Source organism: Dipteris shenzhenensis, chromosome 22 (genome assembly GCF_047967505.1).
Source record: "Dipteris shenzhenensis isolate YYH24624 ecotype China chromosome 22, Dip_SZ_1.0, whole genome shotgun sequence".
NCBI classification, from domain to species: domain Eukaryota; kingdom Viridiplantae; phylum Streptophyta; class Polypodiopsida; order Gleicheniales; family Dipteridaceae; genus Dipteris; species Dipteris shenzhenensis.
Genome location: NC_141617.1, coordinates 37,372,849 through 37,444,937, shown reverse-complemented (window position 1 = coordinate 37,444,937; position 72,089 = coordinate 37,372,849). Strand labels below are relative to the sequence as shown.

Below are 72,089 nucleotides of genomic sequence, written 5' to 3'. Positions count from 1 at the left end.
AGAAGCCAAGGTAGAGAAGGCACAAGAGCAAGCTGAGGCCACTGCAAAAATGGTTGACATGGAAAGGCATAGAAGAGCAAGCACAAGAGCAAGCTAAGGCCACTGCAAAAATGGTTGACATGGAAAGGCATAGAAGAGAAGAAGCGCATTAAGGAGGTCCGAGATAGAGCCGAAAAGGAGGGTCTTTACAAATAGCTCTACAACATGCAGAACGCACTGAACATTGAAAAAGACCAAATGATGGAGGAGCTGAAAAGGGAGAATGCAGAAACCAAAAAGGTGATGCAGGATCTGCAAGAGAGCTTCAAGGCCAAGAAGGATGGGGAAGAGAGCAGCGGGGGTGGAGAAGATAATGAGGAAACTCTCCAGGCTAGGAACAATGTAGAGAGTAGCCATGGTGGAGTAAGTTGCAGCAGCCAGGGTGAGGGTTGTTTTTTCAAAACACTGTTGGAAGTTCAAAGAGTAAGCTATAAGACCCTGCAACAAGATTACTATAGGGTTGTGCACAAGCTTGCCATGGCTTCCAACAATTTTGAAAAGCAGTTCGTCATCCTGAGAGATTTCCAACTAGAGTGGAAGTCTTGGAAATGGCCCATGTTGATGTTTTTGAGCAATTTAAGAAGCTTCAACAGATGCTTAGGGATTCAAATGAAGCTATTGCACAAAGTGAGCAAAGAGTGGAGGAGATGAAGGAGAACATATGCAAAGAAGCAACTTCATCATGTATAAAGCAAGAATGTGGTATTGATGTGGGTTGCAATATTTAAATCGGATGCCTATCGTGCTATGCAGTAGGGTCCGAAATGCATGGTTTGCCATACCCCCATCATAGATGACTGCATGATCTGATGGCCTGCATGCTACCACCTTGTGCACGTTTTTTTTGTGCATGCAAGGTCACTATGTAGAGAATGCCATTTGCCATTGCTCAGGTCATGGACAGATCAAATGTTCCTAACTACTATAGCTATCTATGATGAGAAAGTAGATGCTTTAGCTCAATTTGTCACAATTTCAACCACTACGCTAGTTTAGCTTGATGGTCTCAACTTCACATATTAGACAATAACAAGTATATTGCTTTTCATTTCTGAATTTCACAATTAGAAAATAACAATATATTGCTTTTCATTTCTAAATTTCACAATTTATGTTAGTAACTGCTTGGTGTTTGTCTTGAACCGTGGTTTAGGTCACTCAAATTAAGTCCAAGCCATCCCGGTCAAGAAATAGTGGTATATGACCCGAATAGCAAGAAATTAAATTTAAAAAATTTAAGTACTAAGAAACATAATAATTTCAACCATCGGGTTGGTCAATAACTAATGTATGTTCAACCACGCTATTCAAGACAATAACATAACTGGTGATTGAGTTGAAGCAACCACAGTAGCATGATATTCAACCCACTCGGCTGGTGTAGTAAAATAATAATATATTGCTATTCTATTATGAAATATATTGCTGTTAATTTTTGCTCAACCACGCTAGTAGACTAAACAACAACTAATGTCGGTTCAACCACGCTAGTTCATGACAATCACATAGCTGGCAATTGAGCTGAACTAGCCTATGGTTGCCTATGGTTGCATGATGTTCCAACCACAGGGCTTGTTTAGGACAATCACATTTAGTCCAACCCTGGTTTTAAAAATGAAACAAGTATACTATCCTAAATCTCAATCACAAACAACCACCGGGCTGGTTTAGGCACCACTAACCTGCATTGTATCTAGCATGTGTATGATGTGCTCCTCAAACACCTTACATCCCATCTGCTTTTTACAGATGTCCTTTCTATTTGGAGAAACTCTCGGATTTTCATGTCAAAATGTCGTCACTGTAGCAATGACTTCCGCACTTAGGCTATCTCTCCTTTTCTTGCATTTTGTTGAAGCCTAGAGACTTCTCGGATCAGGATGATTGTGCATTACTTTTGCTCTATGTTCAACCACTAGAGCCACGTTGGTCGTTTTGATTGACAACATCTTTGACATTGTGCACCCAAGCCATTTCTTCTGTGTTCCAGGGGACACCAACATAGCTAATGTTGCCCTCTTTGTAGCTAGTTGATCTAAGCTATGCACCCCTTTCACTTTCGGTAGGCCATTTCTCAAGCTAGAGAGCATCGCCTCTTGGGCGCGCATCTCTTGAGGTGTTGGTAGGGTTGTTACTCTATGAACTCTAGGGTGTAGGCTAAAGCTTGTGAAGACTCAAGATTGGTAATCACTTGAATGGCCTGATGTTGCTGCCTCAAATGCTCCCACCAATCGTGACACCACAACTCGTGTTCTTCACTTTGATGGCAATGATTGAATGCGTGCATCTACAACCACTTCTTGCTATTACTCTGCAAGGAGTCTTCTTTCTTCTTGTTGTTTCCCCATCGTAGATGTTGCAAAAGTGTCTTACGTTGCCATTTTGATACCATGCCAATGCTTTCCTCAACCCACAATCTGTTCCTTGTTGCCTTGACCTAGCTTTTTAGTTTTCCTGTCATGCAGCCTCTATCTACTTCTCTTGCAAGCCATGACAAGCTGCATGTTTCCATTGACACCATGGCCACGATCAGTAGTCTAGATAGACCCAGAGAATCTAGTTGGTGAGGCAAGCAAGGAATATAATATCAATGTTTTAAGACCACCACGTAGTAGTCCCACTAGTTTGGATTCCAAATTTTCAATCCTTTTTGGTATTCAACAAATCAAAAAAAAGTTTTGGAGCATGCCCTCAAATGCGTATGCATCACTTTAGCACAACATTGGAGGACCATTAACCCATGCCTAATGTTCTCATTTAGGTGTGTCCTTGGGTTGAGTCGAAGCTCACGTAGTGTACTTTTGAATGATTACTTGGTTGCATGTATGTATAGAACAAAAATTTGGTGTTTTGCAATAAATTGCTATTTCCTATAGTCTTAAAGATGCATGCTTCACATGCAACATAGCTCTTGTAATGCTTTAACAGTCTCATTTCAAATCCTTATTCCATAATTTATTTCTCTCATGTTTGAGTTTGGAATATGTACTACAACTTGAAGACAAAGTTTTCCAAATTCCATTGAGCAATGCATAAGCTATGGGTCATGCAAGATACCTATATACAGAAATTTCCCTAAAACTCACCAAAAATGGCTACACCCAAGCAAACAATGTCCCTTTAGGGTTTTTGGAGCAGAGATTTTAGGGAGTGAGTGGGTGTTTCACTGGTGGATTTAGGGGCGATTTAGGGGGGATTTAGTCCCCAAGGTGTTTGGGGAAAGAGAGGGGATTAGGGGGTGTTAGGGAATTTGGGGGATTTGGGTGTTTGGGTGTTTGACTTGACTTGGGGATATGGTTTTGGATGTGTTCAGGTGGAGAGGATGAGTAGTGATAGCTCATCGGATAGGGGGCCACCTCCCGAGAGTTTGGAGTGGCTTTATGAGATATTTCCTTGTCCTTGCATGCATTGCAGGCAAGGGGTTCGTCCTCACTGTCATATTGTCATGCACCACTTGCAGATGTATGGAGAGGCGCCACTAGAAGATGATATGGGTCGACATTCTAGTGCATCATTGATAAACCAATAATATCTGAATGACTCATGGATATTTATATTGCTTGTCCTTGTTGCACACACTAACCTTGCATCATTGTATTATACAGGATGAGAAGAGCAGCGAGGGAGCATGTGCACCACCACCACAGTTCAAGCAAGATGATCTTGAGGATGATCCTCTAGAGGAGGACGAGGGTATGGCAGACATGATGGATTCTTTTTTTGGAGGCACCACAAGAGATGGGGGTGAGATATCTGAGCATGAGACCATGATGTGAAATTTGGCATCAACATGCTTGTATGATGGTGCGAGGATGACAAAACTACGAGCTTGCCTCTTGATATTGAATTTGCAATCAAAGTATGTATGGTCAGACATAAGTGTCTCAGCCTTGATGAGGTTTGGAGCCTTGATCTTAGTATCTCATTCTTAATTGTTTTAATTAATTAGTATCTCATTCGCAAGATTTGTTGGATATGCAAATTGTAATAGGTTGCTCCAAAAGATGTTGCCCGTCCCAAATACCATGCCCAATTCTAGAGATGTAGCAAAGAAGATGTTGACGATAGTTAGGATGGATTATGACACCATCCACGCTTGCCCTAATGATTATATTTTGTTTTGTCATGAGTATGGCAATTTGGTTAATTTCCTGGAGTGTGGAGCATAGCACTATAGATAGGACTTGCTTGGGGAGACGATCCCAATGAAGGTCCTAAGACATTTTTCCATCATCCCCAGAATACAGCACATGTTCAGATGCAAGACCATTGCACAACTTATATGATGTGGCATGCTACACACCGGTCCATCGATGACACTTTGAGGATCCCTGCAGATTGTGCTTGTTGGAAGCACATAGAAAACATGTGGCCATGCTTTGCAAGGGAGCTACACAATTTACATCTTGGGCTCGTAATGGATGGCATGAAATCTTTCGGGTTATGCTCCACATCTTGGACAACATGGCCCATAGTCTTGGTGAACTACAATATCCCGCCAAAGCTAACAATAAATAAGGGACATCTCATGCTTGCCCTACTTGTGTCAGGGAAGTACAAGGCCAAAAATATGGACATATATATGGCACCCTTGATCGAGGAGCTGCAAATCCTATGGAGGGGCATACATGTCTTTTATATTTCTAGAACCCCGAGGTAGGCCGCAAACATGCGCATCACGGAAATTTTCATGTGGACCATGTATGACTATCTAGGATATGGGGAGTGCGCAAGTACGTGCTTTTGCATGCCTATTGATACCTTTATGATTTATTTTGGTGTGATCTATGCATGTCTAATGACCTCTTTGTCCATACATGTATGTAGGACTTCAAACACATGTACCATGCTTGTCCTATTTGTGGCCCTAGTTTGAATGTATGACACTCGAAACATATGAGAAAGATGGTTTATAAAGGTCATGCTCAATATCTTTTGCTTGATCATCCTACATGTGGTCAACTCGATCCACCACCGGTACATAAGAAGGAAAGTCACTAGATTCAGGATTAGAGAGCTAATAGTGAGGAGCCTCCTCCTGGTATGGATTGGTTTTCTATCTTTCACAAGCTTCCATATTGGGGGGAGTTACAAATCAATCACTTCTTGGATCCCATGCATATCTTCAAGAATGTGGGGGCTTCTATTTGGGCACACTTGGTTGTTTGGTGACAAAGACATAAGGGGAGTGCGAGAAGACTTGCATGAGATGGGTACGATCGTGTGCGTAGAACTCAAGAGCATGGTTCTACAACTCAGGAGGGTGGTTCAAGAACCTAAGAGCATCCTGCTAGAATTGTTCTCCCAAAGGCACCATGGATCCTTTTCAAGGTAGAGGAGGCAAGGATCAAGGCAGATATTGCATCTTTTTGGAAACCCATGGGACACATGCGTTGCTTGAGGGGAGCATTTACAAAGGACAATAAGCTTAGTGGTCTCAAGTCCCATGATTGGCACAAGGTCTTATAGGTATTCTACATGTTAGCTTCTTAAAAGAAGAGTAGAACTAAGATTGTGATGCTTTTCTGTAACTTATATGATTCTGACACATTGTTATAACTCCTTTGTTGCTTGGGTAGTTTATCCTCCCAATTACAGTGAGAGGATGCTTATCATAAGATGTTAGAACTGCTATGTACAAGATCAGTGGCATTGTCAGGTATGCTTACTATCATATCGCCTTCATTATATTTCATACAATTTTAAATGATGTGTATAAAATATTGAATCTAACAAGTGCATGTGGAATAGGTGCATCTCACAAAGAGAGATCGCTGTATCGAGCATCGAGAGGGCGAAGGTGGACTCTATTGAAGTTAGTTGTGTGCTTGCTTGAGAAGCACTTTCCCTCAAGCATTATGACAACTCAAGTGCACTTGCATGTAGTTGATGAGGTCGCCATTGCAGGAACCGCCGTTCATAGTCATTGGATGTTTTTCCTTGAACGGTTTATGAAAACCTTGAAGGGATTTGTAAGGTAAAGAGCTAGACCTAAAGCAAGCATGGCAGAGGGATGGCTTGTGCAAGAGTCATTAGTATACATCATAGACTTTCTTGCATCAATGGATCCCAATATGCTATAGGCTTGGAACATCAAGGACGATGATCGTGTCATTGTGGAGGTTACCCAAAGTAAAGGGGTTGAAAGAAAGATGAGCGAAGAGCAAAGAGAGAAATTCAATCAATTTTGTGTCCTCAATAGTCATGAGATGCAAACATGGGTGGAGAGATATGAAGAGGCCAAAGAAAAAAGAATAAATGAGAGGGCGAGATTTAGAGTCATGCACAGACGGAGGGTGCCATATCCACTGGACCTTGCTCTTCTCCCCAGACACATGTCCCATGATTGGCTACAAGAAGCTCTTCGTGAAGCCAAAGATGATGGAGAGGAAACTTAGCATACAAATTAATGTACAAAATGTCAATATAAAAATGTGAGGGCCAAATTATGCATAAGAAGCCTCGTCGATGTCAAAACTATGAATTAGTAGAATCTACATTGGCGGCTTCATCTTGAGCCAAGTCTTGCATGCCAAATATGTCTACTCTCAAGGTTTACATACAATTGATCACCTACATCATCATCCCCTATTGTATGTCTACCTAAGACTTGATCCTCTAGTTCACCGGCATCTAGTTTTCCCTCTTCTTCCCCAAAGTCGTGATCTCCACCTTCCTCCATTATAGTGTCATTATTGTCACATTCTTTGTGGCCCAAATCATCATCTTCATCCTCTTCCCTAGATCCATCGGCATCATCATTTGGATCTCTACCGGCATCTTCATATCCACTTTCCTATCTTCAAAAATATGTTTGCTCAAGGAGTAACTTGGACCATGTACCACCATCTTGGATCCAAACGATTGAGATGAAAGACCACCTACATTGAAGATACATATTAGATGCTAGTAATTATATTCATTTATTCTCAAGTATTCAAAAAAAAAAAGAACATCTACCAACATTTGTTTTAAAATGAAGATATTGGCTTTTAATCAATTCATTAGTATGTGCCTGCTCACAATGCTCTGGAAGAACAAAAGTATCAGTTTCATCAGTCCAGGGTCTGGTGGATTCAATGGCAAAGAAACCACAGCTATCTCTCTTGACTGTAGCATTGGGACCATTGTAGATAGTTCTAAACCATTTGACATCAAGAATGAAAATACTGAATCATCTAAAATCAACTTCATAGATGTCATGTATCCTCCCACAATAATCTAACTGTGAGGATAAAAGATGGTATCAGAAGTACTTGCTCGACTATCTTGTACAAAGTTAGCCATGACTCCACAATCATATGTGAGTCTCCCTCGACTCTCCTTGAATCGATGCGTTCCACACGAAAATGCCATCCATGTGACCACAATGCACTGTACTTTTGGTACTACACAAGAACATTATTAAAGAGGACGTATTTTGTAGTGATTGTGATCATAAATACCCAAATTAAGTAAAAAGGTTAAAAACTTACATGTGGCATACATCCAACTCGAAGCTCCCGCTCTCGATTGGTTACACTATCAATATACGAGTGTTTTGATCTCAATTTTAGTGTACATACTCTTATATTTTTAATCTTTCAAATGCCTAAACTTGTGCTCCAAAATTATTTTGGGACCCTTGGAAATGATGTTCTGTAAAAATGTTGGTATGGAAAATTGTACCCAGAGGTCGGTGAAAGCGGTGGTGCAAGGGTTCGTAGGAGTCAGTATGTGTGTTAGTATAGGGGTTGGTATATACCAACTCCTATACTGACATACATACCAACTACTATTTTGACATCTACACCGACACCTTCCCCACCCGCCAACCATATCGACAATCTTCTTGCCCATGCTCGCGAAGCGTTGATAAATAGCGTCAAAAAGAGGCCCGTATATTGTAGTGAATATCACTTAGTAGACTCATAAATTGGGTATTTTGGCAACACTAGGTGTGTAAGTTCCACATAATAAACCTAAAAATTCCCAAGGTTGTAAGTGGTGACCTCTACTTGATACATCATGGGTAAATTTACAAAAAAAAGATCACCCCACACAAATATGGTCTAATAAAGCTTAAAATGTTGTGCACCTCCACTTAATATGCAATATATGAAAAGAGTTGGTTTAATTAAAAATAAAGGGGGTGTATAGATACACCATTTGATTGTATAGACACACATTCATACATTCAAGACTATGTATTTGTCCAAAGGCTACTGCTTCATTCTTCTCACTAAACACCACATGTAAACCCTCCATTAGGGTGAATATCTATAAATGCAAGAAAATATTAAGATTAGCCACAACAAAAAAACACAAAAAATCTCTAATTTATAATATTAAAAAAATACTGATTTGAGCAACATGTTGGAGTGCACATGCACCCAACCTATTTCGTGAAAAACAGGTTGGGGGTGCATCCCACCTATTGTTCAAATTAGTAAAAAATACTAATTTAAGAAACAGGCTGGAGTGCACATAACCTGGTGTTATCAAGGGGTGCATCCCACCTATTTGTCAAATCAGTAAAAAATATTAATTTGAGCAACAGGTTGGGGTGCACCCCCAACTTGTTGCTTAAGCAGTAGGTTGGAGGTACATCGCACTTATTTCTGAAATCATTTAAAAATACTGATTTGAGCAACAAGTTGGAAGCAACAGGTTGGAGGGCACACCGAACCTGTTGCTTGAGCAATAAGTTGGGGGTGCATCTCACTTGTTTCTCAAATAAGTAAAAAATACTGATTTGAGCAATGGGTTGAAGTGCACACAACCTGGTGTTGTTGGAGGTGACCCAACCTGCTCAAATTACTAAAAATATTGATTTGAGCAATACGTTGGGTGCACGGGGCTTTGATTATTATCATTTTTTATAAAAAGAATATTTATATTTTTAAAATAAAATAAATAGTTTATGAATATGAATAAAAAGAAATTTTACTTTATATATATATATATATATATATAATTATACTTTATTATAACGAGTAGCATGACTCATCTACAACATATGATGGGTTAGAAACTTGCCTCAGGTCTCAAGGTGGCCTTTGATTTCTCTCAAATTAGATCTCGATTTAGACTTAGCATTTCTTCGAGATGGAAAAAACGTGTAAATTTGCAACATCTCTCTCTCTCTCTCTCTCTCTCTCTCTCTCTCTCTCTCTCTCTCTCTCTCTCTCTCTCTCTCTCTCTCTCTCTCTATATATATATATATATATATATATATATATATAGTGATTTGAGCTAGTGATTTGAGCAATAGGTTGGATGCACACCAACCTGTTGCTTAAGCAATAGGTTGGGGGTGCACCCAACCCAAATCACTAAAGAATATGATTTGAGCAATACGTTGGATGCACCCAAAAGGAAGTTTGATTATTGTTATTTTTAATAAAAATAATATTTATATTTAAAAAATAAATAAGTAGTCTATGTATATGAATATATTATTATTTTATTTATATATATATATAATTTATTATATTAAAATATTATTATACTATATTATAATATTAATATTTTTAATATTATATATGGTGTTATGCATTTTTTTAAATATAATATTATTTTAGATTTTAAAAATCCTACATAATATTATTTATAATATTAGATTATTATTTTTTAGTATTAATATTTATTATATTATATAATAGTATTTCAATTGTAATAATATAATTTGAAAGTATTTTTTTAATTTAATTTGATTTTAGTTTGTTGTCATACCAATAGGTTAGAAGAGAGTTGAAAAATCAAAATAAAAGCAAAAAGGGCAACAAGTTGTAATAGGTTAAAAGAGAGTTCAAAATTTAAAATAAAAGGAAAAAGCAAAATAGGTTGGAACATGCTACGTACGCAACAGGTTGCAACGGAAGACATTCACTTGTTGTGACATTTGGAAATTTTGTGAATTTGAGCAACAAGTTGAAATGAAGAGAGAACAATGAAAAGTTGAGGAATGAGGAAAATTAATGAAGATTATCAGACTTATAATTATCCTCAAAAAAATCCCTAAACGTGCCCTAACACTAATTATCTCATGTCTTGTTCTATATATACTCCTTCTTCCTCATTCTTTTCACTTTTTCAAATTTCCTCCTTCCTCATTCTCTTCACTTTTTCAAATTTCCACGGACAACCTCCTCCTCCTTCTTGGTAACCCCTCCCTCCCTCCTCTTCCCTCTCTCCCTCCCTTGCTCCTCCTCTCCTTCCCTCCTCCCTTGCTCCTCCTCTCCTTCCCTCTCTCCCTCCCTTGCTCCTCCTCTCCTTCCCTCCTTCTCCCTTCTCCTTTTTCCTACTCTCCTCCCCCTCCTCCTTCAAGCCATCGTCTACTCCACCTCTCTCTCCTCCTCTCCTCTTGCCTCCCCTCCTCCTCCCTCTCCTCCTCCCTTCCATCCGCCGTCCCTCCTTCTGGCGGTACTCTCCTCCTCCCTTCTCCGTCGCACCTCCTTCGAACTACCGCCACCCCTCCTTTGTTGATGTGGACTGCTACAGGCTACTGCCAACTCCTCTCCCTCCTCCTCCTCCTTTCCCTCTCCTCCTCCCTACTCCTAGCGGTGGTAGGCGGCCTTGCGAACAGTGGTAGGCGGAGCGACACAGTGGTGTGATAGGCATAGCGATGGAGCGACGTAGCATAGGAGTGATGGGCGCGACACGAGTGACAAGGGACATCCCTCCTCCCAACCTGCAATGCGCGTCACAGGTTGGAAGGGGGGTTAAGATTAATTAATTTTAAGGGCCCCCCCTTCCAACCTGCGGCACGCGCCACAAGTTGGGAAGGGGGTTAAGATTAATTAATTTTAAAGGCCACCCTCCCAACCTACCGTGCGCGCCACAAGTTTGGGGGGGGGGCTTAAGGTTGGGAGAGGGGTGATAAGATAATTTTAGTTTAAGTTAATTAAAGCCCCCCTCCCAACCTGCTAAATTTTGCCTTCCTCTATTTTATTTAAAAAATAATAAATATGTTTTTTTTTAATCTCTTTATTTTAAATTTTTTTTAACTTTAGTTAAGTTAATTTTTTTATTATTTAAATGTTTTATTAAGATAAAATAAGTTTTAATATAACGAGATATATATAAATTTGCAAGAAATCATGGATGTATACCATATTGTAGGAGATGTGGATTCAAGAATTAATAGTCTTAAAGAAGGGGTTGCTGATTAATCAACAAGGAGAGATGCGAGAATTCAAGAAGGCTCTCCATTAACACAAATGAAGAGAGACGAATTTGATTCTCAAAGGCAAGCAGAGAGGGATGAAACTCTAAAGATAGCAGAGAGTGAAAGACTTTTACGGAATATTATAAAAGTATGACAAGATCTATAGACTTCTTAAGTAACTTTCATTATCACAGCACTCGGTATGGGCAATTTGATGCGGATGCTGAAGAAACAATTTCTTCCTTCATTGTAATTATGTTCAAGATACAGACGTGGAGTCAGTGGAAGATTGGGTTGCTGAGCATATAAGAGAGACTAATGATGATTTCTTTAAGTGTAGTCTCGGCCTGTGTGGCCTATTATTATTATTATAAGACAAGATGAATGGCATACAATTCATTCCTTTAGGAATTGTGGATTAGTTATGAGATTTCATATTTCTAATAGACTCAGCTATTTACGACAGGCAGTTTTCATCAAACCATTGGTCTGAATGACTATTCTGCATGGGCCGATCACGTTACAGAGATGACCAAAATGTGAAGAACATTTCTTTGAGAGAGCGCAAGTCTCGTGTGGCTCAGTCTTATGCCTTTACGCCAGACTTCGCTCAACAGGTAGAAAGGCCATCCCACGAGTATGGCGATCGATATGGTTGCGCAATAATAAATTGGTTTTATAGAGCTAATGTAGGCATGGCTAAATGCATGGCTAACTTAGGCCTCTAAAGAAAAGTCCGTGAAGAGGCACTCAGCGTGCGCCAGAAGAAGCTGGATACTAGAGATGATCTCAGAATTACTGTCGTGTTGAGCAGCACAGGTGAAGAAAGGTCCCAGAAACACTTTTCCAAGCAAGTAATTCAACTGATACAAGCTAGATTTGCGCACTCAGTTGAAACCTCGAGTTTTTTAGTCGACTCAAGCTCCCAAACTCATTGCAGGCTTAGATAAGCTAGAGAAGTAAACAATCACCTGGGAGTTTCGAAACTCAAAGAAACAGCAAGCAACTCCAGCCTTTTGATACAGACAAATGAGCCAAGCTTGAATACATATGATACTAGCAAAGCAGAGCATACTATCAATAGAGCAGAGGTTTGGAGGCAAAGTGTAGTATCAAATGGAGTAGAAGTGAGTGCATTACTGGCTGACCTGGTCAATCTCTAAGCTCCAAGACCCGTATCTCCCTGCTACCAACTGTGTGTGACCCCTGTGCGACCAATAGTCGATAGAAATTTTGAGTCCACAGCTATGCAGAGAACTCCCCCTTCAACTCTCAAGGTGAGATATTCATCCATGACCTGGTAGGGCGGACACGCCTTCTTCTTCTCATTGTAGTCCTTTACCTCGATCTCACGGAAGCGTGCTATAGTTCCAAGCCACTCAGCTTCCTCAAAAGTCTCTCTGACTAAGTAGCAGATAATTGCTCAAACGTAGATGCTTGCAAAGTACCAGCTTGATTCTCCTAATGGCCTGATTGTCTCAGTGCTCCTCGTGAGAAGTGAATGACTATCTCACTTGGAAGTGAGGGAAAAAGATGTACTCCCAATGCAATAACTCCTTGGTTTAGCTGAAATCACCATGTATTTTCCCGCTAAGGCTTAGTGCACACGCTCCTATTGGTGCGTAAATGAAGTCGCATCTCGTGTTAATGTGTGAACAAAACGTCTCAACATTGAATGAGCATGACCAAGCATCTGACGAGGTTGCAACAGCGAGCTGAGGGAGGCAACTGACGAGCTCTAGGGAGCTTGTTGTGAGCCCTAGAGGTTGCAGGTGGCAACGTTTCATTGGGTAGGACAATCTATCTTGTTAGTTCTAGAGTGCTCAATGCGCATTGAAGACAATAGCAGCGCCAAATTTTAGATTTTGATTCGGTGCAAGAGCAGTGGCGCTCTGGTGCTTCAAATGGCAACCTCCAAAATGGAGGTGCCAATCTCAACACCAAATAAGGCTCAAAATGCACGCCAGCCTCCAAAAGCCACCACCAGGGTCGCATGTCTGGCTACGTGTGCACTGACCCTAAGAGGCTCGAACCTTCCACACAGTTAAATTTACTGCTTAGCCTAGCCATATGTGGGTGGTCAAACTTTGGGGTTGAGGGGGGTGGGGGGGGGGGGGGGGTATGTTATGCCCCTCATGCGATGGTCTTGGTTGATTGAAATGGTGAAAATCCCGTGTAGACTTGGGGGACAATAGTCCCATATGCAATGGAATAGTAAATTGATGACCCTTGAATATGATTCCTTCTACAATATCCTCCTCTCATCCCGGGTGTTACATAGTGACCACAAAGGTCTAGGACCATACGTACCCAATGTTCATGTGGTGACCTGCCGCCCCTCCTTGGGTCACTTACAATTGTTTACCGTTCATGTTGAGATAAGAAACTTGAAGTATTCATCCTTCAAAGCATATCAATTGGCCATAATTCCTAATGAATTGCTGAAGAAAAACATACTTTGTAGTTTGATACTTGTCAAAGTATACATGATTGGGGAACACAAATTCCGATCATATATGTATGTAAATGTACCCCCTAATCCACCCTCTTGAAGAATTGCAGCTCAAGGATGTTTATATATGTACCAAACAAAACATATTTTGTAATTTTCTAATACTTGCCAAAGTGTCCATGATTGGGATGCATCACTAGGGCATTACAAACTATGAGCATAAACATAGGAGATACAAAAGGTACCCACCGACCTGAGCTCTATTACATTATAACCAAATCCCAATGCCCTAGAAGCTACAAGATAGCCTTTGTTACGAAATGGGGTGCCTATTCTTGTAGACAAATGCCATTCAAATCAACCTATACATTCTTAAGCTTTATGATCAATACCTTCCAAGGTCATTAAATGGAACTCTTAGCCATACTCTCAAATGAATTTTGTCTTCAACCTTAAATTCACCAATAAAGCAAGGAAGCCTTGCGTGGAGCACATTAAAAATGGAGATGACCAAGCAATGTGAGATGAATTGTTAGAATCACGCTTGTTTTGTAAACAGCCACCAACACAAACACTGCAGCGATGATGCATTATTTGTTTGCCACTTTTTTCATAAAGATAACTAAGCGCAAGCAAGCGTCGGGTCGCCCTCAAATCCTAGACTACTCTTTACTTTGTACATTCTCTCTTGCAAATTTCCCTTATGTAGGTGAAGGCACTCACAACCCTTTCGGCCTTAAGTATTTAAACATTCTATCCTTAAAATTCAACTTTAGATGCATGATAATCCCACACCATCTTTTGAAAACTTAGGATGAACATCTTACAAACAATTCCATGCTTTAAGATCCAAACTCATAATATCACCACCCTTGATATAAAATAATGAAAGCTTTAAGAACTCGAACAAGCATCACCAATGCAAAAACATGGTAACACTATTGAAATCCATGAAAAAAACATATAAAATGGGCTAACACAATGACATGTACATGCTCCAAAACTCTCTCTCTCACCAATCTATACACACAATAGTACCTATCCCCAATATGCAATTATCTTGACAGGGGACTTTAATGCGAGAACAAGCTCAATGCAAGGTATCATCACAATAGAGGGCAGAGACCCAATATGGATGGAAGAAATAGAAGATGATGTGAAGAAAGAAAGTGCTTGAAAAGAACATCAAGGGATGGCGGGGAAATCAGTCAAAATAAGGACGCATCTCCTCATACTTTCTGAATGCTTTGGATTGCAATTTAGTAATGGCACTTCATATTTCAAAGAAACAAAGGGATACACTTGCAAAACACCTCCAGTCAAGTGTAATCGACTATATGATCATAAGCGTTCATGCAACGCACATACTCGAGTACCTGAAGATTGAAGGGGGACAAAGAATGCTGTCAAAAAACAGAGAATCACTGTGCAAACAAGCCTGAGAATGGATTACAAAAGGCCAATATTTATGAGAGGGAAATAGAGACAGCACTATCACAAGGTCAAATGCCACCTACTTGCCATGAAATGAAGAATACATAACAGATTTGTTACAGATAACAGCCCAATAATGCTTCGTTAAAAGCAAGGGAAGGAGCACTGGAAGGCCATGCAATCACTCGTATGACCAGGATTGTAAAAATGCAAATAAGGCTTGGAAAACAGCACAAACAGGTGGTGAGAAACAAAAAGAGATCCTGTTTTACAAGCAAGAATCTTGAAAGTTTCAAGGAGCTAAAACAAAACCCAGAGGAAGCTTTTCAAGAAATTGCATGACAATAAACCTTAGGAGAGGAAAGCAACATGGGAAGACATGATACATATTATCAAAGACCTCTACGTAAGGGAGGGAGAAGAGAGAGTCATGACTTTTCTATCAAAGCAGCAAACAACATCAGAATGAAGACATGGGGAAAGGGTTGTAAAAGCTAGCAAATGGAGAAGCTGCAGGTACACAAGAGCTAGTAGCGAAGATGCTCACATGGGGAAGACAGAGAAAATACTCACCACACTTGTGAACATGGCCCAGAATGGCAACTGAACAGAATTGTACTGATCCACAAGGGACGAGACAGTAAGGTGGCAAAAAAGTATCAAACCATCATGGTGAGCAACCTAATGGCCAAGCTGTATGGCACTATCCTTGAGCACAAATCAGCAAATGGGTGAGACACAGGGAGTCACAAGGCAGCATCCTAGTCAAGGTTTCACCCCAAACACTCGACAATAGACCATTTGGTTGCCATAAGGGCTGCATCATCAGGAGCCAAAATATAAAAAAGCAGCTATCCTTAGTTGCTTTGTAGATTTCAAGAAAGCCTTTGACACAGTTCCATGCAAAATACTATTGGAATAACTGGAAACATGTGAGGTACTGATCTCCAACAAGTGGGTGAGAGAGAGAGGCCCCAACTACAATGGGTATTAGTGAGAAGCAAGACAGTTCCATGCAAAATACTATTGGAATAACTGGAAACATGTGAGGTACTGATCTCCAACAAGTGGGTGAGAGAGAGAGGCCCCAACTACAATGGGTATTAGTGAGAAGCAAGTCGGATGGGGGATGGGGAGGGGGGGGGGAGATTCAAAGTGGGGAGGTAACACAGAATCCTTTGGCCACGGCCATGGCCACAGTGGCATCACATATTGGTAATTATGAGAAACCACGCTGCCCTATATTGCAAATGTGCTGTCCATATAACTAGGACAAGAAAATATTTTGCTGAGGTTCCCATTCCAAAAGCATCAGTAACACAAACAGACAAAACCTTACATAGTGCTTTCCAAATTATATTCCTTGAATACAAAATTTTAATCTACTTGCCAATCTATCAATCAGCATTATGCCGCAACAACAAGTGAATGGGAAGATGACCCTTGGCAGCTACAATATTCCTAGAGATTTTGTCATCACCTTTGCTTAGCACGATTTCCAGCTCTATTAATCAACAATAACCACAAGAAGTGGATGGGAAGATAACCCTTGACAGCTACAATATTCCTAGGGGTTTTTGTAATCACCTTTGCTTAGCACGCTCTTGCCAAACATACTCAAAACGCTAGGCATAAGTAAGGCTTACACATTACATTGGTCAATCCCAAAGTCTTCCTTTTATTTTGACCGACAAAACTTTCCCAATTCAAAAAGTTCATATATATACATCTCTCCCTCTCTCTCTCTCTCTCTCTCTCTATTATATATATATATTTATTCAAAAGTGGCCTATCAGTGCCATTCCTAGTACAGTTGAATTATACAGCATAATTCCGTGGAATATTGCAACCAACGTACTCAATCTTATCTGCATTAAAGTAGGCACAAGTTACTTATAAAATATTGCATGGCTTAGTCTTCCAGCAGCCATTTGTTTGTAATGGAAAAGACAATAAAATGATCAATGAGCTCAACAGGTATGTGCATGATGGAACAGAAATGGTCCCTTTTGTATTGAGTACATCCCTCAATACACATCAACATAAGCTTTCACATTAGTCATATCATTGTCCAATTACATCTGGAGTTGGCTATGTTTTGGGAATTGTTTGAAATAACTCCCAATATGCTATTTGCACTTTTCTTGAAACCTTTGGAAGACACACAGATGAAACCTGCTGATAAGGAAACCTTTCAAATAGAGGCTTGACAATTCTCAACTGCCAGCTTGCTTCCTCTTTGGCCCAGCAACATTCCCAGATCTGCCCTGGTTAAAACTCGCTCTGCATAGAAGAACAAGTAGAGAATGTAGTAGCTTCTTGCATCAATTTAATTCTCATTACTGCAGCTTTGCTAGATGCTGTGAGAAACATCTCGGATAATGACAAAGGTCCAGAACTCTGATGATAATGACCTCTACACAGTAGAACCACAGTTTTTACAACTGGACTAGCAATCTTAGGATCATATTTATTTTGACTACTATAATGATTCAAACGTTTGAAAATGTTTGAGCCAAAAAGAAAAAGGGGGCCTCACCAATCCTGTAAGTTTTGATACGTGAAATGATTTACATGATATCATTTATGATTCAGACGAAACATTGTTGGTTGTGTGGCCGTCTATCGTGTTAGGGGCCATCCAACATATCCTATAGATATCTTTCTCTTCTTGTGTGGATGGCCATTGACTCTTCTTGTGTGGATGTCCTCAATGGCCCATCCAAACATATCCAATGGATGGATTATTGTTGTTTTTTGCAAATTTAGCTTTCTGCTTTTCTATGTAGCTTCTTTCACATCACTTCCACCGATGTCCTTTCAGGTGTTTCTTGTGTTTCATTTTCTAATAATAGATTCACCATGCACATGCACGTACAAGAGGAAGCAATAAACTTGCAACTGATTCACAAAAATGATGCGGATATGAACAAAGAACACCTCACAGAAGATGCTAACTCAAATCAGGTTGAAGAATACAGCCGCAAACCCTCCAATCCTTCCAATTGTTGGATAGGAATAGGAACTTGAGTAGGATTCCATGAAGTGGGGGTGCAATCCCAACCTTGTATCGGCTCCCCCAAAAGTAGGTGTACTGAGCAGCAGGCGAACCTGAAAGTGGCCTACTGGTATGTGCAACCAGCACATGCATTGGTTCCACATGGAGCCGCCCTCCCCATATGAATGCCTAGACCACATGCCATACTAATTCAAATGATAACAGGGTGACATCCTACTCTATCCTATACGCTTACTGTTCTGTCCAAAGGGTAATGCCAAATTTATGGACCATGTCATGACAGAGGTCCGATACAAAGAAACTTCATGAAGTCCTCATGTGTCTCTCGACCGAGGGCCTGCTACATTCTCCCTCATTGGACAATAGATAAGATTGCTGTCTTTGATGAGGATCTTCTCTCAAACAAATGGTACTGAAGTCTGAACCTTGATAAGCTTTGCCCCAGCATGGAACAATCGATTCTTTGCAATGCAATGCAACTCTAGCTGTTGTAGTTCAACATCGTTGAACCATCCTTCAAGGCCAGGATCCATCTCAGCCATGCTATTACATGTGTGACAATGCAAGCAGGTGGTACTAAGCCTCCGTGGAAGAAGTGCAACTTTGAGAGGCTGCTCATGAAACAGTAGTCCTTTTTTTTTTTTTTTTAAATAAGAAAGGAACCTTCTATTAATGCTTGAAAGATTTCATACAAAACAGAAGCCCCGAAGGTGCTGAGAATGGAAAAGCCCGGAAAAGGCTGAAAGAATGAAACCGGCCTGTTCCAGAGAAACCCAGCTCACTACCTAGGGGATCTCTGGAACTGGGGCTAACAGCCAAGTGGGGGGACTATACAGCCAACGAATCCCTCGCAGAGTGAAGATGTAGAAAACACCTATAGGCCAAGCCTTGCAGAAACGAGCATATAGTTGTCCTGGAGCCTGGAGTCCCACACTCCCAAGTAAATGATATCCTGTCAGATGGCAACTAGGGTAGCCAAGGGTGGAACCGGGTGCTCACCCATCACAAGACTGCAGTGAGCCACCCAAATGTTCCAAGCCATGATGCTGGCTACCACCTCCCAAACACTGTCCTCCCTAGGAGGAGGAGGAGCTAGGCTGTCAGGAGGGACTGCCTCGTGGAGTGCAATCCTCTAGATGCTCTGACCCTGTATCCGGTAGGCTGGGGAGATCTCTGAAACGCGTGTCCTCCCTCTGTCAACCAAATGAAAAAGTAGTCTCATGTGGACCTGTGGGTATTTGCATCTCCAGGCCAATCTGCGTCAAGTAACCATTGTGTGCGGCTCCTGCACACTATATCTAATGTCGTACTCGTAGGTACCTTTGGCGTAGCTCAATACTCATTAAACAGCCCGCTAGCAGTTCTTCCAAGTCACGGAGACCTGAGTCAGTAAAGCTGATGTCAGGTCTCGATGGACAAATAGATAAGGCTGCCTCCAACACTCGATCACCAAAAGGAGCCAAAGTTTACTAGAGGATATCACTAACACACATGATTCTAATCCTTTTTAATGCCATGCTCACCCATCTTTTTGCCCCAAACGCAAATGAGCACCTGCTTTTCAAAAATTCACCTTTAAAAAAAGCACTAGACTGTTTATCCAAAGGCCTTTGACAACTTCCTTGAACAACCAAAGGCTCATGTACCACAGGGCGACACAAGCTACCTTGGTTGGCACTAGCATCTTCTATGGCATTAGCAGCTCAGGGTGATCAGAGATGTTGGTATGCATGCACATGAGGGTGGTTTGAGAGATGGGGTTTTCATATAGACAGGCTGCCACCCTTCTAGTATAGCATTTGATGCTCCATTTGTCCCGTTCTGGGGCAACAATTCAACCCAATCATCCGGGAGGATCTTCTACAGCTACACACATTCAGGACCTGGCTAGCATAGGCAGAGCTCCCTGTTAAGCTCAATTTCTATTGGGACCACTGCTTGCACAGCTCAGTGGAGGATTTCATCATCCCACCAGGGTACACCCAGATCCTCCTACCACATTCACTTAGGATTGCCCTTGGATAGTTACGTGTGTCATCGCACCAACTCCGCATTGAAAGCGGGCCCGCAAAGGGGATACCCAGGGAGAGTCGTATCTAGCACATTGTGTGAGCACCATGAGGTGGAGTCAGAGGAGCACTTCTTTTTCTGTTGCCCAGTCTAGTATTGAATTAGTTGACGATACCATTGCCTTTTCAGAGACGGATTCGAAGGCCTCTCTAGACGACTCCTATACCCAAACTAGAGATGCCTGGCAGCTTTTATTCACGAGGCAGTCCGACATAGAGATCGTCTCAGAGGAGACAGGAGAAGGGGACCGTGCCCGGACGGTGGAACACACAGGTCTGACCCGCTTATCTCCTCTCAACTACCCTTACAAGAAGCTTCCCCTTCTCAAGCTGTGCTGCCTTTAGCAGCTGCTATATCCAGGTCTTTGAATCCTATAAGAAGTTCTTCTTCAGCTCCTTGAAAGTTTGAGACTGTACTTCAATCATGACTCTCCCCACAACCTCCACAAGTTCTCCGCTCAGTTTCATTGAGCAGACGACTTCCTCACAAGTTCTCAACAGCATGGCAAGGAGGGGAAGGCCAACTCGGGCTCTCCCCAAGTTCTCATTTGCTAAGATATCATGTGAGAATTGACCGAAAAAGGGAGGAGACGAGAGAGAGAGAGAGAGAGAGAGAGAGAGAGAGAGAGAGAGAGAGAGAGAGAGACACACACACACACACACACACACAGGGCACATAGGTAGTCACATTAAAGAGAGCTAATCTACAAATATAAACATTTAGCATTAGCGTTAGGTCCCATATCCTCCATTGTACAACTCTACCCACACACAAACCTTATGCACCTATTATAGACAACATATGCATCCAAACAGAAGCAATAAACTCGAGTGATTCACAAACATGAAGAGGATGAAGATAAACATAAGATGCTGCCTCAAATCCAGCTGAGGCGGAATGCAGCAAACGTTCCAAGGCTATGCTCCTACAGAAAGTCAATAGCTTCTTATGCTCCTTCCAAGTGTTGGATATGAGTAGGAGCTCAAAGGGGATTTGATGGGGGTTGAAGTGAAACCCCAACCCCTTTATAGGACCCCAGAAATGGACCAACCAGCCATGTGGATGACCTGCCACGTGGACAACATAACAGTCTTGCTGCATATGCATTTGCAGGGAGCATATGCATGTTTTTGCACATGGAGCCTGCATCACATGGATCATGCCATGCAATGCCTGCTCAATGCCAGGCCAAACACTCAACCAAATGATGGCTGAGGGACACCCTAATCTATCTATACACTCATTGCCTTTTCCTCACATGGGGGCCTTACATGTCGAGCAATCTAAGAAGGAACCAAGTTTAGAGAGGGTGCATTTAGCTTTCAACATGTTCCTGTGACTTCCTCACATTGTCTCAGGTGACTTCTTTCATTTTCTTCTTATTTTCTTTCCCTAATGTGCATGCTGTACCAATCCCCACCCATGCACTTTATGTATATTTAAGCAATTAAAGAAAGCAGGTCACACTTAATCAGAATGCAAGGGATGTTCTAAAGGTTTGTTACTATTATTGTTGTTGAATTTTAAATTTATACTTTTATATTTTTTATTATTTATTTAAACAAAGAACAGCCGGGCCGGGGGAAGGATTAGGGGGGAAGGGGGGATTTCAATGGAAATTCCAAATGTCTGTTGTAACTATGCTACAAAAGGGGGAAAATTTTGCTGATTTACTTGAAGAGAAATCACATGGAATCTTGCAGATTTGACCTTGGGCAAATTCAATGATGCATTCAGAAATTCAACAACTTACCCGCATGTAGAACATAAATTGTGTCTCTTACAAAAGATTGAGAGACAAACAGAACATACAAAACCCATATCTATGGTTTTTTTGTGACAAAAGCACCTGCAATACATGCAGGCCATAACATCAGTATTCATTAATGGAACGATTTGATCATTTGTTTTATGATACACTTGCAGAGATAAACCAGTTACAACCAATAAGAAGAGAAAGGTGCAAGATTTGCTTACGCAGCACGGAAATCAACACCAGCAGGCCGTGGCAGCTGCAAGAACTTTCGTGAATGTAAGTCAGTTGCATAAACTACCTGTAAAATTTAGAACTCAAACACTTGTGACAGCCATTGCACTGGCCTAATTTTCTAGAGAGAGTGATATAAATTTCTACACTCCATAGACCTGAATATGGCAGTTTTTCTTTTTTAAATTTTGTCACCAAAGAATTTGCACTGTGTCTTATGGAAAGTATTTGCTCTGTGTCTTAGAAAGTTAACTAGAGACACCAATTCACATTCCCAATGCCACATCCTATTAAAGATTAACAGCAACAAACGATCACATATATTGAAATTAAAAGAGCAACAGATCATGATCACATATTTTGAAGAACAAACGCAGCACAAAACTTAACTTGCAAAATACATTTGAAAAAGAGCCGAGCAGTAGTCTACACGTGTTTTGAAAACTAGACTCCTGACAATTTTTCACAACAGAAACCAATCCCTACCCTCACTTTCATTTAGGAGTGAGGCCAACATGCGAACCCACCACCACTCTATCTTGGAGATCAGGTCTACCAATCGCTTGTCCTCAAGTAAAAGTGGGCTTTCGTAATGGTGACCTTCCGTGTGCCAAGAGGGGCTCTTACAAAGGCATCGTCAACTCACATCACCAAAAAGACCTCTCGCTAAACCAGGCAAAGCTTTCAAATATCTCCACCAGGTTAGAAGAAGAGGAAGAAGAGAAGAGGAGGCGATGCCGCTAAAGAGGAAGGGAGAATAAAGGATGGGGGACTGTTGTTCTGATTTTCTTTCCTCTAAAGCCCTCACGGCATTGCAGTATAATCTATCTGTTTTATCGTTTTGACACGTTCTATTCCGTTTCATTTGTCTTTTCAGACAAAACCGATAGGTTTCAAAATGATACTTAATATTAGGATTAAAATATATGTATTTAGTATTAAACTAGAATATATTCTGAATTTTATAAATTGTGTGTGTGTGTGTGTGTGTGAGAGAGAGAGAGACGACGGTGAGCGACGGTGAGTGCAGGCGCCCGATACCCTCCCAGGTTATCTCCCCCTCCGTCCGTACGTCCATACGATCGCCGTACGGACTCTCCCGACGTGCAGGACCGTACAATTCGCCGTCTTTCCGTACGTCTGTACTTTTCTCGTCAGCCCTTCTGTACGACGCGACACCGTCAGTGTACTCAGCTTCTCCGTACCACCCTGCCTCTTCCCGTACAATCTCGTACATTTTCGTCAGCACTCCTTGTCCGTACAGAATCCCGTGTACGATCCTCCGTACAGAATCCCGTATAGCTTTTCCGCTGCTCCGTACAGTTCATCTCGTGTACGATCCTCCGTACAGTTTTTTCCGTACAGCACCCCTTCGTCCGTACAGTTTCTTTCTGCTGTTCCGTACAGCCTATCCCGCACAAGGCCTTCCGTACAGCTTGTCCGTACAGCCTCTGCTGTACTGTTCTGCACCTTCTCCCTGTGCCTTTCTGTACAGTTTCTCTGTCTGCTTTGTCTTTCACTGTATTTCTTCCTTGCTTTGCCATATCTCAATCATGGCTTCAGGTTCCGATGTCTGTACATATGCTAGAAAAGAAAGATCTGCAGATGCCAAGCGTCGTCCTTCTCAGCCTGCATCACAGGATGATGAGCTTACTATGGAAGCTCAATATGTGTTTGATACACTCAAGGATGACTTTCAGCAGTCACGACAGGAATGGGGCAAACCAGTTCCGGAGGTCACATACAAATTGAAATTGCCCTCCCTTGTGAATCCTCTCAGGAAGCTATCTCAAACCGCGGTAATTATTTTCTTTCCAGGAAGAATCCCAGCCGCCAGTGATGTTGCGCAATGGATCAAGTCTATCCTTGGAGGATGTTTTGTAGAGGGTGTCTATTTTGCCTCCAAAGGCTTTTATGAGGTGCATTTATCAGATGCTTTGTGCAAGCACAAGCTCCTTGAGCTTTCTCCCCTCTTCTATGGGAAGCAGATGGTACATGCCATGCCTTGGTCCCCAAACAAGGATTACCAAAGTCTTATACGTCATCATTGTCCTGTATGGGTTGAGGTTGTTAACTTCCCGGATTATATGCATGAAGAATTGCCTGGCCTGGCCGCTTCATTGGGACAGGTCATTTATCCTCCACGCCCCATGGGAAATCGTAACAGATTTTGCATCCTCTGGGACACTAACATACCTACCCCTCCTTCTATTGCAGTGGAAGTTGAGGGTGTGCAATTGGGGAAAAAGTTTTTTGACTTGAAATGGGGTGTATTTGCAAGCGCTTGCTTTACCTGCCACAAGTTTGGGCATCTAGCCTCTGAATGCCCAATGGTTCTGCATCAACCCCCTCCTAATGCCTTGCCGCCTCAGACAAGGGAAAAGAATGAGAATTTGCAAGCCAAGGCAGCAAATCAAAATGGAGCAAAGAATGCTAAACCAGTTAATCAGGTGCAATCACTTGTTGGAAAAGGGAAAGAAAAAGAAAAAGAGAAGATGAAGGAATCTGTGGGGACAGATCGGGATGGTTTTCAACAGCCTAAGAAGGTGGTTGTATTGAAGCAACGCCCCTTTCAATCTCGGCAATGGGATGCTTCCTCTCCCTTACCAGAACAGGCTTCTACTTCAGCTCCTGTCCTTCAAAATTGGGTGGGGGTTTTGAAGAAGGGTATCCCCATATGTGATTCTGAAGAAGGGGAGAATGCCATATCTTTTATGGATCATGAAAGCCTGCAACCCATGCACGCAGAGGCTTTGCCTCTCTGATATCTTGTTTCATACTTATACTTTCCTGTATATATCTCTTTCATGCATCAAACACTTAAGTGCTTTACATACAATGTACAGAGCCTCTGCAATGTCTCAAAGTGGAGGCTTTTCTGGAATTATGTACATAAAATGCAGCCAGATATTGTTTGTTTGCAAGAGCATAATCAACACTCTAAGGCTGGTCATCATGATCACTTTAGCGGCTATGATATATATTATGCTGGTACCACTACCTACTCAGGTGTATGCATAATGGTCAGACATGAGCTGGAGCCTCAGTTAGCATTCAATGACAGCAGTGGCCGATGGATAGTCATACAATGTAATGTCAATGGTGACATTCTTGAGCTTGCATCAGTTTATGCCTCCCAGACCTCTGCCATGAGGGCTTCTCTATGGGATTCTTTGAGCAAATATCCATGGAGATCCAATGCATTTATCTGTGGAGATTTTAACAATTCTCCTCTGCTGAGAGATAACACCACTTCAAGATCTCATATGCTTTCATCGGAAAGACAGAAATGGGATAGCATGCTTCTCTCTGTGCAGGCTGAAGATTTATGGCTGCTTCTACAAGGGTCAATGCCCGGATATACTTTCCATCATAATGCATTTACCACATACTGGGCAAGGCTTGACAGATGGTATTTGTTCTATCCACAACAATATGCAGATTTTAGCCTTCATCTCCTCATAGATTTCTCATTGGGATTGTCAGATCATGCCCCATTATGGTTAAATCTGCAATTTGGTATGCCACTGGATGATTTGCCGACTCTCTCCAGCAGATTACTGCATGTTAATCAGGCTTATCTTCGACATCAATATTTCCAGCATCAGATTTGCAATTCATCCCTTGCTTTTGCATGCTCAGGAGGACATGAATTATGCTTGGGACAGCTTTGTCTCTCGTATACAGAATGTCATTAGGGACTATGGAAAATGGCACAAGGCTACATGGAGGAATGAGGTCAAATGGGCAAAAAGGACAGCACAACAGTTGACTGAATTCTCACATTTCAGGCCTCTCTCTGAATCAGAAAATGATTCCCTCTCACAAGCCCGCATCAAACTGACTGATAATGATCAGCGGAGATTGCACAAATGGCAGATTAGAGCAAGAATGAAGCCCCTCATGGATAAGGGCTGCTCATCAAAAGCCTTCTTCCAAGGCCTGCATGCCACTCGAAAGAAAAACTCATGTCTAAGGGTAAGGAAACTAGATGGATCTTGGACGCACTCTTTCTCTGATCTCCAAGATGAATGCCAAAATTACTTCCAGACACTGTTCTCTTTCCCTGGCTCCCCATCAATTCAAATGACTGATGCGAGGACTGAATTTCTTCAATATGTTTCTGGGATAGTGGAAATGGATGATGCTCTTTTATTTGAGAGACCTTTTACTGACACGGAACTTGATAATGCATTGTCCCATTTCGGCAAATACAAGTCCCCTGGCTGGGATGGTCTTACGGTGGAATTTTATATTTCTTTTTGGGATGATTTGAAAGATGTTCTCTTACAAATGATCAATGTTGCCTGGCAAGAAAATCAATTGCCGCACCTTTGGAAGCATGGCATAATCAAACTTGTGCCAAAAAAAAATCTTTGTGATCATATGTCAGATTGGAGACCTATTACTTTGATGCCTGTAGTTTACAAACTCATTGCCAAAATGATTGTGTATAGGCTTCATGGGACTCTGAATGCGGGCCTTCATCCTCATCAGTATGGGTTTGTGCCGCGAAGACAAATCCATGACAATATCTCCAATGCATTGACTGCAATTGAATATGCTAAGTACTCGAATCAAGATGTGCTCATATTGTAGGTAGATATCACTAAGGCATTTGACACTGTACAATGGGATTTTATCTCTCAAACCATGACAAAGTTGGGCTTTGGTCCCAAGATAGCAAATGCAATTTATTGGCTTTATTCTCGCTCTACTTCCCAGTGCATTCTCGGAAGTCATCTATCTCGGTCATGGACATTGGGTAGATCAGTCAGACAGGGCTGCCCCCTTAGTGCTCTTTTCTATGCCATTGCGACTCATCCTCTCCTGATGTATCTTGATCATCTTACAAGCACAGGACAGATGACTGGTCTTAAAATCCCTGGGGCTGCATCTTTTTTGGCACAGGCATATGCTGATGATTCCTTCTTTATGCCACAGAACTCTCCTCGGGAAGTCCGCATGCTTATGACCACATTATCATTGTATGGATTAGCAGCGGGATTGCATATCAACTTTGACAAATCCAAATTGCTTCCCTTGAAACAATGTGACTAGCATTCTATTCTCTGGCCTGGTCAAATAGTGCATTCCAAAGATGTAGTCAGGCATTTGGGATATCCTATAGGATGGCATATCACCAGGAAGCAGCAGCTAAAATGGATCTTCCAAAGACTTCAACATAAATTGGAATATTGGAAAATTTCTACTTGGCCACTTCATGTCAGGCTCAGAATAGTACAGTCTATTGTAATGTCTTATGTTCAGTTCTTCTTGCCTTTACTACATTGGTCCTCTAGAGATATCTCAGCCTTTATGTCTCAAGCTATGGAGCTGTTATGGAAGACAAAAACTGCTGTGAAAGCATTGAGACTGCTGAAGATGGAAATGGTGTGCTCCCCTAGGATGCATGGAGGACTTAATGTTCTAAATATCAGATATCATGTACTTGCAAGGAAGGCGACTATGCTCCATACCTTTTTCCGTCAAAAACAGCCATGGACTTGTATGATAGCATCCATGTGTGTCAACATGAGGACAAATGCTTATGGCCATTGGACTACTAATCATTGGGAGGTTGTCATTGGGAGATTTGTAGGGAAGATTCCTGGATGCCCTTTCTCTACTGCTCTGATACTGGACTGGAAACAAGTGCTTTCTAAAGTCAAATGGGCTCCTGATAATCATTCGGGGACAAACTCAATGAGGAAAGAAAGTATTCATTGGAGTGCCATCTTTGACATTCCACTTGCTTTACAGGAACCGGTTCGGGCATATAATCTCATGAAATTGGGAATTAGATACATCAATGACGTGGTAGATGATCATGGCCATGTCTTATCTTTTCCTTAGGCCACTGCCTCTTATGCATTGGGAATGCATCACAGATTGATATGGAAGAAAATTGCTGAGCTCTTGCATCCTTTTCTACCTATTCCCCCTGTGGCTGACACAGACAGGCTTATGGATTGGCAATTGTACCCCTCTGCTACATGCTCTCGCCCTATTCCTCTACATGTTTTGACCTCCATCAAAGTCTACAAGCTTCTTCAACTTGCCCCTTGGATTCATCAATATGCTAATACTCTGTGGCATATCAGGCAGCCCCTTTCATGGTGGCGGATGAATCTCCGACTATTATGGAGGTGTAAAATGCCTTTGAAACAAAGACTTTTTCTTTGGAGATGCATGACCGGCACATTGTCAGTGGGAATCACACTTGCCAAACGTCACATTGCATCACCCACCTGCTTACAGTGTCACGCTCCTTCAGAGACTGTCCCTCACTTACTTTGGCATTGCCCGTCTACTCGGAACCTCCTTGGGAAAATTTCAGATCATCTTCGCCTCCGTTTCCCGAGTCACATATTTGGGAAACATTTTTGGTTATTTGGCAGATTTAGGAGGCCTTTATCTCAATACTCACTCTTTTTCTCATGGGTGAGATATTGGGCTCTTTGAACAATCTGGGAAGAGCATAATTTGGCATACTTGGGCCGTCAGTTTCAAAAGTCATATGAATCTTTTAGAGCCTCATTGCGGCAATCTTTATATGATGCCTGCCATGAGGGTGATATACATGCATCTTGCATTGAGCTTTTCTTTTTATGCTTCTAATCTGTGGGATACTCTCCATCTTGGAGACTTTCCCTCTTGTAAAGTTATGACAATATAAATACAATGCACTGGATTTTACCCAAAAAAAAAAAAAAAAATGTGTGTGTGTGTGTGTGTGTGTGTGTGTGTGTGTGTGTGTGTGTGTGTGTGTGTGTGTGTGTGTGTGTGTGTGTGTGTGTGTGTGTGTGTGTGTGTGTGTGTGTGTGTGTGTGTGTGTGTGTGTGTGTGTGTGTGTGTGTGTGTGTGTGTGTGTGTGTGTGTGTGTGTGTGTGTGTGTGTGTGTGTGTGTGTGTGTGTGTGTGTGTGTGTGTGTGTGTGTGTGTGTGTGTGTGTGTGTGTGTGTGTGTGTGTGTGTGTGTGTGTGTGTGTGTGTGTGTGTGTGTGTGTGTGTGTGTGTGTGTGTGTGTGTGTGTGTGTGTGTGTGTGTGTGTGTGTGTGTGTGTGTGTGTGTGTGTGTGTGTGTGTGTGTGTGTGTGTGTGTGTGTGTGTGTGTGTGTGTGTGTGTGTGTGTGTGTGTGTGTGTGTGTGTGTGTGTGTGTGTGTGTGTGTGTGTGTGTGTGTGTGTGTGTGTGTGTGTGTGTGTGTGTGTGTGTGTGTGTGTGTGTGTGTGTGTGTGTGTGTGTGTGTGTGTGTGTGTGTGTGTGTGTGTGTGTGTGTGTGTGTGTGTGTGTGTGTGTGTGTGTGTGTGTGTGTGTGTGTGTGTGTGTGTGTGTGTGTGTGTGTGTGTGTGTGTGTGTGTGTGTGTGTGTGTGTGTGTGTGTGTGTGTGTGTGTGTGTGTGTGTGTGTGTGTGTGTGTGTGTGTGTGTGTGTGTGTGTGTGTGTGTGTGTGTGTGTGTGTGTGTGTGTGTGTGTGTGTGTGTGTGTGTGTGTGTGTGTGTGTGTGTGTGTGTGTGTGTGTGTGTGTGTGTGTGTGTGTGTGTGTGTGTGTGTGTGTGTGTGTGTGTGTGTGTGTGTGTGTGTGTGTTTGTTTGTTTGTTTATATTTGTAAGACTAGAATTTTATGATGTCATGAGGACGTGAAAAGTGATGTAAAGTATCTTCGTAACTCAACCTACGCTTAACCCGGGGTGAACCATGGTTAAGTGTTGTAATGGTTTGGCCGTGAGGGACTGGCTAGAGGAAGTGCACACTTCCTAGAAGTTCCTAAGGGCAAAGTCTAGGTGCACCACTAGGTCCTAGGGGCAAGGCAAAGGCTTTAAAAGAGGGGTCTAAAAGTTGGGCCCAAGGACAACCAACATTGTCCTTGGTATGGGGGTTAGGACTTTAATGAAGGGGAAAATGGCAAGGAGGAGGTGCCATTTGTCAAGCATGTGTATGCATGCCCTTCCCCCACCTTCCATCTCTCTCCCCTCACTCTCCCAGAGGTGTAGGACGTTTTCAATTGTTCTTGTGCAGTTTTTCAGCTGTTTGAACTGTTTCAAGCCTATTTTCAGCCGTTTTAACATTGTTTTGACTGTTCCAAGGCTAGTACACACTTCTAGGAAGTGCCAGAACTCATTTTTGAACTTCCGGGAAATTTTCGTACGGATTGTACGGACATCCGTACGGACGTGTTCAGTTGCCTCTAGCAGGTGCCCAGGGTTGTCTTTTGCTGTGCTGGACCTTTGTGCACATGTTTTTGGCTGCGTGGTGGCTTCTGGAGCAATGTGCTAACCTTCATGGTTGCCGAAGTGCAAAAGACGATGTGGTAAACAGCCTCGCAGAAGGTTGTCAAAGCAGCATGGCTATGTGGTGTCAGCAACTGATGTAACAGATCAGCCACATGGCATTTGGGTTTGCTGGTGTGGTTGGTCATCCATCGCTTCTATTGCAACAAAATGGAACACTATGGCATGGAGTGAAGGAAAAAAGCAGCTAACAACAAGATGGCAAAGAGAAGCCGAGGAGGAGACAATCACTGACAAGTTGTTCCTCATCATTGAGGGGATACAGTATTAGTAGAACATGTATTGCATGTTGACAACGATGCCACCAAGCCCAAATCAACAAGCCAAATCGCAACATGTCCATCAAACCGGTGGATCCCAAGTTGTCACTCAAGATGTCTAGAGGAGGGAATTGGCAATTTTCACCTCGTCCTAAGTAGGGAATGTGACCCTTGGAAGATACAATCTTGGCTATGCAACCACTCAATGAGATTTCTAAATCCCCAAAAATGTGTTAGAAACATGGTGAGAGTGAGAGTGACGGAGAGAGATAGGCTAGGGAGTGAAGAAATGATACACAAATGTAAAAATAATAAAAGGCTTTAATTCATTCATCATCATCAAATGAGACAAGTGAAGTACAAGCCTTTTATAGGCTACACACACACATACTTGCACCAAGTGCATATGGGATAAGTCCCATGGTCACATGTGGCACTCACAAATGACTCACACATGAACTAGTACTAGATCTCCTAGTACAACACATCACACATCACATCTCAGACACTCTCTTTGGCTATGATATCTCCAACACCCCCCTTCAAAGCAAAGAGTGTGAATCCAACACGCAAGTGTAGAGCAATCCCCCTTCCACCGCAATACTGCAAAGAGCAAGTCCAACTACCTAACACCTCCCGTGTGATAGTGACTTCTCAGTCAGCTTGCGACTAGCAAGGGCAAACCATCACTCGTCACCCCCCCTTATTCTCTGGTGGTCAATACCATCAACCAAAGTAAAAGACAATAAATTCATTTTTGGGGGACAACCCAAGGCAGAGTACTCGTATTGACTCCAAATACATTCAGTCAGAGGGACAACTCAAGGCTGAGAACCTTTATTGACTCAACACAAACACACATAGCATAGAGGGCCTAGAAAGCCCAATCCGTGTCGTATAGGTCGCCAAGAGGGTGGCTGTGAACCTCTACCGTAGCTACATGTATCTCCTCAAGGGTCTCTTCAAGTTCAGCTTGTTCTTCAGCAAGGAGATTGACATGGTGCTTCTCTTGTTCATGTTCCTTCTTCTTGAAGCAATGAACTTCTACGTGCCATTTCCTCTTGCAAAACCTGCAAATAATGTCTTATTGGTCTTCCATTTGCTTGTGGAAGCAAATGCTTGATCACCAAGAGAGGCGAGAGAGGCATCCTTATTGCGACAATCCTTCTCAATGAGTAGTGCCACCATATCATCAAACGTGGAAGTGGCAAGGCGAAGGACTTCAAGAGTTTGCTCAAAGCGAGAAATTCCATGCATACTCTTCATAAGGACAGCCATCTTATCTTGATCATCAGGTGGGCTCTTCAAACTTGAAAGTTGTTGAACAAGAGATTGAAACTGTGCTAGATGATCACTCAATTCATCACTCTCTTCCATTTTCAAATCATAAAACTTGAGCTTTAGAAAGACTTTAGAGTTGGTGATTTTATTACCAAACAATGTCTTGAGGCGATCCCAAATCTCCTTAGCTATTGACTTAAAGTCCACATGATGGATGAGAGAGTCAGCCAAGTAAAGACCAATGAGGGCAATGACCTTGGCATTCTGTTGCTTCCAAATCTTTTGGTGTTGCTGATCCTATATTCAACTTTGTGATCCTCGACAACATCCCAAACACCTTGACGCATAAGGAGCAGTTGCATCTTGGTTTGCCATGTCGGAAAACCTTCCCCCTTGAACTTTTCCACAAGCAATGAGCTCGAAGACAATGAAGTCATAATGGCAAAGACCTTGATGAAGGCAGACATCAAGCTGAAATGGAGGACAGCGCTGGTCTCGGGCAGATGTAGATGTCTAGTGGTGCTCCAAAGTGCAAAGCAGCTCCCTAAAACAGCTCCTAGATGTTATAGTAGGAGTCTTTGCTGAGAAAAGGCTGTTCTGGATGAAGTAGAGCCTAGGAGCAGCCCCAAAAGTGGCTCTGTTGAAGGCAGTTCTGAAGGAGGAACCACTCGAAATTGCAAGCAGCAGCTCTAAAACAGGTCAAAAACCTTCTTGGAAAACTTGCCAGCCAGCCGGAAAACTCCACGTGCAGGCACTTGTGGCTGCTAGGTACCGACCAGCTAGCAAGGAGCATCGACCAACAGACAAGGAAGGAGAGACTGCACCGACTTCTGCTCCAAGAGGCCTAGATGCGTGACCCGAACAGATCGGCTATGGAGAGGCTAAGCGGGCAGAAAGGAGCGCAAATGGACTGCAAGACAGGTGTGAAATGGGCAGCAAAGATGGCGGCTGTGCAGAACCCCTAAAAAGGTAGAGAGCAGCTGAAAGGAGACGGAAATGAGGCTGAATTTGAGACGGAAAAGAGCAGGGCTGAGGCGGCTGCAGGAAGAAGGGCTTAAGTAGAATTAGGGTTTAGGGTTAGGGTTAGGTCAGGGATGACGTGGTAGCTATGGCAGGGTTAACCTGCTCTGATACCATGTTAGAAACATGGTGAGAGAGAGAGAGAGAGAGGTTAGGGAGTGAAGAAATGATACACAAATGTAGAAATAATAGAAGGCTTTCATTGATTCATCATCATCAAATAAGGCAAGTGAAGTACAAGCCTTTTATAGGCTACACACACACATAGTTGCACCAAGTGCATATGGGATAAGCCCCATGGTCACACATGGCACTCACACATGACTGACACATGAACTCGTACTAGATCTCCTAGTACAACACATCACACATCACATCTCACACACACTCTTTGGCTATGATATCTCCAACAAAATGATGGAATCCCAAAATTCATAAGAAAAATAGAGCAACGCTAACCAAGAATGCTTTAGTGCTCCTTATGGGCTGCTCAACTGAATTCACCACCTGGACTCTTGCAGTGCGGTTCAAGCATCAATTTAACATAACTAATGGTTCTCAAACAAGAGGGATAATGCAGCACCATATCTCTTCAAAATACATGCAAGCCATATGAGTCTCTAGAAGGCCTCTTATTGGGATAAGACTCTTGCTACTAATTAAACCAAGACCATGCAACATAGTTACGATTAAAAGACTATGTCCTCAACAACACTGACTAAGCCCTCACTCCTCTACGAAACTAACAGAAAAACTTAAGGTGTTTTGAGTATTTGCAAAGGATCCAGCTTTCTCTCAATGCCTAAGGCTAAACTGATTGTCAGAATGTCCGTGTTGTCCTTAAAGCCCCCTTCTAGCCTTATTGGTAATGTTAGATTGTTTGTTTCAATGCAATAATATGTATTACATCCAGTGACATAATCTGTTTCAATTAAAAGATTAGAGGGAACCGCTTGTATATTGAATTTTCCAAAGGTTGGTGAGACCCTTCAATGCCATAGAAGTTAGCCCCACAGAAGAACCTCATATATGTTGTGCTGTTGCATATCCTTGGCGTATAAACTCCTTATCTTTCCTAATATATGCCATCTTTTATAGACAATACTGAGGACTGATTGCTGTGACATACGGGCTACACAATTCAGATCCTGTCCCCTTGGTACATCCCTTGAGGTTTACCTTTCATATCTGTGATGTAAAAGAACCCTATGCCTTAAACCTCTAGCACTATATTACAGGCGCTCACATTAGCCTAAATAAAACAAGGAATCAGACATAACAAGGTCACTGACCGCAAGATACTGAAAGAGGCCTTCTGGTTGAGATGGCTTCATGTAGATCCCACCTGTTATGTGTGCTGCCTGTGTATAACATTAGAATCTAAGGAGATCATTATGAATATCTTGCAAGGACTTGCTACAAGAAACAAGAGTATGGTTGCATACTCACCTGCTGTAAAAATGCAGAATGCTCGCTCCCCACCATACAAGTATCGATTGGTATCTACAGAGAAAGCCAATTCAGCAAACCAAAATGCAAATCATGATATCCTAGATTGAGAAAATCAAAAACATTCTAAGGAAGAAAATGGCCCCGCAAAGGAAGCATATACCACATTTCTAGAGTCACACAAACGGCCAAATCTGTGCTCACTCGTTAAATTTTTGAAAAAGTCACAACCAACCATTGAACTAAAATCTGTTACCAAGCTAAGGGCAAAATCCTTGTCATCCAGATCCAACAAGCCATAGCAACTGTCATGTGCACGGATTGGTATCTGACGTGTACTGGGTACACAAGACTAGCTCAGGTAGCCTGGGGAGGCTTAGAGCTAGGCAGGCTTGATTCTCGGGTTGAGTGGCAAGGGTACGAACCAGTTTGAGGTCTTCGCTATTTTTGGCGCTTGGGGCCCGAGTCTATATAAGGGGCCCAAAGGTTCAGTTCTCAGAGAGCCGATGGGAGCAAGTTTCGTTCCCAGGTGCTAGGTCTGATCTTGGATTGAATCGCGGACGCGCGCTTGCATCATAGCGTAGCCCAAGGCCCAGTAGCAGATCCCAGGCTTCACAGCGCCACCTGGTGGTATGGGACACTAGGCTGGTTAGGATCTGGTTGGGAGTTCGTGCCAGTAGCTCAGCTCGTGGCTCGGAGGGGACATCTCCTGATTTGGGATCACATCCCGTAGATGTCATGGTTGGGTGGTGAGCAACCTGCTCAGTTTCCTCATGTTGTGTGTGTTCTTGTGTTTGCTTGCAGATCAGAGGTTTCAGGAGTGCTGGGGACGTGTCAGTTGGTATCAGAGCCAACTCCTGAGGTAGGAACTTCTCTTGCGAAAATTTTGGACGATTCTTTCTCGAGGTATGCCCTAATTTCGAAATTCGTGCTCAAACCCTGCAAGTGTTTGTTGGTTCATCGCTTAAGGGAAGTGGTTATGATTTAGGGAAAGAAGGAAGGAGAGAGAGAGAGTGCAGGGTGATTTCGTTGCAAGAAGTGATAGGTTGAGAGAGAGGGAGAGAGGTGTAGTTAGGAGGAAGAAGTGGGGTCCAGGTAAAGGCGTCAGAAGGGAGTCAGGAGAGAGTGTAAAGTTGGGGCGAACTCAAGGGGATCCCGCATGTCGGCTGGCTGCTCAGGGGTTGTGATGGCAGGTAGAAGGTGTCACGGGGGCGTGAAATTCTAAGTACTTTAATGTACTACAAGACCGTGACAACTTTGGTTTTAAAAGTCCAAGCATGGGCTTAATAATGTGTAATTAAACAGTGTAATTAAACACGGCATGGGGCCTAGCACATAAGCGTAATTAATCCCTAGGCCCAAAGGCATTCCAAGGAATTAAAAGAGTGGTTGTTGGAAAATGATGATGTGGCATTTTTAATGGGCCCCCTAGAGGGCCATGTACCTTCAGTGGCCCCCCTAGAGTTCCAGGTGGCTCTAGTGCCTTCTACATGCTCCTTTGCCATTCCTGGACCTTCCTGGGCCTTCTAAACTTCACGTGTGGTTTTCTCTCTCATCTTCTCCCTTTGTTGAGATTTTGGACTGGTTTTTCAGCCTCCTTCAGCTGAATTCCGTTTTTCTTCATAACTCACTCATCCGTTTGGATTCCTCGACTTCCGTTTGGCCCGATGGCTTCCCCTCTGCCTCCCCTTCGTAGTGATATGCTTTTCCCTCCGTGCGTTTGGTAGAACGGGCAGAGCTGAGCACTTCTTTTGCTGGTCGAATTTGCAAAAGTGGCTTTTTTTAGACCTTTTTGCTTCTACCACCTCCTGGGCCTCTCCTCTTGCAAAGCTACAGCTTTCTGTTGAATTTCGAGTGGTCCCACGCGCTGGTTGACTGGTTTTTCTCAGTTTTGGAGGACTTTCCGGCGATGAAACTTCTCCAAAACCTTCTCAATGCATTCCTCTCTCAAGCACGCTTCTTTTGAGCCCAAGAACTCCCACTTCTTCGCGACAGAAGTGCTTCTTTTCGCATTTTTCAATGGAATTCTTGCTGGTCGGCTCTTGTAAATGCTCTTTCTTCATGCCTTTGCACTCCTCTTTGGCTGAGAATGCAATTGGGCATTGGCTACTATGTCCTCTTGGCGATTGAGGACTTGATTTGAGTTTTCAGGGCTTGGTGAGTTGTGATTTTGCTACTGCAATTTCTTTTTGCCATAAGCTATTGGTTGGCCTCGTGTGCCGCCTCTTTCTTGGCTCACAGGTGCCCAGGCAGTGCTACATGAGTCATTCTTTGGTTGGGTACTTTGCTGATTTTATTTTGGAGCTTTGAAAAGCTTTGTGAATGCCATCTCGAAACCACTCAAAGAGAGCGCAGCTGGGGTGCAGTGTGATTGCATCTGGACAGCCAATGGAATTGCACTCGGAAAAGAGAATGCCTTTGGGTTGAGCCTATGGGTTAAGTGCACTTATGTAATGGTGTTCTATGCTTGAAAGCCTTGTGAAGGATTAGTGAATTGGGGCTGTGTGCTCAGTTGCAAGGAAGGTCTCCCAGATCCAACTTGTAATCATTTCACTGTGAAATATAAAGAAATACCGAAAAGGGGCGCCACGGTGTTTGGGGCCAATCGGGTGCACTTGTCTATGTCTGTTGAGCAGGGGCATTCTAGCCTCCATCCCTTTTTCAGTGGTTTTGTTTGTGAACAAATGGGTAAATGCCAAATGGTGATCATGCAATGGTTAATGGTTGTGATATATACTTTGTGAGCTGTAAATAAGTGCTGAAGTGATTAAAGGTTTAGTTCCACTGCCCTCTGAGTGATTAGAGGCCGGTTTTAGAAGGGGAGCGCAGGAAGGTGCGAAACAGGATAGGGACAGATCGCAATTTGGGGCAGCTGCTTTTCGAGGGGGGCCTAGGGGCGTAAAAAAGCACTACCCCTCCATTTTTGGAGGGTGAGCTTTTGGAAAACAGGGGCTTTACTAAAAGCCTGCTCTCCCGCTATAAGTTCGGCCAAATTGCCTTCTCCCATAGCCTGTAGATTGCACAGAATTCCAGCCCCTCTACACCTTCACGCCCGAGAGCCAGAATATTGGTACGGCCTGCTACAGCACTTCGTACAGACAGCCAGGAGCGGAGTTCCAGGTTCCAGAATCTGAACTGAATCGTCAGCTCAGCTCAGCCCGCTTACCTTCTCCACCGACCAGCTTTCCCTTCTTCCATCGCCTCCTTCTTGGCCAGCTTCCACTTCGTTTCTACCTCCGAGCTCCGAGGCCACCTGCTTGTTTCTCTTCTCTAGCCTATCTTCTTTTCAGATCAGATTTCAGTCATGGCTGATTCTGTAGACCCTGAGCTTGCGATGGGAGACCAAGATTTGAACTACCATGCGGAGGATGACCAAGGTCTCTACGATGATCTGATTACGAAGAAAGCCTTCAGTAAATTCACCACTGCTCTTGATGGAAAGTTTGAGCAAGTTAACACAAATCAAACGGGGTTGACACAGCAACTCCAAGGGATTCAGACTACACTCACACTTTTGACTAGCACTGTTCAGGCGCTCACGCATGTGGCCATGGCTTTAGTGTTAGCTCAAAACATCACTCCAGATCCTTTTCCTGGAGACCAGAAGTCTCGTACCAAGGAGGTTGTTGACACTTGGTTGCACAAGTGGCAAGTACACTTCCAGTTTCATCCTTATCTAGATGACAAGAAAATACAGCTTGCAGCCGGGTTTATGTCAGGAAAAGCTTTATTGTGGTGGAAGGAACTCCAACCCAAGCCTGCAACATGGAACGAATTCGAAGGGGTCTTCAGGAAAGAGTTTCTGAAGAAGGAGGAAGATTACGATATTGTAGGCAAGCTCAAAGCCCTCGATATGTCCAAGCTGAATTTGACTTTTGAGGTTTATCTTCAGAGATTTCGGGATTTGCAAACCAGAGCTACAAAGATGGATCCAGTGACCTTGTTAGGTTTCTTTGTGGATGGTTTGCCTGACTCCTCCAAGTTACAGATCAAGAACAACAAGTGTACCACGTTGCAACAGGCCATGAATTACGCGCGTATTTATGATGATACCATCGCCAGTGCAAAGGGAACCACAATTGTCGACACAGGTGGGAAGAACAAGCGGAAGTTCTTCCAGTCTACCACTGGTACCGGGGAGACAAAGTCTATAGACAACGCCTCCAAGAAACATTTGACTCAGGCGAAGAATGGTCGTGCCCGTTTCCTTCGTACCTTGAAACTAAAGAAGGAAGGACGTTGCTTCTTCTGCGAGGAGCGGGGCCACACTAAGAATGATTGTCCTAAGCGCAAAAACCAGAAGCAAGCGCCAAGATCGAAGCTCCAGGCGGGTCCGAGTACCAAAGCCAAGGGAGCTAATCAAGTTGCGATGACAGGTATTTCTGTAAATGTAATTACCTGCCCACTTTCTTGTAATTGCACTTTTAATACTTCGTTATTTGGTTCTCATGATCTTTTCCGAGTTTATAAAGAAGTTAGGGACCAAAGAGTTCACATTCTCTTTGACCCAGGCAACTCTCACAACTTTGTTAATTACAAACTTGTGCAAAAGATGGGGCTGTCCACGATACCTAGCGATCACACCTATGAGGTGCAGCTTTCAGCTGGGAAGCAATTTTGGGATCGCAAGATTGAAGCCCTTTCTATCCGGATTCAAGACTACACAACGGCTCTTACGTGCTATGTCATGCACTTGGAGCATGTGGACTTGTTGATCGGAATAGAGTGGTTTAAAACCCACGATATTCGGATTGAATGGAAGAACCATACTCTTTCTTTTTTGGATAAGGACACCCAATTTTGTATTCAGTGTGATAACATTCCCTCTTCTCAGGGACCTATTGTATCTGCGATGCAGCTTCGGAATATATTAAACACTTCTCATTATGATGTCTATCAGTGTGTTTTGATTCCGCTTTCTTCATTTGTTGTCTCTGTTAATAACAAGAATAATTTAAGTGTGTTTGAACACCGTGAATTGAGAACGTTGTTAGATGATTTCGTGGATGTATTCCCTGCTCAACTGCTGGAAGGTTTACCTCCAATACGGGCAGTAGACCATCGCATAGATTTAGTACCTGGGGCTCAACCTATTAGTGTTCCACCTTATAGGATGAGCTAGCTTGAGGAGGATGAGTTAGCTTCACAGCTACATGATTATTTGAATATGGGCTATATTCGCCCAAGTAAATCACCTTGGGGAGCACCTGTCCTCTGTATGGTTTGCCATGTGACATAGTCAGTGACAAGGACTCAAAGTTTACAAGTAACTTTTGGACACTTGTTTTTGAGCAGTTAGAAACTACTCTAAGTAAGAGTTCCTCAGATCATGCACAATCCGATGGCAGTACAGAGAAGGTCAACCAATTGGTTGAAGATAATGCTTTAGGCATATGTTTCTAAGAGACAGTCTTCATGGGAAGATTATCTACCTATGATAGAATTTGCTTATAACAGTGCAAAGCATTCGAGTACTGGTTACAGTCCTTTTATGCTTATGTACGGGTTTCAACCTAAGTCACCAGTTATGGTTGGGTTAAAGGGAATCCAAAATGATGCTGCAAAGACCTTCTTACAAGACATGCAGGAAATGTTGCAGTTTGCCGAGTCTATTAGAAGTGCCCAAGATCGGGACAGATTTTATGCTAATAGACATCGTTCACCTAGAGAGTTCTCTGAAGGAACGATGGTATATTTGAGAATTCCTAAGGAATCCAAGAGCCTAAGTACTGGTTTGGTTTCGAAGTTATCCCCCAGATACTGTGGTCCATTCAAGGTTATTAAAAGAATTGGACCAGTTGCATATCGACTAGAATTGCCTCCTGATGTTAAAGTACATCTAGTCTTTCATGTCAGTAGACTGAAAGAAGTATTGGGTGCGGATGATCAATTTGTTTCTCCTCAAGAAATAATAGAAGTTACAGATTTGACTTTTATTCAACACGAACCTGAGTGTATTCTTGAATTTCATGAAAGACAGATTCGTAATAGAACTATCACGGAATACAAGATCAAGTGGAAGGATCATGTTGAGGAGGATGCAACATGGGAGACATTACAAAATCTCCAGAGGACATTCCCGGGTTTTTTAGCAAACTCAGGAGTGAGTTCTTAGAGAAGGGGAAGTATGTCATGTGCACGGATTGGTATCCGACATGTACTGGGTACACAAGACTAGCTCAGGTAGCCTGGGGAGGATTAGAGCTAGGCAGGCTTGATTCTCGGGTTGAGTGGCGAGGGTACGAACCAATTTGAGGTCTTCACTATTTTTGGCGCTTGGGGCCCGAGTCTATATAAGGGGCCCAGAGGTTCAGTTCTCAGAGAGCCGATGGGAGCAAGTTTCGTTCCCAGGTGCTAGGTCTGATCTTGGATTGAGTCGCGGACGCGTGCCTGCATCATATCGTAGCCCAAGGCCCAGCAGCAGATCCCAGGCTTCACAACGCCACCTGGTGGTATGAAACACCAGGCTGGTTAGGATCTGGTTGGGAGTTCGTGCCAGTAGCTCAGCTCGTGGCTCGGAGGGGACATCTCCTGATTCGGGATCACATCCCGTAGATGTCATGGTTGGGTGGTGAGCAGCCTGCTCAGTTACCTCATGTTGTGTGTGTTCTTGTGTTTGCTTGTAGATCAGAGGTTTCAGGAGTGCTGGGGGCGTATCAGCAACCCATTAACCTTTATACAGATGGACACATTTAATTTCTTATTGCAAATAAGCATAACTCTATCATGGCATAGAGGCTAGGATACTAAAAGACTTCGTAGCAGTAAAAGGGATGCTAGGCAGTGAAGGGATTATGGAAAACAGACTTGTCATACCTTCTACATAACTGTTAGGGCACATGATCCAAACACTCACCGTAGAACGTTGAGCTGAGAAGACAGCATTCATAACAGCCACATATCTGTAAAACCCGAAGCTGCCTTTAAGACTCACAAGTGACTCCAATGATAAAATGCGAGGAGCAAAACTAAACAAAGGAAGGTAAGAATTGACACATACTGCTGAGGTGCATCAGAAGTACCCTGCAGGCATAGTATCTGCTACAAAGAATGTAGTAATTTATCTCTCTCTCTCTCTCTCTCTCTCTCTCTCTCTAATAGGGCAGGTATGGATCGAAATAAGACGTTGCATAAACTCAAATTCATAAAAAAGTTCACTAAAAATACAGCACAATTAGTGCCCATAGGGATTCCTATAATTTGTTGAAACAAAGAATCACCTATTGTGATGTAAAGATTATCTTAAAGAAAATCTGTCCAAGAGCAAACATCTTCAACACTTACTACCTTTGTGTATCTTTTCTTTTTAGAATCAATGTCATGATCTTTATTATTTAGCCACAACATAAAGCTGTTTTCCCAACTTTTAGGACTTTGCATCTATCTTTGTCACATCTCAGCTTAAAAACTTCAGCCATTAGCTTTTTTATTCTAAACTTCAGATCTTCCAACTTTATCTTTGTATAAAGCGTAGTAAAATCACAGGTTTGAAGCAGAATAGAAGACTCTTTTTCATGACTTTGGAGCAAGCCCCTGAATCTGCTCGGGCTTGCTCTCAGTTCTATGGAGACACCTTCCCCAATCAATAATGCTCACCTGCATAGATTTTCCATCTGGTGTGAAATCCAACACATAGTTCCCGGCATTCAAATCAGTGTGTTTGAAACCTCGCTCGTGCACTACTTTCAGTGCACTAGCAATAGCTGCGCAAATGGTCAAAGCATTCTTACAGAATAGGCGTGTCCACATCTGACTCCGTGTATCATGCCACGCATTGCGAGGTTGCTCACGGGGGTTTCCTCGCCTTGCCTAGTTCGGATAATCATGATACATGGAAGGTAGGCTCATGAGCATGCCATGAATACTGCCTCCATTGAAGTATGGACTAATTAACCAAAGATCACTAACGTGTGTGTAACCAATTGCGCGACACACGGCCCTATGCATTACGGCCATTGCAAGCTCGGTCTTCAAATATTTATGTGCATGTGCAATATCATGCCTCAACTTCTTGCCAGCATAAGATAGGGTTGGCTTCAAACCTAGCATACCCTCTATCTTAACCCGATACACTTTTCCTTCCACTCCCCCATCCAATTCCTCAAGAATTGTCAATGCAACTAGTGGGAAGTGTACCGTTGTAGAGCACATGTCGGCAAACTTCGTGCACAGGTCTATCTGTGCCTTGCCGTCTTGACTTCTCGTGTCTACTTTTTCTGAGGAACCACTAGCAATCTAATTATAATATTGCATGGTGACATTCGATAGTCTACCGACTGCAACTTTCTCCGTTTGGTTTTTGCTATGAATGGCAGCGCGGGATTCTTTCCATTCTATGAGCCACCTATCCAGCTTTGACGAATGCGAGGGGACATCTACCTCCTTTAATAAGTCCCTCCAAAGTTCATGGACACTAGGCAACATCCCTTTGAAGCAGTAGCTTAGCCATTTAGAGAAAGTAGTCTCACAAGTAGTTGCAATAAATCTTGCTTTAGAGTTTTGTGAAACTTCCAAGACCACAACGAAAAGGGATACTTGGATTGCAAATAAACCCTGACGACTTGCAAAAACTCAGGTCCTTTTTTTCTTCTTCTTCTTCTTCTTCAAAGAAAAGAACCTTCTATTAATGCTTGAAAGATTTCATACAAGACAACAGCCCCGAAGGTGCTGAGTATGGAAAAAACCGGGAAAAGGCTGAAAGAAAGAAACCGGCCTGTTCCAGAGAAACCAAGCTCACTGCCTAGGGGATCTCTAGAACTGGGGCTAACAGCCAAGTGGGGGGACTATATAGCTAGCGAATCCCTCGCGGGGTGAAGATGTAGAAAACTCCTGCAGGCCAAGCCTTGCAGAAACGAGCACACCTCTCGATAGTCGCCCTGGAGCCTGGAGCCCCACGCTCCCAAGTGGACCGTAGAGTGTGAATGATATCCTGCCAGATGGCAACCAAGGTAGCCGAGGGTGGAACCGGGTTCTCACCCATCACAAGACTGTAGCGAGCCACCCAAATGTTCCAAGCCGTGATGCTGGCTGCCACCTCCCAAACACTGTCCTCCCTAGGAGGGGCTAGGCTGCCAGGAGGGACTGCCTCATGGAGTGCAATCCTCTAGATGCTCTGACCCTGTATCCGGTAGGCTGGGGAGATCTCATCAATCTGAAACATGTGTCCTCCCTCTATCAACCAAGCCACCATCCCCCAGGTGTAGTCTTGATGAAGACTCTGCATACGTGTCATGATCCTGAGGGCTCTCATCCAAATCCTCGCTGCACTACAACAACTCCACAGGCACTGCGGGATAGTCTCTAGGACACCATCGGAACAACAATGGCCCTGCCCCTCCACTCGCATCTGCTCCAACCATGGTCTGATGGGCAAGCCTTTGTGGGCAGCCAGCCAGAAGAAGTATGAAATCTTCCTCGGCCGCAAGCTGGACCACAACCGTGTCCAAAACCTGGAGCAAACATCTCGGGTCACCCAATGCCTCTCCCTTGAGGCGGTCCACGTCGACGAGTCCATCTGAAACCTCCTGCCAATCCGTGTGGTGTAGGAAAAGACCGGCACCTCATCCACCGGCTCAATTAGGCCGCCCCTGGAGGGCCAAAACCACTCTCCCAGATCCCACTGGACTGGATCTTCCTCAGAGGTCTACCCTCCCACAACCAAAGGTGCCATCTAGAGGCGTCCTGCTCTGAGATACTGGGAGTGTCAATGTGCCACTCCTTCCCCAAACGTCCCACCACTCTGATCATCTGCCAGTGACTCCCATCAAGACCCCCATCCATCTCAAGGTCTCTCTCAGTGAGTGGCTGAAGTAGGCCTCCAGGTCCTGCACGGAAGAAGCCGAGGTGCGTGCTACCTCGCTTCATCAACATCCTCAAGGGAACACCAGTACAGTAAAACTGCCCCAACCATCTGCTGTCTCTCCAAACGTGAAGTCCTTCCCTCCAGGACTCAAGAGCTAAGTCAATCTCGCCCATCTGCTGCCCTACCCCTCGCAGATGCGCTAGGGCGTCAAACCTCGCCTCTGCCTCCATAGGTAATCTACTCCAACGGCCACAAGACCCTGCTGGACCACTATCCCACTGTGCCCAACCAATGTGAGTCCGTTGTCCAAGCATACGTCCCTCTTGATCTCTGATCTCTGGGTGCCACAGAAGGGGCTGGCGCTCAAACACCTCTCTACATCTAGGAAGAGCACGAATGAGACCCCCTGCCAGTCTCTGCCAGACCCTCTGAAGGCTCCTCATCAGGGGGGAGCCCTTCCCCGTAAGGGGGACCTCTGAGAAGATCCATCTATGTGAAGGCTGCCACTGTCCCCCACTACATGGGGTGTTCCTTGGAAGCCCTTGCGATAAGAGGAGCTTCCAAGGCTCTGATCTTAGGTGAGGCCACGAACCACCAACTTGTCCAGAAGGGCTCGGCTCTGCTCTGCATCTCCGGATCAATGATACCCAAGCCTCCCTGTGCTTGCGGCATGATCACCGTCTACCAAGCTACTCGGGCCCTAGTGTTCCTCGTGCTATTTGAAGTTCCGTACCAACCGTCGGAGCTGCCCAATCCATCCTCTATGAAAGCACCCGCAGGAGGCGATATACCAGGTCGTGGCAAGAAGGACCTGGTTTGCCACTAAGGCACCATCTGCTAAGCAAAGTTTGGCCGAGCTCCAATAGAGAAGCTTGCACCAAACATTCTCAAGGACCGGGGCAATCTGCTGCTCTGCTGTAATGTCAATATCCACCTGGCATCCAAGGTATCTCGTTGTCTGGCCCCATGGTATCCATCTGAAGCCAAAGTCACTCCCCCACACACGGATCTCCTGTGTCTCCTCAACGCCTGTGAGGAAACCTATAGATTTCGTCCAGTTGATCCGTGCCCCCAAGGCCTCACAGTAAATAGCCACGGCGCCCCTGACTCTCTCCAGACTCGCTATTGTGCCCTCAACATACAAGGCCTTGTCATTTGCAAACTGAGTCAAGTAGCTCCTCCTCATGTCTAATTGGGAGCCTCAACCCTGTGAGACCTGCCACCTGTGATCTCAAGTAGTAGCCCAAGGCCTCCGCCACAAACAAAAAGAAGGGAGCAAGTGGTCAGCCCTAGCGGACCGAGCGAGAGAGAGGAAAGGCCTCGCCCGTGTGTCCTCTGATAAGCATCTGACTAGAGCTCCCTGCTTATAGCGCTGAGACTCCTCTGACCCATCTGTCTGAGAAACCCAATCTCCTCATAGTGCCCTTCAGGAAGGACCACTCCACCCTGTCATAGGCCTTCTCAAAGTCCAAGAGAAGGACGGCCAACGGCTGTGACTCCTCCCTGGACCAATCCACTGCCTCCCAGAACCTGAAGATGTTGTCCAAGACGCTGTGCTCCTAGACAAACCCAATCTGTGTGTCGTGGATGATTTCGATAAGATGGGGCCGTAACCACAAACTCAAAACCTTGGCGAGGATCTTGTATGCAGTATCAAGCAAACTGATCGGCCTCCACTATCAGATGTCTGACCTATCTTCCTCTTTCGGGATCAAACAAATCCACCCCCTGCTCATGGACTGGGGGAGAAAGCCTGTGTCAAAAATCTCTTGGCAAGCTAAACGGAAGGGAGTGGATAAAATCTCCTAGAAGTTCCGAAAGAAGGCCGGAGTCAAGCCATCCTCACCCAGGCACTTTTGGGTCGGGAGGGCCTTGAGGGCTTCCCAGAGCTCCTCATCTGAGAAAGGCTCCTCAAGTCTGATACGCAAATCCTGCCAGACTACTGTCGGAACGTGATCCCAAACTAGCTCTCGGGCCACAAGACTAGCTGGGGTCATCCTCTCCGTCTGAAAGAGCTGGCTGTAAAAACCGGTGGTCATGTCCAAAATCTCCTGCGGGTCAGTGTGCATGATGCCTACGAGTCCCAAAGACGCTACAGCTGTGTGCCTGCCGATCGGGGCCCAATGGTCTGAAAGAACTGCTTCATCATCATGTCCCCCTGCTGCACCCATCAGGACCGGAAGGAGTGATAGGAGAACTCAGCCTGCCGCAACTCCGTGTCCTGAGGCTCAAGATGAGTGCTCTCGAATCTGTCACTAAGCCACTAAGAACCTGGGTCCTGCTCCTTGAGCCTCTCGATGGAGGCAAGGTCTCTCTTCAAAGCCCACTCACGCTCCTGAAGGGTCCTCCTCCACCTAAGGGCGTGAGCCTGCAACTCCTCACTGCTCCTCTAAATCGCATCGGCCACCCACGCATCCCAGCCCTTGCACGGTGTCATCTCTGATTGCTCCCAAATCCCTGCCATGACCTACTGGATCTCCTCGTCCTGCAGGATGTCCTCTGGAATGCGGACCCCCTTCTGGGAGAGACCTCGACGGCGCTGATCCAAGTGTAAGTACCACTGGAGAGTGATCTAACATCGTGGTACCTGCCAGAATCCCGATAGATCTGCCTCTATGTAGTGCCCAGTCCCCAACATAGAAACGGTCTAGTCTCTAGCAATCCATCGTGCCTCCTCTCTCCAAAGGAGAAGAGAAGGCTTCCAGGTGTCCTGCTGAAATCTGGCTCTCTCCATGGGTCTCTGCCATTGATCATGAAAATGAACTACTCCCAGGTTCTACACTCTGTTGCTGGCATCTCACGGAACGAGGCGCCACCCTGCTTGTCTTCCCCAAACTCCAAGTTGTTGAAGTCACCTCCAACAATCAGGGAGTCTACATCCGAAAGACACTCTGATAGCCTCCTCCAAAAGGCCGAACGGTGATGTCTACACGCTGGGGCATACACGTTCAGGATCCCAATCTTGGACTCTCCCGTCGGAACTCCCATCCAAACTGCCCATCTTGGAATGAGCTCGCCCTGATCGTAGAGCTCTGGAGCCAAAGTCTGCAAGACTGAGATGCAGACCCCTCTACTCCGTCCTACTGCGTGGGACCACTCCTCAAGACCTCTCCCTAGGAGAAGGTGATGACGTTGTCTGATGTCTGCTGCTGAAAACATGTGCTCCTGAATCATAAGGATGTCCACTGCCCGCCCTATCACTGCCCTCTGCAACTCTTGCCGGAGTATCAAGTACTGCGGCTGGCTACAAACACGATAGTGGAGCCCGTGTACGTTCCAACTCACTATGGTCCAACTCATGAGGACAGGGGTGTCGGGAACAAGGCTCTCCTGTGAGTGGGTGCCTCTCCCAGAAACACTGCCTTGTGTGACTTTGCCGGGGGTTTGGAGGGCGAGTAGTTGGTGTCTCTGCGGTGCCGTACTAGGGTGGATACCAGCTCAATACCGATCTTTCGTGCTCACTTCATCATGAAGGAGGCTTCCACCCCGAACAGCTCCACACACTTTTGGAGGGGCCAAGAGTATGCATGCTCACCTTTTCCTCCAACAGCAATCTGATAACTCTTGTCGCCAAACCACACACCAGCTCCTCGCACGTGAAGTCAACTGAAAGTTCACCTCCGCGCCATGGGCGTACCAAAGGTCCAATCCCTGTGGCCCCATCCACTTATCCATCATGAGTGTAATCTAATTTCCCAAAATAGCATCGAACACCTCTGGGGACCACTTCTCCAACCCTATGGAGGAAAACTGAAATCTCCAAACAAGGTATGTCTGAGATCCCACTGCACTGATCAAACCCCCCTTCCCGGTCCAAAGGACCATGAGCATTACCTCCAGTGGTAGAGGATATGAGTCCGAAATCTCCAGATAATTCCAGGGTCCTAACCTCCAGAAGTCCTGCGGTAAGGGATGCCTAGGCTGGAGGTTGGGAGCTGCTGACCGGGAAGATGAGCCTCATCCCTCAGGATCCCTCCCTGAACGAACCTGCTGCTACGATGAGGAAGCAAAAGGGGGCATCATCGTTCCCTTGCCTGCTGGCAGGGGTGTCGAGGCGGAAGAACCTGCTGCAGAGGTGGAGAGGGGGCGGCGGGAGAGGGAGGGATAGGGACGCGGGTGTCAGAAGGAGGGGGACGGGTGGTGAGAGTGACCATAGGAGGAGAGGCTGAGGGGGGGAGAGGGGGCGGGGGGAACCCTGGAGGGGGAGGGGGGGGTGGAAAAGAAGAGGGGAAGGGGTCTGGAGGGGGAGGGGGAGGGATAAGGACAACCTCAGGCCCCCCTGTTGATCAAGCTTGCCGGGGCTCTAGATCCGCTCCTCCGCGGTCACCATCGGGCTAGCGTCTGTGGCTTTCGCCATCACCGCAACTGCAGCTCTTGGGACTCGATGCTGCTGCAAGGGTGGGTGCAGAGGTTGAGCCTCCGAAGCTAGAGGATTGTATGGATGGGCGGTGGCCCCTGCCGCTGGGGGAGGTGGCTCCTAATGTTCCTCCTTCGAGGCCTCTCGGTCAACCTTGTCCCTCTCTCTGCAATTCGCCCTCTGCCTGCGGCGCTTGCGGGCCTACTTACTTGGTTTCTTTTTCTTTTTAACCTGGGTCCAGTCCGCTTCTAAGGGGGTAACCCATGGGGTCTGAGACTCCTGCTGCTCCTACCTGAGAGGACACTGGAATCGGGCCTGCTCACTCTGTCTACTCTGCGAGGGAGGGGAGGCCACAGGGACAATCTCTAGCGAGGTGACCCATCTATCTACACTTAAGACATTGGCCTGGTAACCCGAAAATCTCCACCCTCTAGCAAAGTGTGCCCCCTTCAAGGGTCTCGAGAAGGATCAACTCTGGGAGGGACTCTGGGTTCTCAACCACCAGTCTAATCCTAGGGACTCCATCATCTACTCAAACTGAGGTGGCTGACTCTGGCGGGGACTCAAGCACTATGCCAAATCCCCGACCAATGGAAGGGAGGACCGCACGATACTCCTTAGGGAGCCCTGGGAAGCGGAGTGTAACCTGAAAACGTGGAACATGGTGTGTCGTATCCATGTCCTCCACTGTGAACCCATAATACCAAGGAAAGAGGCAAACAAGATGCGGGGCAAGGAGGATGGGGCTCCTACTCCACAAATGTCGAGGCAATGTCAGGGGAGCGCTCAACTGGATGAGGAAAACGCCTCTTCCATAGATGGTGACCCCGGCAACGACGGGCCAAGAGCAGCAGGCAACAGGCCCTCAGGCCGCCACGGGCAGAGGAGGGAGCTCAACGAGCAGCCGAGAGCTCACCATCTCGCTACAAGGTTGAACAGAGTCTGATCCTAAAAGTTAACACCATCATGATCTATGCAATGCGTTTGCAAGCAATCAAAGAAAGATTGCTGCAGAGAATGCTTCAAAAAACCAAACTTGAGTGTTTTGAGATCAAATCCTTTTAAGAAACTAAGGCAGGGGTGTAAGTTTTGGCAGACAAGTTCGCTTCTCTCAAAAGACATTCTAAGTAAAGCTTTTGCAAATAAAAACAAAGTTATTGGAACATTTGTCCATATAAGATATGACAAATTTCCTATGGAATTTTCCAAGAAAAGTTTCATCTTCTTTAGAACTTTGCTTTGAGCAATTAACTAAAGGGGCGGCTTCTAGTTTCAAAGCAACTTTCTTCAAAATGTTCCCTTTCCATTCTAATAAGATATTTTGAACTCTTAAACTTTCTTCTATTTGCAGGTGTAAGTTTTGGCAGACGAGTTCACTTCTCTAAAAGACATTCTAAGTAAAACGTTTTGCAAATAAAAACAAAGTTATTGGAACGTCTGTCCATATAAGATATGACAAATTTTCTATGCAATTTTTGAAGAAAAGTCATCTTCTTTAGAAAGATGGTTACTTTGCTTTGAGCAATTAACTGAAGAGGCTTCTTCTAGTTTCAAAGCAACTTTCTTCAAAATCTTTCCTTTCCATTCTGATAAGAAATTTTAAACTCCTAAACTTTCTTCTCTTTGCAAAGTTGAGATTCCCTTATCAATAGCTTTTAAAAGGCAAGAATCTTTTCAATAGTACAATCAAAATTTCGTGCCTTTCGTGAAAGGGTCTCATAAGTTACTAGAAAGCAAAGTTGAAGTATCAGTTGTGACTACATGTCCTAAATCAGCATCAATAAAGCTTTGGAATCTTTTACCTTTTCAACAACAAGGTTCTCTAAGGATAGAAGATTTTGAATGCTCTGAAAGCCTTTTACCTAGCGCTCCATAGTTGAAGCCTTTTGTCTTAAAGTTTTTACGTACTTCCAAGCTACTACTCGATGCTTCCAAATTCTTCTCACATAATCAGGGAGAGAATCCATTACTTCAGGAGACTTCAAAATTGAGTTCAACCCTACCTTTGTCAAGAGAAGGAAAAGTAAAAAAGAAATCAAGAGTTCCTTATTTAGATAGAGTTCTTTGCTTTGAAAGGTTTTAGTTTTAAGAAGTGATCCAACGGAGTTTAAGTTGTATATCATGGAGCTTACTTAGATTCAAATCCTCAAAAGAGAAGCTTTCCAAGGTGTATTGAAGTTTGAAAAGAACTTTGACGTTATATTTTTCAAAAACTTTTACTAAAAAAAGACCCCAAGACATTAGTCTATTTAGGTAAAGAAGTCTTCTTTCCTAGTCTTGAGAAGCAAAACTTTTTTAGTCTTCTTTTAAAGAGCTTGACCTATATATTGAAGTAAGTATTCCCCAACCACTAGTCACAGTTTTTCTAGAAGACCTTTATACTCCATAGTGGATGGTCTTTTTCAAGCATGCCACGGTGAAGAGTGTGGAGCTAGAGAGAGAGAGAGAGAGGCAAAATGCCAAAATGGTCTGTAAGGTCAAAAAAAAAGTACATCATGTGATCTATGCACTCCCAGTGACGAGGAAAGAAAGAAAGTTTATTAAAAGTTTTCGAGGTTTATGAGACTGAAGAACCTAATACAATGAGCTGAATGGGCGGAGCTTCTAAGCAAGCATCACACCCAAGACAAATATAGCATAATCATATAAACACAAAAACATAAAAACGTATGAATCCATGGAGAGAATGAGAAACTGTGGTGCAGGATCACTGTGATGATCCTTTGGAGGCTGCCAGAGGTGTATGAGGTTGCAGTGGTACAAAACCTGTGATGGGGCGATGGCAACGGTGGGTATGTGTTTTGTGGTTTCCTAGTTGTGGCCCTGTGTAGGACAAGTGCCACTATCACCCTCGTAGGCCGTGCCTCCGATTTGGTGAATGTGGATCCCCAACCCTAATCTGTGCCTCTGAAACTCAGTTCCACCCAAAAACAACATCGATTTCTTCTACTTTAGATGGCCGTGCAGAAGTACTTTGTTTGGAAATCACATCCTCTCTCTCTCTCTCTCTCTCTCTCTCTCTCAGCACTAGGGCCCAAGACAATCGTTGGGCTAGACCCCCCCCCCAAGGTCTTTATTCATAAGAGAAAAACTGAGACGAGAGTTCAGCGCTGCTCTCACAGAAAATCATACATGAATCAAACCACAAGGGAGCTCAAAGCTCATTTCTTTTGGCAACATGCCAAGTGTCTAAATCCTAGACTAGCCTTAATTACATGCCTCAAAGGACAATTTCTGGGATTTTCTGGGGTCTTCGTAGCACTTGGTCACACGAACCATTACTGGTCGCTTGCTAGGCTCCATATCGCTTAAGCTTTCAATCTCTCTTGGTACCTGCAATCATTAACTAAAGCGCACAACCATGGCATCCGTTAATGGTTAGCGCTTTGCATGCAAATAGTAATCTGTGGACTAATCCTAGTCATTGCGGGCGTCCCCACCAATGCACATAACATAAAACCAACTCTTTGGTCAACCGAGGTCAACCCTCTTGGTCCTAATTAAAGGGCTTGACCATTAATCGAAGTGTCTTAATTATGGCCCGAAGTCAACACTCTTTGACCAAAGTCAACGCTTTGGTTCTTTGGTTAACCGTGGTTAACCATCTTGGCCGAAGCCAAGTCTTCCTAATCGGGGTTAGGCTTACTTAACTGAGGTTAAGTATCTTTATCCGAAGTCAATACTTTGACGAAATAAATATAACTCTTTGAACATAATTAAATAAGTGAAGAACTCATTAATTATGATAAATAAATGGTCAACTAGAACTTTCACTTTGGAGTATTTACAGCTTGGTGACAACCTCAAACCGCTGCCGAATCTGTCATGTCTCTCGCTTTGGGCCTCAGACCTATCATCTCCCTATGGGTCCGTGCTGTCTGGCTGAAAACTCAGTGATCATGCTTTGCGTGGAGTCTAGTTGTACACCTTGATCTACCTGTGTCATGAGCCAATGCTCCCTGTGTCGAACGGCCTCATCAATGAAAGTTGCTAGGCATCTCTGATTTGGGTAAGACAAAAAACTGGATAGGAGTCCGAAACTGAAACCAACCTTCGATAAACAAAAGGACATTGATCTTCTTCTACTCAGTCATAAACTTCATAAATAGCCACAATGCAAGCTTTAGTCACTTAAATCACTTAGCATAACTTAGAAACAAGCTTCAACAACAACAAAGGTGAGGCTAGAATGCCCCTGCTCAATGAAAATAGTACACAATGCACCCACTGGCCCCAAATGCCTTCGCGTCCCTTACGGTATTTATTTAATGCTTCTGAATGGAAATGCTTTACAACAAGGGTTCAACCCTGCACTATTCCTCTCTGCAAATCCTATACTTGTCTTCAAGGCATCTAATCCCAGTGCACCACTAGAATTCCCACTGGCAAGGCATACTCAGGCATTCACTTCTGATCTGACACAATTTAGAGGCATTCAGGCATCCAAACCACTGGCAAACTGAGCTCAAGGCAGCCTCAAGGCTATCACATGCATCCACACTGTCCTTAGGCCTTCCACAGGATCACCCTTGCCTTTGGGTGCTTCCTAGAACCTGTTGGAATCCTGAAAGGACTGCACACAATACGCATGCACTGCAAAAAGCTGCAAAGCAAGAAAGAACAAGGAAAAACCGAACCTGGAACCAACTCCCGCTGTCTGTGGCAGAGGGGCAAGCTCCTTCCTCGCACCTATCCTCTGTCCAGGCTCCCCGTAGGGTGCAGGTGTCTTCCAGCAATCAGGAGAAGAGAGAAATGAAGGTAGAGAGCGGAGGGTGAACAAGAAAGAGCTGTAGAGGAAAGATGGTTCACAGATCTGCCCCGAAATGATTGCCTCGGGATCTGTGCCTGAGTTCTCCTAAGAGAAGGTGCCAAAAGCAGCAACACTGGTCCAAAATAGCTCCAGAAGCCACCACGCAACCAAAAACATGTGCACAAAGGTCCAGCACACAAAAGACAACCCCGGGCACCTGCTAGAGGCAGCTGAACATGTCCGTACGGACGTACGAAAATTTTCAAAAAGTTTAGAAATGACTTCTGCCACATCCTAGAAGTGTGTTCTAGCCTTGGAACAGTCAAAACAGAGTTAAAACGGCTTAAAACGGCTCAAAACAAGCTTGAAACAGCTCAAACAGCTCAAAAACTGCACAAGAACAACTGAAAACGTCCAACACCTCTGGGAGAGTGAGGGGAGAGAGATGGAAGGTGGGGGAAGGGCATGCATACACATGCATGACAAATGGCATCTCCTCCTTGCCATTTGCCCCTTCATTAAAGTCTAACCCCCATACCAAGGACAACGTTAGTTGTCCTTGGACCCAACTTTTAGACCCCTCTTTTAAAGCCTTTGCCTTACCCCTAGGACCTAGTGGTGCACCTAGACTTTGCCCTTGGGAACTTCTAGGAAGTGTGCACTTCCTCTAGCCAGTCCCTCACGGCCAAACCATTACAACACTTAACCATGGTTAACCTTGGGTTAAGTGTAGGTTGAGTTACGAAGATACTTTACATCACTTTTCACGTCCTCGTGACATACCCTCCTCTTAAAACAGCAAACTACCTAGGTTGCTGCTGAAAAAGTACAAATAGGCAGAAATAGCCCATACTAGAATATACATCATCTATCACATACAACCTACAATGATAATATGGGCTAGGAGAGCTTGAGAGTCCATCCATACATCAATGCATCCTCTATGTTGAGTGTCGCGAACACCCATCATGGAGACCTCGCGGCAAAAATACTGTCAGCGAGCAGCATCTTGGGTAAGACAATCGGTGCCACCAAGTGACCTCCAGATATATGAGCAGTCTGAATCAAGGAAGGGGAGGTGCTACCCTCCTTTTGAGCACCAGGCAATGCCCCAGATCTCTGCTCTGTTGAACCTGTAGGAGCCTGTACCATAGTTGGCACAAGCTGAAACGCGTCAAGGTAGAGCTGCAAAATCTGAGGTGAGTCTGCCAGGTCACCCTCCTCCATCCACCTCGCATCCAGTGCAAGATAATTCCTGAACTTCACCTGGTAGCGACGGGAAACTCTACCTTTCACTTTTCTTTCCATATGTGCCAAAATCTGTTCCGGAACCAAGATTTCATCCAACTCTTCCACCTCGGGCTGATCCTCATGCAGCAGGTCAGCAGGCACATCACCCTGGAAAGGCTTCAATAAACTCACATGAAAGGCATTGTGTATGGTCCAAGTGGCAGGTAGCTTCAGCCTGTAAGCTACATCATTAATGCGTTCAAAAATCTGAAAAGGACCATAATACCGCATCTTCAGCTTTGTGTACACTTTCGTCTTGCCTTTCATCTTCCTGAGTCGTGCTTTTTGAAAATGCAGCAGCACCCAATCGCCCTCTTTCAAGAGCAACTCGCGGCGATGCTTATCGGCTGCCCGTTTGTGCTTCTCTTGGCTCTTCTGGAGGGCTGTTTTGACCTTCTCGTAAGCAACATCCATACTTTCCACAAATCTGTCTGCTTCAAAAATCTTCTCTTTCGTATGCAGAATGGGAGGTACCTTCCGTTCTCCTGCCACAATTTCAAAGGTGGCTTTCCCCGTGGATGAGTGTACAGTGTTGTTGTACGCGAACTCAACAAGTGGCAAAAATTGCTCCCATTTCGATTGCTGATCCGAAACATAGCATTTGAGAAGATCAAGGGCAGTGGAATTGGCTTCTTCGGACTGCCCATCAGAAACACGATGGAAAGAGGATGAGAAATTCAGCGTGGTACCCATATTCTCAAAGATACCTCTCCAGAAAAGACTTGTCATCCGCGGGTCTCTATCACTAACAATTCATTGAGGCATCCCGTGATGTTTAAACACATGAGACATAAAGAGTCTCGCCATCTGGTCTGCTGTAATTTTCTTTCTGACGGGAATGAAGTGGGCCTGCTTGCTGAATCTGCAAATAATGGTCCATATCCCATCATGTCCAGATGGTGTACGAAGAAGATCAAAGACAAAATCCATGGCAATGCTCTATTAGAAAATACCCAACAGAGGGTACACGTAGCGGAAGACTTATAGTAATGCCCAGGAGCTCACACAGTGTGCGGTGTGGGTGTGGAATCACAGACTTCTTTACTTATGTGCATACAATAGGTGTGCAGACTCATCAATAGACAATGAACCAATCAGATAGAGAAACCACCAAATAATATATTTCCGTCCACAACTATGGACACAATACAAAAGAGACAGATCCAGAGTCCCACCAATGGTATGGTCCTCTGATCTTACCACAAAAGTCCTTCTCGTATCTGCTGGCTATCTCTAGACTAGAGTCCGCGTGCTCCACCTTGAGCGTGAGTAGACTTTCCGTCTAGAATGATCTTCTCCACCTTGCTGTCTGGAAACCAGTCTAGGTGGGCAGCTTCCTGCAAGCTAAGTCTGCAGCACAAGGTACTACTTTCTCCTCCTGACTGTAGGCCCAAAGATAGCCCTGCTGCTGCTCCTTCTGCTGGTGGAATTGCTGCTCCAGATGATGCTAAAATGAGGCTAAACGGCCTCTTTATATAGGCCCCAAGGCCTGCACCAAAAAACCGACCAGTCTGTAAAAACCGCCCTTAAAGGGCTCACAAGTCAGGCCTTTTATGGCCCAAACTTCCAGGGCTTTTGGCCCTCCATTCAAGGCAAATATGCAGCCTATAAAAGGCCTGCCACCTGCCCACTGACAGTCACATTCCTTGCTGCAGATCTGAGCCTGCACTCCCTGCCATGTCTGCGCCTCTGCAAACAGTGCGCCTCCATGTCCTAGATCCTCCGCAATCTGTCCCAGACTGTCTTGCTTCTGCTCCGTACTTTCCTGGACCTCTGTCCTGCCCTTAACAGTTCTAGATGTGCTGCCCTCATGCCAGCCATTATGCTGTCTATGTGGCAGCCCCTTTCTCTCTTTTCCTGTTGGGTACTGCCCTAGGTCTCCCTCCCCCATGTTCTCCTCATATGGGGGCTTACAGATGGGGAGGTGACCTTTCCAACATGCTCTGCCAAGGTCAATCGGGAATAGGTAGAGGCTGCAGCAGTCCAGCCGGCTTCTGCCTGTCATATTTCACCTTTTGGCAGGTGATGCATGTCCTAACATATGCCTCGACAGCTTTCCTCAATGATGGCCAAAAGAAATAGTGCTCCACAGCTTTGATGGTGGCATCAATGCCTCTGTGTCCTGCATAGGGTGGAGCATGACTCTCTATCAACACTTTGGGCCTCAACTGTTTCGTGACACACAATCTGCCATGCATCATCAGAAATCCGTCTTTGAGAGTATAGTGCTCATGCCTCTATCCATCAACCAACTGATCATAAATCCGTGAAAAATCAGCATCATTGGCATATTGATCCTTGATGGCATCAAGCTCATCATGATATGCAATGGTCACCGCTGAAACTTGTGGCTTAACAGACACTGCATCTGGAGTGGGTTTGCGTGACAGTGCATCTGCAACAACATTCTTCTTCCCAGGCACATGCACAATCTGAAAATGAAACATAGAAAGAAAATTTGCCCACCTCATATGCTTCTCAGACAACTTTCTCTGAGTGAGAAAGTACCGCAGTGATTGATGATCGGTCTAAACATGAAATTTAGCACCCAAAAGATAATGCTTCCAAGTCGAAAGAGCATGTATGACAGCCAACATCTCTTTCTCATAGATGCCAAAATTCATTTCAGCATCCTGGAGCACTCTACTCTCGTATGCCATGACTCTTCCATTCTGCATAAGTACCCCACCTACGCTGTTCCCACATGCATCTGCTTGGACAGCGCAGGGTTTGCGAAGATCTGGCAAAATAATCACAAGATCTGAGCAGAGTCGCGCCTTCAATAGGTCAAAGCTGCAATTTCTTTGGGACCCCATCTGAAAGTGACCCGTTTCTTCTATAAGTCATGTAAAGGAGATGCAATCTCTGCAAAATACCGAATGAACCTCCTGTAGTACGAGCACAAGCCCAGAAAGCTACGTACTTCATGGATGTTCTTCAGGTGTGGCCAATTCCTGATGGCCTCTACCTTGGCAAGGTCCATCCTAACTCCATCCTTGGAAACAATGTGCCCGAGAAAATGGATCTCATGCATGAAGAATTCACTTTTCTTGGCATTGACAAGCAGCGTATGCTTCCGTAGCTCCTCGAGAACAATTGCCAGGTGCTTCCTATGTTTAGTCTCATCTTGAGAGAACATGATGATATCATCGAAGAAAGTGCCAACAAAGGTTTGGTGCTCTCTAAAAATCCTGTCCATCATTCTGTTGAAGGTGGCAGGTGCATTAGTTAACCCAAATGGCATGACAAGAAACTCGTACAGACCAAATGTGGTACGAAATGCTGTTTTGTGAATATCCTCTGGCTGAATTATGATCTGGCGATAACCACTCTTCAGATCAATGCGGCTGAACATTCCAGACCCGTGTAACCTATCCAAAATATCATCTATCCGAGGTATAGGGAATCTGTTCTTAATGGTAATCTTATTGAGGGCTCTATAGTCAATGAACATCCACCAGGATCCATCCTTCTTTTGGACCAAGAGCACGGGTGAGCAGTAAGGTGAAGAGCTGGGCTGAATCAGCCCCTTCTCCAGTAGGTCCTTGACCTGGTTCGTAATTTCCTCTTGCTGGGCTGCACTGACCCTATAAGGAGGTTGGTTAGGAGGACAGCTACCAAGGATTATATCTATCATGTGGTCTTCTGGCCTTTCAAGGGACAACTCGTGGAAGTGAGTCAAAAAAACAGTCCCTAAACTGAAAAAGAAAATCTGTCCGCTGTTTTTGATTCTGAGCCATTCCAACCGTACCCATGGTGGGGTCTGGCATTCCAGGTCCCACTCCCTGCATCTGTGGCATATTCCAAGTATTGCCCATTGTCCCAAGCATTCCTGTCTGCATTCCAGGCTGCATCCCAATGTTTGAGTACATCATATTGGCATTTGTAAGGGGCATTCCACCCATCATAGGTTGCTGGAAATTCTGCATTCCCGTCTGCGTGCTGCCCATAAAGCTACCTGGCATTCCGGGTGCCTCTGCGGATGGTGCCACCATTGCCTGAAAAATTGATCCCCCTCCGAAATATCCTGGATGCATCGTGGGCTGAGGAAGGCCTTGCTGTCCCTGATTGACTGAATAGAAGTTATTGGCATTACCCACTACAGGGGTGATCGAGGGCATCTCTGACGGCTGTCCACCAAAAGAAACATGCCTAGGGGTCTTCTTATGCTTCTTATGTTTCTTCTGAGATGACTTTTTGCTTCCAAGGGAAGCAACCATAGGGGGAGGAGCTTGCATAATCTCCGTGACAGCATGTTGCAACTGCGACAAGGCTCCCGCTACACTTTGCATTCGTAGCTGAAAAAGTGCATTGGGATCAAGCTCCTCTACCTCATCTACCTCATCCTGTGAGTCCTCCGTGGCATGCTCAGGAGAGACTGGATGAGCCCCACTATCCTGCTGGTCATCACCCCCGCTGGTACTGTGCTCCTCTTCAAAGCTCTCTGATGCTTTGTCTTCGTCCTGCCCCTCCTGCTGTGAAATGGTCAATGACCTCTCACGGTGTGACATGCTTGCTAAAATTGATGGGTATAGCAACAATTGCACTGAAGGTGTCCTTCACCCAACACTACCAGGGCTCACCTTTGTAGGAAGATGGTGACGATCCCGGCAATGGAACCACTCAAACCGGCCTTCGATAAACAAAAGGGCAGTGATCTTCTTCTACTCAATCATAAACTTCATAAATAGCCACAATGCAAGCTTTAGTCACTTAAATCACTTAGCATAACTTAGAAACAAGCTTCAACAACAACAAAGGTGAGGCTAGAATGCCCCTACTCAATGAAAATAGTACACAGTGCACCCACTGGCCCCAAATGCCTTGGCACCCCCTTACGGTATTTATTTAATGCTTATGAATGGAAATGCTTTACAACAAGGGTTCAACCCTGCACTGTTCCTCTCTGCAAATCCTCTACTTGTCTTCAAGGCATCTAATCCCAGTGCACCACTAGAATTCCCACTGGCAAGGCATACTCAGGCATTCACTTCTGATCTGACACAACTTAGAGGCATTCAGGCATCCAAACCACTGGCAAACTGAGCTCAAGGCAGCCTCAAGGCTATAGATAACATGCATCCACACTGTCCTTAGGCCTTCCACAGGATCACCCTTGCCTTTGGGTGCTTCCTAGAACCTGTTGGAGTCCTAAAAGGACTGCACACAATACGCATGCACTGCAAAAAGCTGCAAAGCAAGAAAGAACAAGGAAAAACCGAACCTGGAACCAACTCCCGCTGTCTATGGTAGAGGGGCGAGCTCCTTCCTCGCACCTATCCTCTGTCCAAGCTCCCCATAGGGTGCAAGTGTCTTCCAGCAATCAGGAGAAGAAAGAAATGAAGGTAGAGAGCGGAGGGTGAACAAGAAAGAGCTGTAGAGGAAAGATGGTTCACAAATCTGCCTCGAAATGATTGCCTCAGGATCTGTGCCTAAGTCCTCCTAAGAGAAGGTGCCAAAAGCAGCAAGAAAAGTTCCTCCTGCAGCCTGCACTCGTCCAAAACAGCTCCAGAAGCCACCACGCAGCCAAAAACATGTGCACAAAGGTCCAGCATAGCAAAAGACAACTCTAGGCACCTGTTGGAGGCAGCTGAACACGTCTGTACGGACGTCCGTACAGTCCATACGAAAATTTTCAGAAAGTTCAAAAATGACTTCTGGCACTTCCTAGAAGTGTGTACATCACGTGCCTTATCCATCCTCTCAACTCTGATGTCGATGCTAGTGTGACATCTACTAGGATCTCCCACTCACCTCTAGACCTAGATGTCTTTCACCTCCCAACCTTCATGTGTGTGACAACCCCACCTCAAATCTCTCTCCCATACTAGGCAAGCCTCTCAAAATGCTAGGTGGTTGCCACCTCACACACCCTCTAGCTGCACGAGCTAATGACAGCAACACTTTCTACAATACCCATACATTTCTATCTAATGTTTTCCCCAATAAGAATATGCTTTTGGCCATAAGTCTAGCCCATGGTTCAATGTTCCTAGCTCCACAACTCCTACCTCAAGAAGGTTATCATAACCATCACATCATATAGGTGACATAATGTGCCATGGAGAGGGGGAGCTACACACTAATAAAGCATTGCAAGGACTAGATGTCTCTCAAGATAGAGACACTTGAGTGCTAGGGTTTAGGACATCCCTCAATAAGTTGCTTTACACAAGAGGAGGGATGTCCTAGTACAGACACCTGTCACTCTACTTTGTCACAGGCCCTTTCAGTATGAAGTCTATTATTTGACACAGACACCGTCTATTGCAAAGAAGGTCCACTCCTCTGTTTTGAGAAGGACTAAGTGCGCCCGTAACAAAGGCTCTTCAGTATTTTTTGGAGACCAAAAAAAGAGCGCCTAAGTCATCCTCACACTTAAAAAATGATAGCCTAAAATGGGAAATCATGCTCTAAACTTGGTGGAGAAAATTAGTCATTAGTTCACAAAATTCTTATGTTGATGCATGTAAGTTTACTAAATGAGCAAAAACCATTTTGTGTCTTGCCATTTGATTTGAGATGCTACATAACCCTATTTGGATTTGTCAATTAAAAGATATAGGTTGTCAAAGTCTAGCTATATTGGTGGTCAACATAGATTTTTCCACAAAAAAAATATTTGAATACCATGGTCACCCAGCTCTTTGTCCCAAACCCAAATAAGTGCCTAATTTTCTAACATTTGCCTTTTAAAAAAACATTGAGGCCCTTCTTGTGTGAAAGGCCTGATCTGTACTACCAGAACCCTTCCCATACAACCCTGCTATCCATGTCCCATGAGTACCTGCCCAGATCGCCAACCTGTTGCACGTGCAATGCTTACAAGCAGCCCATACATGATCCCCATCATGCTATTACAGACAGCTGCGAGTGCAACACATGCTATTGCTCGACGACCTGCTCAAGAAGATGAACTACTTGCTGCTGAGCTGAGCAAAGGCTGTGCACACACCCAATGAAGGGACCAAAAAACACTGGGGTGCAAGCTTGTGATCACCCTTTACAACTTGAAAACTCGGAAACTTTATCCATTTGATTTTGTTTAAACTTTATTCCAGTTTTTTATTACACAATTTCTTTTATTCTATGCCTGTGATATAGGCTTGTTTGATGCTATAGCAATTCAAATTGCCCTACAATTTGCTAGGTGATTGAGATTGCCCTTTTTGTCACCTAGGGTTACTTTGTATCTTTCCATTATAGATGCAAATCCTCATCTTGTCCGCTCTATCCCGTGTAACGTGCCTCCTATTTGCTTGGATTTTTCTTTGTTCCAGGGAGAATTCACGCATGAAATGTATGCAGTGCAATTATTGTCTAGTTGAGAGGGGGGGGGGAGAGAACTAATTTAAGTTATTTACTTTTTTTTTTTAAGCAATGGCAGCAGAGACAAATGACTACATAACGTCTCCAAGTTGCTTACCCGTGGCTGTTGATGAGGTGAGCCAGCTTTTAAAAGTCTCTGGATATCTAATTTATGTCAAGGAGAAATTGAATGTAAAGGTGATAGCAAGCAAGCTATCCTTCATGCAAACAAGGCTTAGTTATTAAAGCCCACATCAACGCAACCTTAAAGCAATGATTGTCAATTTAAGCATGACAAAAGATACAACATAATGCCAAGGAGAGAGAGCCTGACAAGAGTGAGCGAAAATTAGAACTCTCATTTTCCAATTCAGTGGAAGCAATATCTTCCTGCTGCAGAAACTTGTCAAGTTGTTGTAGTATCTTCGTTGATGGTGAGATATATTGTTTCTTTTGCTTACTCCCGATAGCTTCTGCTCCCCCACCTTGTGAGTTGAAGATAAAACCACAAGATCGAGCACCAGCAGCTATGACAACAACTTGATTAAGATTATTGAGCAAGAGAGTAGCATTCACAAACGAAACAACCTGCATAGTCAACATGCAAAGTAAATTCAAATCTCAAAATTCTTTCTATCAAAATTTTGAAATTCTAAGGACTGCTCTATTAAATGAAGCACTTTTACGCATTGGTTGGAATAACATTTACGTGCTGCATGAACTGGGAGAAATTTAGTCCAGTTGACCCACTGTTGCTAGCATTTGAAAGTGTTCTTTCACCCCAGAAAAATGGATTAACATCAAGTAGCATAACAACTTGGCTCACATCATCTGTACACAATAGTCAAATCCCGTGTTAGGAAAGGTTGGATCCACATATAAGAAATTCTGGCAATGCATACCAAACCAATGGAAATGGATTCATCCATAAGCAATCAAACCATCAAAACAAATGATGTAAAGGATGCCTAAGTAGAAAGCGCTTTCATCAGTCAGGACCCTTCCTTACAACTACACAACATGTTTGGACAAAGCCATAAAAGACACTATAACATAAGCAATGTATGTTCCAAGATCAATTCAAGGCCACAATTTACTCCTTGAATTTTGAGGGACCTGCTTCTTTTCTACAAATCGATACATCAAAAAAACCCTCCCCTCTCTCACAGTCTATATTAACCACCCCCCCAAAAAAAACTGTTCCTTTTACCTCCCAGTAGGGGAGGATATAGACATCATTTTTCTAGAAGAAACATGAGGACAGGATCATTGCCACTTGCCCTGCTGTCTTCGGGCAGATTCAAGTTTATCTACTCCATGCACTTGTATGGTGTGAAATTAAGGACAGTTCAAAGGGTTGCTGGAGTCTTTCTTAGGGTTTGTATTACGGAACCTAAGCACATGCCACGTGGGCAGTGCATGGACCGTGTGGGACTGCCACATGTCTGAACTCAATGGGCTGCCATCTGGCAAACGAAACATATTTAGGCAGGCTGGTATGCTTGCCATTAAAGGCCATTCAAAGGCCCCCAGCAATTTGGCATAAAAGAGAGTGGTGTCAGCCAGATCTAGGTTAAAGCAACCGGTCAGATGAATGACAGCAGCGGTTGGCTCAGATCTGACGATTTGTGGGCCAGTCAGTCAGTTAAAGAGAAGGTCTTTGACCCCTTCCCTCTCACTTCAACTGAAGGCATACCGTGTCACGTCCCATTCCTGGGATGACCAATGTTGAGGCCTCCACCCTCAGGTACTAACCTTGAGTAAGAATCCACTGACTTGGCTAGTCACAATAGCAACAGTCATTGAGTAGCCAGACACCTTAAGTTAACGAGCTCACACTACTAGCCATATGAGAACCAACCATGTGCTAGACGAAATGAAACTTTCAGAAAGTACTTCTTACTATAAATATTTTCACCATAACTCGAAATTCTGGCTTTGCTACCTGGGGAGCGTGACAGGTTTCCCAATTGCAAAACTTTCCATTGCTTAATGGACAATGGACTTGAAGCAGACATACAGAAGACAAACTGGACACGCCATTCATAGACGCAGGCCCCCAGTTGTTGGAAAGGCTCTCAAACTCTGAAAAAGTATAGCTTAAAGGTACAGCTTGTGTCAATGGAGAAATGATATCATTCTCGTTCTCTAGAGTCAATGAGAGGAGGTAATAAAGATGCACTCTTCTTAAGTCCAAGGCTTGCTATCTTCAACCGTTTCCTTCTGGTCCCTGGGCATCTCTGCTCAAAAAGAAAATTGCCAATTACTCATTACATCAAATCCAAATTAGACTCAAGTTAGCCTTTTTCTTATAAGTACTATTCCAGAAATATTTGATTTGCAGCCGGAGCACGAATTTCGTATAAACCTTGCAGACTTCAAATATTGACCATTCAAAAGTTTATTCGATACAGGAGAGGATAGCAAGATTAAGTTGAAGTAAGCTTTAAAAATTCCTATATTTTGCGCTTGTAAGCTCCTCCGTACATTTTATGGTTTTCGCAAAAGGTGCCCGTAAAATTCAGATTTTACTTTAAGTCTCAATCTCATTTAAGCATACTTTTTTATGCGTGAACACGCCACCATAATCAAGGATGGAATGGCATAGAACCCAGCAACAAAGCAATCCAAGCGGGAAAAGAACACAAAGTGCCAGAGGGTCCCCCAAGAGCCACAATAATTTGTCCCAGGAGGAGAGGCTATCGAGAAAATAGTTTAGTAGAATGGAACTAACCATGGAGAAGAAGATAGGCAGCCATAAACGTGGAGGTAAAGTCTTAATTCTTAGGAAATTGAGCAAATGAATCAAATACCTCGTTAGTGCGGATCCAGCAAATGCTAAAGGGGGGAAAAGGGCGAGAAGCAAGGAGACAAGGAGTTTGACGACAATGCAAATCAAAATCAGGTGCAGTTGCATTGCGGATTGCCCATACAAACAAGAAAAAGTCCAAGGCTGGTGAAGGCAAGAAAATTGCAGGAGGCAGGAAAAGAAGCTGGATTGAAGAAACCCAGTTAGTAAATTCAACTGCAACATATCTGCACAAAGTTAACAAGGTACCTCTTGCCATCTGTTGAGAACTCAGCAACAATTGCGTGAGACCTGAAGCTGATACACAGGATAGCAAGTGCCTCCTTCGAATAATCTTCCGACAACCCTTTAGAATGCAGCCACCAGCTTCAGTCCTTAGAATGGTTTTTTCAAGAAAATAAACGTTGGCCTCCCGGAGAGCTCCGAGAATGGTATGTCAAAGAACCTTCAAGTTCAGGCTTTGCTGCTTCGATCTTAGGTCTCTACGAAAAGCTCCATGTCTCTTTGGCAGAGTGTATGACTTTGGCTGCCCATTTCCTCTTCAACTTTTGGTATGCACATCTTGGCAATTCGACAGGAAAACTTCAGTGTGAGCTAGCGAATGAGCGCATGTGCTGCTCGCACACCAACGATCGAGCTCCCAAATTCGCAAAGCAAGGCTCGCCCAACTCAAAAGTGCCTCAGCGTGCAAGCTTTGCGAGTTTCAAATAATTGTGTTGCATATATATATATATATATATATATCTTTAACCTATTAACCAGAATTGGAAGCGTTAAGAATTGAATCGATCGTTATGCAGATCATAGTAAATGTAAATAATTCGTTTAGCTTGATTCCTTCTCTAAACCACCATGCCTTCGAAAGCTCCCCTGCCCCTTCTGCTTCGGCTTTTTACCGTGTTTCCCTGCTGTGCCTTTCCCTTCACAGTTCTCTGTATTGAGCTTCTGTGATCCCCCCTCCTGCTTCCTGGGGATTTCTGCGCGTGACGGAAGAAATTTCGTGATCCGGAGGCGAGCTGCAAGAACGCGGTGTGATATGAGCGCCCGCTCCGGCTTCGCCCGAAGAATACGAGAGAGCAGCAAGATGAGCGACACTACGGTTGCTGCTGCTGCTGTGGAGATGCTGGAAGAGCAAAGAAGAGAGAAAGTCGAGTGAATTGCGCCCAGCCAACCGCGAGAAGGAGGAGCGAGTTCGACGGTGTTTGGGAGGACGAGGGAGAGAGGGAGAGAGAGAGAGAGCGCAAATGTGAATGAAAGCAAAGAGTGCAAGCAATTGGGCTTTTTAAGTCCCCTCTCCCTCTATTTCTTTTCTTTCTTTCTTTAGTTTTCTATCAGTCGAAGGGCAGCTTATCACAAAAAGAGAGCTTTCTTCCTTTCCTCTTCTTCACCCCTTGCTTTCTTTTGTAGACCCTTGCTTCCTTTTGTAGACATACGAAATGTAAATAAAAGTCTAATTGGGATCCATGTTTTATGGCATGTTTCTTTTTCGATATGCCTGCAAAAAGGAATCCATCTCATTTTTGATTTGGTGTTGACTTCTCTAAATTGTGACCAGAAACCTATGGAAAATTAAATGTATGCTCAAGTCTCAAAGGGAGGCTTACAAGTTACGGTCACTCTACGGACGGATTGGACATGTGATGCTGGCCCTGTACACTTACTGCACCCAAATGCTCTCTCTCTCTCTCTCTCTCTCTCTCTCTCTCTCTGTCTCTCTCTCTCTCTGTCTCTCTCTCTCTCTGGTACATGGCGATTGTGCAAGCACGAAAACCATATGCACTATCGTATTCACAAAAAATCGACGTAAGTGGTACATTTTGGAAATTAACCTTTAAATTCAAAAACAGAAGGTCTTAAACCCTCCAAATCTCAAGGCATTATAGCCATATTTTTGCTTGGAACTTGGAAATTTTCAATAAAACCTTTAAAATTTTCAACTTAATTTTTTTGTATTTGTAAAGAAAAATGCGTTGACATGCAAAGAAGAGTGGATAGCACGGTGATCCGACGATCCCTGTTCATAATCATTATCATTGTCCTCTACGGTAAGGTTAACCCATAATCACCCCGCTTTTCATTGTCCTCTACAGTAAGGTTAGCCCATAATCCAAGCATTACAAAGTAGACACGTGGCTCAATGTCAAGCTAGAATTTATTTTTATTCCATATAGCTACCTTCCTAAACACACACTCACTTCCATTACACGGTTAAATTCGTCTGGTGGCCTCTTTGCATTTGTCACATTGGAGAAAGATCAGTCTAAGAAAGATTTGATGTCACCTCTGACGTTCAATAAAGGACCCATGTCACCCTTTTTCAATTTGCAAGCTCTTCGCTATCCCCAATTGCTTACAAATCGAAAAGACACTCCAAGAGCCCTTGTTCATCATCAATCAGCTACCCTAAACTCTAGCCCTCTTTCTAAAACATGCATGTCCTCCTATCCGTATGCTAGTTTGCATGCTTGTGTTCACAATAACCCATGAACATCGTGCACAAATATGGTGTGCTCAATATGGACATCGTGCTTGGTATGCAACTATCAGCCTCATGAACTGCATAGTTGCTCCTATAAAATGGAGTACACATCAATGATAGGTTCTTCCCTTGATCTCTCATCAAGACTAGATGAATGAATTAACCACCCATTTCCCCACCTCCTACAAAATGGTGTACACGTACGTCAATGATAGGAGTCTTCCTTCAAGGCTATATCAATGAACTTACCACCCATTTCCCCACCTCCCCCTCATGTAAGCATGTTGCACTGTCCACGAGATCAATGTTTGCATCAAGGAGTTAGGAAACATGAGCCCCAAATGAAGTGTGGATTCTAGAATGGTTGTTGATTTATGAAAATTCCAAAGTTCTACTGTAGCATGACATAGCCTGTCCTTGGCAATGGCAAAGAAATCATAATCAAGCCACATAGTTGACCTTACCAATAGCAATGCTCTCTAAGGTCGAGGAGTTATGCTTGTGGGTGGAAAATGACTACTTTCTACTAGTTAGCAAGGGCATACTCTCCTATGGTTGGCCATGCATCATTGAGCCAAATCCAAAAGTAGAGGATTAATAATCATGCTGACTAATCCATGCCAAAATAAATTTGGCATCTTTCTTCCCATCATATTTTTGGAAAGTAAAAGATTTCCCACTAATTTAATTTTCCTTTTTCTCTCTTAATGTAGATTTAATAGCTCTACGAATCACTCCCTCAGAATTAGATCCTGATGAACTCTCATCTCTCGCATGTCTCTTTCTTTTCTTGCTCTTAGATCTCTCAAGTTATTTTTCTAACTTCTCTCGTTGATCTCTCTCTTGCAAAAGTTGAAGGTGAAGTGCATTAATTTGCTCTTGAATCATATGAGATGGTGGAAGATGCTGTGCCATTTTGCGGAAGCAAATAAATTCTCTTACACTCAATAAAAAAAATGAAATTTGCTTAATCGTTATACTTATCTCTTGTGCGCTTGCCACCCAAGTTGAGAGCGTCCACATGCGTTGCCAATCGTCTTCGCCAAGATCCACAGTACCAATTTTATGATGCTATTAGTATGTGAGGAAACCTTCTCGACGCTTAGTGACAAGAGCTTTACGGCTTGTGGATGTTGCCGAATATAGCATTGCCGGAGTAGAGGAGCCTCCAAGAATCAACTTGAGGGGAGCTATCCGTAAGCTCAAGATATGAGAGAAATAGTGCAGAAATAAGAGCGGTAGAAAAGGAGTAGAGGGCGGTGATAAGTTGTTGAGAGACTTTGATAACTTATCAAGCAATTCCCATCCTCTTATCATAAAAAAATTGTTCTTATCTTCTTCTTCAACGTTTTCACCTTGAAGATCGAAATTGTCCCGATGCAGGCATTGTCGGAATTGTCCTCCTTACCCAAGCCCACCACGTTCTCTTTCTTCATTACACTAAAAGTATGTGCTATGCTATGCTAGCTTCACAACCAAAAAGCTATGGATCATGAGCAATCGATGACAAAATACTTTGCACGTGCACATGAGATCCTAGCTCTAATCCTAGCATAGGTGTTTAATTATGCGGTATGTCATGGCTTTCCTCCTGCCTGGAGCATCACTACTATTGTACCGATACACAAGACGCAGACCCTATGGATACGGGGAACTACTACATACTCATGATAGGCCATACATTGGCCAACATATATTGATTTGTGCTAGAACAAGAGATCAACTCCTATACTAAGGCACATGGATAGCAGGACAATAGGATAGGTGGGTTTTTCACGGGAACATTACACCCTCAACCACATCTTTACTCTACTTGTAGTCATTGAGGAGGTGAGATCCAAATCCTATAAATTTTGTAGACTTTTAGAAGGCTTTTGACACACTGCCACGAGACCACCTGATTCAGAGGGTTCAAGAGATGTAGATATGATCTGGGGCGTGATGAGCTTATATAAGTCTGTCAGAGGGAGGGTGCATGCGCCTGGCGGTCTTTTGGATTGAGAGCATGATCAGAGTGAAACAAGGATGCCCCCTCTCTCTGATACTCTTTGGGCTGTATATTGATGAGATTATGACATTCATTGACCGCCTAGGAGGAGAGGGTCATTGCTTGCAGATTTGATGATACAAATATTACTATACAAGATGACATAGTTCTCATCTCCTCTTCTATAGCAGGCGTATAGTGACATCTTGATGCTCTAAATGTGTTTTATATGAAAGAGACTTGACTATCAACCTTGGCAAAACCAAGGCTATGATCTTCAACACATCACGAGTAGTACTTCAGCAACATAGTTTTACATACCAAGGGGAGCCAATGGAGATAGTACAGCTATATACCTACCTTGGAGCTGTTTTTACAGGACCTATCTTTAGGATGACACATGTAGCTCAGGTGCAACTCACACGAGGGCAAGGGCTCTAGCTCGGCTAGAGAGACAATGCTTCCAAGCACACTTTCAAGATCCCCGATGAAGGGGTGGCTCTTTGATACACCAGTGAGACCGACATCCATGTATGTAGTACCCCTTTGGGGATGTGATCTATTGACAGCTGAATGGTAGAGATATGAGAGGCTACATGTTACCATGGGTCCAGGATGATTAAGAGGAATCCATCAATCCCTCAATAGATCATATAGGCTGAATTCACTATGACAACACTATAAATTGAATGCCATCTTCCAAACAGTGACATATCTACACATGGTATGGTCCTCACCTAGATGGAGACTACGTAGGTTGGTTGTCTCAACGGCGAGCTGAGCATGGGGACAGCAAAACTTGGTATGCAAGCATCTCCAAATCATTTCAGTCTCAAGGCATTCAAATGGATTGCCTCCCCCCCTTTCAGTATAGTTTGGACTCCATATCCCTTCAAATCCCACGAGATGAGATCAACCATATCACACTTTTGGATCTACTCCAAATATATACATCACAGAACTGGGTAGGGGACCAGGAGTTCCCTACCAAGATCCAATACTACCGGGACCACTTCCTAAGAGTATCAGAGGATGGACTGTGATAATCAGGCCCCAATATCTAGAGGACATACGCATTCCCCATGGCCTGAGGATTGCGATAGGATAGATGTAGGTCTTGTCTCATCAGTTGAGGATCGAGGCAAGGAGAGCTGCACGTACCTAGAGAGCAGTGTAAGAGATTTCACCAATTGAAAGCGGAATCGAAGAGGGTGAGAGAGAGAGAGACACACACACACAAAAGAGAGCCACACAAGTTTTGGTGGGTGCAGAACACCCTAATCTTCTATGCCATCCATATATATATGTGTTTGAGTATTGTGCATAATCAGGGTTAGAAGCATCAGATAGACAACTCGAGCTTTGATACCAGTTGAGAGATCTCAATAACGGAAGCGGAACGGAAGAGGGTGAGAAAAAGAGAGAGCCACACAAGTTTTGGTGGGTGCATAACACCCTAATCTTCTATGTCATCCATATATGTGTGTGTTTGATTATTGTACATAACTCGGGTTAAGGTACAAGGGCCTTTAACCCCCATAACCTCCCACATAAAGGCCCATGTGCCTTTAAGGGAGAACATCCAATGAGCATACTATCCAATGTCCATCAATACACGATAATACTCAAACCGTTGATGACGAGGTAGACTCTTTGTCAGCGTATTTGCAGGGTTATCATCTGTATGAACCTTGACAAGCTCTATGCGCTTGTCCTCAAGTATATCCTTGATGAAATGGTACCTAACCTCAATATGTTTGGTCTTTGCATGAAAGACCGGATTCTGTGCTAGCTGAATAGCAATCATGGAATCACTATGCAATGTCGGTACACATGTATGAATCCCCAAATCTCCCACTAGCCTATCAAGCCATATAGCCTCCTTACAACCCTTTGTGGCTACAACATACTCGGCCTCTGTGGTAGACAAAGCCACGTACTTTTGTGTGCGAGACATCCACGACATTGTACCACTTGCAAAGGTGAACACATAACCAGAAGTGGATCTCCTACTATCCACATGCCCTGCATAGTCTGAATCTATGTACCCAAGTACACACACCTCTCCTGTGCCAAAACAATTACACATCTCTTTGGTACCCTTCATGTACCTCATGATGCACTTAACTGCCTCCCAATGCCTCTTTCTTGGATTAGCCATATACCGGCTAACAACTCCCACTGCAAATGAAATGTCTAATCTAGTAGCTATCATAACATGCATAAGACCGAATCATGAAAGCATCAAACTTCTGATACCATTCTCTAGGTGCTTGCATAAGGCCATAAAGACTCTTTTTTAGCTTGTAAACCAAATGCTCTTTGCCCTTTTCTTCAAAGCCTTCCAGTTGTACCATGTAAATTTCCTCAAGCATATCCCCATGCAAGAAAGCCCATTTGCATAAGCTCCATATTCTCTACTACCACAAGTCCAAGTATGCATTTAAGTGTGGTCATCTTCACAACCGGAGAGAAGATCTCATAAAAATCCATACCCTTCACAAGTCTAAGTATGCATCTAAGTGTGGTCAACTTCACATCCGTAGAGAAGATCTCATAAAAATTCACACCCTTCTCTTGCTTGAACCCTTTAGCAACTAAACGGGCCTTGTAGCTAGGCACATCATCACCTGTGACCTTCATCTTGTAGACCCATTTACATGGCAATGCTTTCTTTCCATGTGGCAAAGAAACCAAGAATATTGTAACATCTAATTCGAGAACTGTAACCTCAAAATGAGAACTCTACGGGAATCTTTCAAAGATTCCCTTCTTTTCATGTGAAATTTACATATTTTTTAGAACAATGGCCATTTTGCACAATGTCTTTTGACAAAAGACATAAAAACCATCTTTTT

At 44.0% G+C, this 72,089-nt stretch overlaps 2 protein-coding genes across 4 annotated transcripts; both read right to left on the bottom strand.

Moving 5' to 3' along the window:
* Positions 1–16,866: 16,866 nt before the first annotated feature.
* LOC147888070 (basal transcription factor complex subunit-like protein) lies at positions 16,867–66,034 on the bottom strand. 3 transcript variants are annotated; one of them, XM_087393923.1, is made up of 11 exons: positions 65,015–66,034; positions 62,666–62,787; positions 62,262–62,544; positions 62,075–62,121; positions 41,450–41,487; positions 41,306–41,351; positions 34,450–34,503; positions 34,293–34,361; positions 22,141–22,217; positions 21,917–22,012; positions 16,867–17,357 (listed from the first exon to the last, which is right to left on the bottom strand). In XM_087393923.1, exons 1-11 carry the CDS (start codon positions 65,022–65,024, stop codon positions 17,291–17,293), a joined length of 909 nt encoding a protein of 302 aa, XP_087250049.1. In that variant the 5' UTR covers positions 65,025–66,034; the 3' UTR covers positions 16,867–17,290. The 3 variants fall into 3 exon arrangements, with proteins under 3 accessions (XP_087250049.1, XP_087250050.1, XP_087250048.1); XM_087393924.1 differs by having other exon boundaries at positions 62,707–62,787; XM_087393922.1 differs by lacking the exon at positions 65,015–66,034 and adding an exon at positions 63,902–64,178.
* On the bottom strand, positions 54,325–55,170 carry LOC147888071 (uncharacterized). The gene has a single exon (XM_087393978.1). The coding sequence runs from the start codon at positions 55,060–55,062 to the stop codon at positions 54,325–54,327; it is 738 nt and encodes a 245-aa protein (XP_087250104.1). The 5' UTR covers positions 55,063–55,170.
* Positions 66,035–72,089: the final 6,055 nt, after the last annotated feature.

Bases quoted from the DNA above. Each gene is read 5' to 3' on its own strand.
- LOC147888071 (XM_087393978.1), bottom strand. From the start codon at position 55,062: ATGGATGTTGCTTACGAGAAGGTCAAAACAGCCCTCCAGAAGAGCCAA.
- LOC147888070 (XM_087393922.1), bottom strand. From the start codon at position 63,974: ATGTCTGCTTCAAGTCCATTGTCCATTAAGCAATGGAAAGTTTTGCAA. The intron at 34,504-41,305 runs GTGAGTGTTTGG...CTTTCTCTGTAG, and splicing joins TCTCAGCTCAACGTTCTACG to ATACCAATCGATACTTGTAT. The intron at 22,218-34,292 runs GTCAGTGACCTT...TAAATTTTACAG, and splicing joins GCCTCTTTCAGTATCTTGCG to GTAGTTTATGCAACTGACTT.